Source organism: Citrus clementina, unplaced genomic scaffold, assembly GCF_000493195.1.
Source record: "Citrus clementina cultivar Clemenules unplaced genomic scaffold, Citrus_clementina_v1.0 scaffold_9, whole genome shotgun sequence".
In the NCBI taxonomy this organism is placed as follows: Eukaryota; Viridiplantae; Streptophyta; class Magnoliopsida; order Sapindales; family Rutaceae; genus Citrus; species Citrus x clementina.
In genome coordinates this window covers 756,122-822,844 of record NW_006261964.1, presented here as the reverse complement: position 1 = coordinate 822,844, position 66,723 = coordinate 756,122, and the positions used below count along the sequence as shown (strand labels likewise).

Genomic DNA, 66,723 nt, shown 5'->3' with positions numbered 1-66,723 from the left:
GCTTCAAAGATATCAAATTTGGTTAGTTTTGCTTTTGGTTTTTGCACTTTTTGCTTTAGATTGGCATATTTTGATTGTGGAACTATTAAAAGCAGGCCACCAAGGTGAGCAACAAAGTTAAGTCGAGGATTCGGACAGGGGATAATTTCATGGATCGCGAAGGTGGAAGTGGAGATAGTCATCATTCTGATCATGGATTCTCTGATGCTGCCCTCTCTGACCATAGGGACGATGGAATGTCCAGTGGTGCTAGCACACCCAGAGGAGACGTACCCCCATGTCCTTTTGGGGTATTTTCTCATGTTGACGAGAAGTCCCCAGGAAAATCTGTAAGAGATTCTGGTGATGAGAGTGAAGGAAAGCCTGCTATTCACAAGATTATTACATCTAAGGCTGAGCAATGGATGGGGAAGAAAGGTTTATCATGGCCGTGGAAAGGGAATGAGCGGGAAGGTTCAGATGCAAAGACTGCTCGTTTTGCTTGGCCGTGGTCGCATGGTGATCAAGACAATGAATCAGTTCAGCAGAAGAGTCCCTCTTATGGTACAAAACCTGAAAGCCACATGTACGAAGGAAATAGGTCTGTCAATAATGAAGCCTGGGGGTCATGGTCCTCATCTGTTAATGTTAACAGCACAAGCAGTGTTAGCAGCTGTGGAAGTACCAGCAGTAGTGCTGTTAATAAGGTGGATTTGGACAATGACTGCTTGGATTATGAAATATTGTGGGAAGACTTGACGATCGGAGAACAAATTGGACAAGGTAACCTTCTTTCAAGTGAATGGCAATAGTAATATCATTTAAAGCTCGCAAGATATTCGATGAATGACTAGAATATTACGTTCTTAAGTGGCATGACTTATTTATGACTAATTTTTACTCAGCATTGTTATTGGATTTTGATAATCATGAATTTTTGTTGAACGGTAATTGGTCATTAGCTATGATATTGTTCATTGCCAATGGTTGCGGTTCCTTTTTGTTTTTCAGAATCTCAGCAGATATCTTGGCTTTGCTTCTGCTTTTGCTTGTTTATGTGTCATTTTGATAATAAAATGCTAAATTTTTCCCCTATCTCCGCAGGTTCTTGTGGCACTGTGTACCATGCCGTGTGGTATGGATCAGTATGTCCTATTTCTCTACTTTTGATTAACTAATTCCATTTAACTGCTTTAAAAAATAATAATATTTAAAAAATAAATAATTCAGTTTAACATGCATAAATTGATTATACTATCCCTACTGAATTATTTGATATGAGGTATCATGCATTCCAATGACAGACTGTTGCTAGATTTTTGCTTGCACAAAATACCCGAGACCTCTTGCCCCTTCACTTATATGCCAAATATAGGTTTTCCAGTTTTTTTTATGCCTATGGATAAAATTTTACAAATTAACCCAAACTTATAGTTTGTACTTGTGCAATAAGTTTTCACCCTGCTCTTTTACATTTTAGCAAATAGTGCTGTCGGTGTAGCACCTGGGATTTTTCTTAAGCTTAATGTTTTTTGTATTTAGATGGAAAAAGGAACAATCAAAATAAAATTTTCACGTGATAAAATCTGTAATTCAGTGATCTACGTGTTATAGCAGGATGTGGCTGTCAAGGTATTCTCTAGGCAGGAATATTCAGATGAAGTGATACATTCCTTCAGACAGGAGGTGTGCTTTTGCATTGATTCCTCTAACTTGTTTATGATTATCGCTTGCTGTGAATTTCTTTCTCAATATAATTTGTTGCTTTTTTACTTGCCTTGTTTTTTCTATGGTTTGTCTATGAAGGTATCTCTGATGAAAAGACTTCGACATCCAAATGTTCTGTTGTTTATGGGTGCTGTGACCTCACCTCAGCGCCTATGCATTGTTACTGAGTTCCTTCCACGGTATGTTCTTAAATCCCTTGATTAATACTTCACTTCAGAAGCACTATGATATTCTTTTCCCCCGTTCACCCATCCAATGACTCCTAATATTCTGCAGGGTAGAACTCCTATTGATTTAATATGTTTGGAATTTTAAAACATGGTCCTCTCCTTGGGCCGAAGGTCATCACTTAAATTTATATGTTATTGATGCAGAGGAAGTTTGTTTCGCTTGCTCCAGAGGAACACAACCAAACTGGACTGGAGACGGCGTATTCTTATGGCTTTGGATATAGTAAGTAATAAGTATTTTTGAATTTTTTTATTTTCATTGTGGTGATTAGATCATATTGGGTACAGTGGTACCACGTGTTTGCACTTGTTTGGTGTTGTTTCCTCATGTAATGTCTCTTTTTGCAACGTGTTAGGCATGATGGTAGTGACTCGTGTGTGTATAGCTTGATAGTACTTCCTTTGGTCTAACTCATGACTAATTCATGTTTTCTTTTATTGCTTCAATTTGTTGCAGGCACGTGGCGTGAGTTATCTTCATCATTGCAACCCACCAATCATTCATCGCGATTTGAAGTCTTCAAATCTTCTAGTTGATAAACACTGGACTGTCAAGGTCTGCCATTAATTTGTATATTTTTGTTTTTACCATTTTTTTTCACCATTTTGATCCCATTGCCTTGGAATTTCTGTATTCATATTTGTAATTAAGTAAAAAGCTTATCTAATTATGATGTGAAACAGGTTGGTGATTTTGGTCTGTCACGTCTGAAGCATGAGACATATCTCACCACCAAGACTGGGAAGGGAACTGTAACTTATCTTGCATCCTGACCTTTATTTTATCAATCTAATAAGTCCATTTACTTTTTATATAATGCTTCCTTGCTATTTGAGTTTTCAGTTGACCCCCAATCTAACCAGTTTACCCCTTTTAACTTTTCTAGCCTCAATGGATGGCACCGGAAGTTCTCCGAAATGAACCCTCCGATGAGAAGTAAGTGAACTATTTGAACTGGGAAAAGAAATAAATTTAGTTGACTGTGAATCTTCTTATTTAAATAATCCCCTCCTTATGTTGCCTCTGCTTTTCCCCTGAAATGCCGAACTTAATGGATTCTTTCTTGCTGCCTTAAATTAGGTCTGATGTATACAGCTTTGGAGTTATATTATGGGAGCTCGCCACTGAGAAGATCCCTTGGGATAATCTCAACTCAATGCAGGTACAGTTTGTCATTTGCAAAATTATCTGGACATTCCTTTTAAGTTAAATTACTCAGGCTGAGGAATTATGGTCATGATATGCATTCTAAATGAATCTTTCTGGTACCCCAACTTGTTAAACAGTAATGATAAAATGCATTTTCTGTATATGAACAACAATTTTTTTAGGATTCTTGCAGGTGATTGGAGCTGTAGGGTTCATGAACCAACGCTTAGAGATCCCAAAAGATGTGGATCCACGGTGGGCTGCTATAGTTGAGAGCTGCTGGCACAGGTGCTTATTTATTCATTTATCTAGAACCTTCTCTGACCTTCCCATAAAGGCCCTCCAGAAAAAATAAATGAGAAATTCAGTCATTGATCATGATGGATGAAGATATTGTTAGGGGTAATTAATCTGATTACATGTGCCCATGTTATGAGCATACCAACAAATATACTGCCATTTCCTCTTTGTCAATTACAATTTTTCCCAGCTTACAAGAGATTTTTCTGAAAACCATGAATGTTGGGGTAGAATGCTGTGGCCCAATAAGGAGCTCATGATTTGGTGCAATAACTTCCTTATAGTCGAGTAACATTAGTGGCTTAGGTTTGAGTTTGTCCTCTTAACTAATAGCTGTCTAAGTGCGTTTGATCTCATGGATTCCCATACCTTTAGTGGTGTTGGAATTCGGGAATCCTTACATTAAGTCAGTGTAGTTATGATTGGGACATCATCTTATTCAATGGTTAAATCCTTTTATATTCATTTTTCTTTAGTAGTTCCTTAGCATAGAACATACACAAATTTTTATTATGGCTAATATGTGGATCCTCTTTGTCGGACCAGTGATCCACAGTGCAGGCCATCATTCCAGGAACTGGTGGACAAGCTTCGAGATCTGCAGAGACAATACTTCCAGGCATCTCGATCAACAGTAGGAGATAGCACCCAGAAGGAATTGTAGACCATATTCACATTGTTTCCCTGTTCCGTTGCTGAAACAACGTCATTGCAAGTAGAAGAATCAGCCATTATTTTTCACAAAAGATTTACTTTCTTGGCTGGTAAACAGCTGGTTACAACAGATTTGCCACTCAAAAGGCTTGTGCTATTGGCGCCGCATAGCTACCAGACAATGAAAGAAATTTAAAAAAAAAGTTAAAAAGGCCAAAGGGTTGGTAGTTGGCATAATGTGAGCTGTCTAATTTTGATGGTGATTGCTTTGCTAGTTTGCTTGGCTGTGAAATGTTTATTTATTTATATAACCTGATGTAGCAAAAATCTTCAGTATCTGTCAGTAGTGCTTTGTGATCTGGAGTCATGTTTGGTGGAATCACGTCACCCATTCGAGGCTCTGCATGAGAGAAATGTCAGGACCTCTTTACGAAAGTTGTACAGAAAAAAGCACAAATTTTCACTCCAGTAAATAGAGTGATTAGTGATATTAACATTTGTACTGTCAATACATGCTTTCTTTTTCAGCTTTAGCAAACCCGTAATTTTAAATGATGCGTTTCATCATACCGTTTTAAGTTTGTTGTTGGGGTACATGTTCAATTAGTTTACGTTTGGAGTATGTGTACACTACAACTTTGTTTTGTTTGGTACGGATTACGGAGCCTTCACTCTCCGTTGAGAACCTTAGATTGTCCATTATATTTTTAAATTTTCTATTAAGTTGAAGTTAAAAATAATTTGGAATGTTCCAATTGAAACATGACAGATTTTTTTGTTTCTTTTTTTTAATGGAGAATGAGGGTAGAGGTGTTGTGGCGTTGCCATTCTTTTATTGCTGGGTCTCAGTCTGTACCAACTCTTTACCAACTCCACGTTGATTTTTATTGTCAGCTAAAAGATTCTATGTGCGTAATGACTCAAAAACATTTTTAGCTTTGTTTATTTATTTGCCGGTCTGCGTCAAGCAGCAATTGTGGAGCAGATACAATTAAAATTACTGTTCTACGGTATGATTCCACTATGAAACTAATGTACGAGAGGCTATAATCTTCGCTCAAGATTCTCTATAAACCGTACGCATGATCTTGCTAATTACGTGCACTTAGTGAAGCAATAACTCTTCCATGTCAGCGCATGGTTGAAAATTCATCATGATTGTTGGTGTAAATTTTATCCCAACTAATTATATGATAATTTTAACTTAAGATGACTCCATTAAGACTGGGCTTCCCTTTATTAGATACGATGATAAATTTTTCCTTATTGATCCTAATAAGCCTTTGAATTTTCTCTTAGAAGTCCACTTCCTCAAGGGATGAGGATGTCTTTGCCCGATAATACTTTGCAAACATAAGAAAACGATTAGAGCGCCAGCTTTATCAGCTTAAACCCTCTGACGGTCGAGTCAATCACTAAATTTTTAAAAATATAAATTTAGAGAAAGAAAGTCAACATTTCTCCTCTTGAGTCAATTTTTTTCTTACCTTTCAATGCGAATATGAGACATATTTATAGATGAAATTGATTAGACTTGAGTTTTAGTTTGGTGAGATTTGTAGATAAAATTGATTCGACTTGAGTTCTAATTACTTTGATGAGAAGTGTCATTATTTTTGTGACATTTGGCAACATTTATCTTCTTGTGCCTATGCCAATTGACACATGAACATACAAGCTTGTCTACATAATAAAGGAGGAAGCATTTTAATCTGGGGTTGTTTTTTTTCTAAGATCCTGTGATCATAAGAACTTTGGAACCTCGGAAGTTTATCCTAAAATAGGATCCTATAAACCTTATAACCTTTAGGGGTTTGTATTAAATGATTTGTCCTTGGAACATAGAAGGTTTATCCTAAGTAGTTGTTTTAAAGTAAGATTCTAGAAACCTTAAGAACCTTTTGCTCCCTGAAGTCTTGCCACCTAGTAGGTTTCTACTAGGTTTTTATTTCTTCATGGTCTGTATAGAAACTAAATTTATTTGAGCCGTAGTGGGACCTATTATATTTTTGTCCAACAATGACCTTTAAATTCTTTATTCTGATATCGGTAAATCAAAACATGAGATATCTTTTATATAAATTTTTTTTTTCCAAGAAGATATTTTGGCAAATGCAATTTTACTCAATTGTGGTGCTTGCTGCTTTCTTAGAGCAAGATTCTCTCATAATATGAATCTTTCAAGATAGATATAAACATATGACTGATAATATGATTAGATACGTGATCGATACTTTAAAACCCTGAGAGTTTAAATCAAAAGCCCTCAATATTTTAAACAAATTGACAAAAAGGCCTCCATTAGGCGAAACATTGCGCAAGCAGAAAGTGATTGCTAGAGCCTTCGGGCCCTAAGGCTTCGGAAGAAGCCCAAACATTGCTGTGGCCTACTAAGTGTTAAGGCCCACAAATTTGTTTTGGGCATTTATTAGTTGAAGTTAAGATGGAATGCAATGCGGATAAAAGTTAGAACGGCATTAAATCAACAATCATCGACTATCAATTATAAACCATCAATCGTTGACCATCAATTATCAACCATCAATCATCGATTGCTATCCCCGAATGATACCAGCATTTGGCATGACAAAAGCAATGGGCATTAGAGCAAACAACCTTGAGAACATGCTTCAATTCTAAGGCAAATGGTTTTGGCTAGATTATACAGACAGCGAGGAGGAATAGAAGGCTTAGCTGTATGTATTTGGGTTGATTTTTCAGAAATAAAAGTGATTCTCAGAAAATTTTTTAGAAAATTCCAACTCTAGGCTGGTGGTTCTCTAGCGAAGCAAGTGTCGTATGGCAGCAACGGCATCACCCTTGTGCTCGCGTAGGGTTCTCTCAGCCACCTTCTTGTCCAACTGTTCTCAACATCAAAGAAAAGACAAATATTAGAACCATTTGGCAGATGCAAAGGGATTTGTGTTAAAGACTTGCAAAGAGGGAAACAGACCTCTAGTTCATTTGCAATTATGTCGACATCAGCTGCATTGATCTTAACAGCAGCTAATTCTTTCTCCCTGTAAGTAACAAAAATATGATTTGCTTAAATTATTGGCATGCCAAATACAAAAGTCAATGGATAAAAGAAATTCACAAAATGAGGGTACTAAATTTTCAGAGTTCATGCAACAGTCAACCAATGTCAAGATCACGCAACTAAAAGCTAACCTAAATTCTGTTGAGAAATGGATATGAATACAACTTCCTAAGTAAAAGAGGAAATAACTGAAATCATATAACTAAAAAGTCCAGATTTCTAAAATGATACTTCAAGAAACACAATACACCCGAAAGATAAAAATAAATTATCACGATTATAGCGAATTATGTAGTTAAACCATTGGATAAAGAATACATAACTGCATTATGATGTGATGGTCTAACCAGGAAGCTCATCATATGCTGATGATTGCGGTCTCAACGAGTAGTCATACTTGAGCTCATGATGAGCCCCAGTAGCACACCTCAGAAGACCTGAATATAACTGCTATTACAAAGATACGCCTAATAGAGGTCATTGTGTATTATCGGTTTTACCAAAGTACATTTCTGATAAGGGTGCTTAGTATCCGGTTCAAACTGCTAGCAGTTATGTTAAAACTATACAATTTTACGGTACATGTTAATGTCAACAGTACTAGTAGTTATTCACTGAGAATTTCTCCTTCTAAATGAACTCTATTAAGTATAAAAGGTTGTTAAGTGCTATTACAATAAATAACAGATTCCTCAACTAATCAACATCTTCAGACTATTAGTCCTATCTTTGGTTACTCATTTATATATTTCTGGAGATTAAAGCTTTGGTAAATAGTTCAGTTGATATACACACACACCCACACACTCCAGATAAACAAACTATGCAGCAAAAGCAATCCAAGCAGTTCGAATCAACTAGCTAGCTACTGCCAATATTAAGTATAAAAGGTTGTTAAGTGCTATTACAATAAATAACAGATTCCTCAACTAATCAACATCTTCAGACTATTAGTCCTATCTTTGGTTACTCATTTATATATTTCTGGAGATTAAAGCTTTGGTAAATAGTTCAGTTGATATACACACACACCCACACACTCCAGATAAACAAACTATGCAGCAAAAGCAATCCAAGCAGTTCGAATCAACTAGCTAGCTACTGCCAATAATAATAATAATAATAAAATATTATAAAGGCAAACCTCATTCTCATAGCATTCAAGTCACCTGCTTTTGATGCAGCAATGGAGGCCATAGCCTGCAATATCACAACATTTTTAAAAAATTCTGTTTTAACGAAATTATCACATTAATGATGGAATTTAAATACGTTTAATATCTGATTTAAATTAATTAATTTACCTCTTGCACACGAGTGGAATCGAGCTGGCGATCCTCGACACGGTCGGTAAGCTTGTCGAGAGCTTTACTCTGTTGCTGTAGGTCCTTTGAATCCACAATTCTATCCACTTCCCCTCCATCTGCTCCGTCCATTTTTTTGATCTTTCTTAATAATAAAATCGGATTCTCGTCCTGATGAAAACCCTAACTTTTGTTTTTGTTGCGGACTCCAAAGGGCGACACTTCTCAGTTTTACAGAGCAGAGACAGCGTGGTGTTGATAAACGAATTTAGCCCTTGACTGGATCCAAATTTTCTGACCCGATTAGAACGAATCTGACGGGGCCCAATAGAATTAATCTTTTGGGCTCACAAGAATTGATTGGACCAATCTTGTAAGCAAGCTCAGCCCATTCTCAGCTTTGTCTTTGAATCTTGACTTTACCTACATGCAGTCAATTTTTCTTTTTCTTTTTTGAACTCTTCATTTCTCTCGTTCAAACGTTTTTTTATCTTACAAGTGAAAAATGGAAAATAAGAATCTTGGTTAATCTAAATATTAGTGCATCTTTGCGATTGTGGGTAGATTACTTGATAATCACTCATCAAATTTTTTACCCAATTTTGTTTTTAAATTTCAGAATCAGACAAAAATTTAGAGGGATTTTCATTACTGATGGCAATGAACAGAAATCATGATCTCCAAATTTAAACTCAATTTAGAAGCAATCTCCAAACCCGCTTTATATTCAAAAAATTGTAATTGAAGATAATATAGGTATATTCTCAAAAATCTTCGAAGTAGATAGGAATTAAAATAGGGACCCGATCCTCATTTTAAAAAAAATAATAATAATTTTAAATATTCAAGATTTCGGGTCTTTAATTTCAACAAATTAATGATTTCATGTTATGTAGCGGGACCTAAATACATTAACCAAAAAAATTTGCAAATCTGAACCATGCTTACATGTCTTCGATCTTCATGATAAACAATTAATGTTAAAGTAGATTTTGCTGCAAAATCTACCTGGACATTATCAATTAGGGCTTATAATCATAATTATGGCCTGGAAAATTACAAAACCCATCGATTTTATTGCCAGCTTTTTAAGAAAACCCATTATTCAAGACATTGACATCTTATCCTACCTAATTAATAAAATTGTCTGTATTATAAATTATCAAAGTTCATGGCGTCTTATCTTGAATTTAAGTTATTTAACAGTCAAAATTTTTGTAAACATGTGCTTGTCGTTACTTCAGATTAATTATAGTATCTCATTTTTTCCTGATAATCAAATTCGTGACTCGTGGATGGAAAAAGAGAGCACTGGTGCATGAATTTCTAACTATTTTGTAAATCATATGGGCCTTTTTGTGCATCAAACCACGAGCAATTAATTGGCCTTCTTCAACTCTTCTTCTTCTTCTTATTTATTTTTTATTTTTTATTTTATTTACAGTGATATTATATGTTAAAATGAGGGAAACTGTGGTGTAACTGTGTTTCCGTACTACAGTTGTATCCAGCCATTGGATGCCAAGACTCCACCAATCCAAGTGCATCCAACGACTGGATGCAACTGTGGCACGATACCACAGTTACACCGTAGTCTGATCCGTTAAAATAATGCAAAAAAAAGAAAAAAATTACCTTGATTGAAAAAAATATAGTTAAAAATTCATGCACCAGTGCTCTCTTTTTCCATCCACGAGTCATGAATTTGATTAACAGGGAAAAATGAGATGCTATAATTAATCTGAAGTAACGACAAGCACATATGCACAAAATTTTGACTGTTAAATAACTTAAATTCAAGATAAACGCCATGAACTTTGATAATTTATAATACAGACAATATGCATAAAATTTTGACTGTTGAATAACTTAAATTCAAGATAAAACGCCATGAACTTTGATCATTTATAATACAGATAATTTTATTAAATAGCTAGGAACTAGGATAAGATGTCAATGTCTTGAATAATGGGTTTTCTAAAAAGCTGGCTATAAAATTGATGGGTTTTGTAATTTTCCAGGCCATAATTATGATTATAAGCTTAATTGATAATGTCAAAGTAGATTTTGCAGCAAAATCTACTTTAAAATGTTTAACATGAAGATCTAAGAGAATGTAAGCATGGTTCAGATCTGCAAAATTTATATGGATAATGTTTTCAGGTCCCGCTACATAATATGAAATCATTAATTTGTTGAACTTAAAGACCCAAAATCCCGAATATTTAAAATTATTATTTTTTTAAAAAGAAACTAAATGGAGATCGGGTCCCATTTTAATTCTTGCCGAATTCGGAGAGTTTTGGGGACATACGCAAATTATCCCCAATTATAATTTTTTGAGTATGGGACGAGTTTGGGGATTGCCTTCAAATTAATTTTGGGTTTGAGGATCATGAACCCCGCCCCGAACCCGTCTTATTGCCATCTCTATTTGTAAATTATATGGACTTATTTGTACATGAAAACACAAGCAATTAATTGGCCTTCTTCAACTATTCTTCTTCTTATTTATTTTTATTTTTTATTTTATTTTCAGTGATATCATATGTTAAAATGCTGCAAAAAAAAAATACCTTGATTGATCAAATGGTAGAGAAGGTGGCGAGGCTGTGAATTGGTGAGTTTAGATACATGGTTTTGTTAAATTTTTATATTATTTGATTAAATTAAAATATATTTTGTTTAAAAAAATAATAGTTCGAGTTTGGTTTTGGATTTGGGGCCCGATAACTCAAACCTAAACCGAAATATATTTGGAGCTTGGACTAATCCCTAAATAGACCCGTTTTCAATTTTGAAGTTTTTCGGAGACCCATACCCAACCCGAATTAATCGACGACCGATGGGTATAGACCTAACAGAATATTGTCGTCTCTAATTCTCATATTAATTATATATGTATATCTTACATATTCTTAAAATATTTCTTCAGGTTACAGGATCTTTGTCTTGTTGGCCTCCCAAGTATCAAAATAATAAATTATTGTTTTGGAATTAAATGCTAGTAATAATGTCCCTCCAACATCAATTGAAAAAATAACAATAAAATATTATCAGATAAAAAATCAATAATAAAGTTAGCATTCAACAGGAAAGGCCTTGTCCCATCTCAAGACCAGTTTAGTAATGTTGTAACTTTTAAAACAATTGATGTTAGCTGTGCAATAAGAATAAGCATATTTAAAGAGAATAAATTAAATATTTGATAAATTTTATTTTTTAAAATACTGTGAGTTTTAAATAATCTTTTTATATTAATCTATTATAAGAATGAAAATGATGAGAATAAATATAATGTTGAATAAAATTTATATAGACATTTATAAACATGTATAAATAATTTTTTTTATTGTGTAGACAATAGTTGACAACTAAAATAAATATTTTTATTTTGTTATCTTAATATAATCAATAATAATTATAATCTCTTCAACTTTAATGATTTTAGTTCCTAATTGAATATGATAGTTATAATTTTATATTTTATAGTATATGAGAGGATATATATAGAATTACATTAAGTAAAAAAGTAATTTTCAAAATTAAATTTTAAATAACTATTCTTTAGATAAAGTGATTTTACCAAAAATTTTAAAAAAATTTATCAAACACTAAAATCAACTTTTAATTTTTTGTAATCACTTTTTACCTTCTCTAAAACAAGCCCAGACAGCCCCTCAATATATTTCTGATTTCTTTAGAGCTGATCAATTAATACGCATGTGACAGTGTGTACCACTACTCTGAAAAGCTAATATATAGTGCGGTCCATTTGATTTGATAGCATGCCATCATATTTCCAAATCTCTTAGTTGAGCTTTTCTTCTGATGATCTAAGTTGATAAGAATTAAGAGTCGTCAGAAATATATGGTTTAATTGTAAATTACTTGTGACGGTGGTGAGTGTAGACATCTATTTTGGTTAGTAGTTGAGTAATGACGACAGCTTCATTATTATTTCACCGGCAATTGATGATTCTATTCAAACTGAGTTGAATTTTGGGACATTTCATTAAGTAAGATTAGTAAACGCAATAAAGTGTGCCACTCGGTTACTCTATAAATAGAGCACTAAGCCTTCGAAGCTTAGCATTACAAAGCAAGAATTTGTGTCTTTCTTCGACTCTTTTAGAAAGATGGGGAAACTAATATTTAAGTCTGTTGGTGTGATGGTTATGTTCTTTGTGTTGGTCATAGGAATTTCGGAATGTAGGAAACTTGAGGAAGATGAATTTTCTAAAGGCACTGGAGGTGGTTTTGGTGGTGGGGGTGGTGCAGGAGGAGGAGGAGGTCTTGGTGGTGGTGGTGCTGGTGGAGGATTTGGTGGCGGTGCTGGAGGTGGACATGGTGGTGGCGCTGGTGGAGGATTTGGTGGTGGTGCTGGAGGTGGACATGGTGGTGGTGCTGGTGGAGGATTTGGTGGTGGTGCTGGAGGTGGACATGGTGGTGGTGCTGGTGGAGGATTTGGTGGTGGTGCTGGAGGAGGGCATGGTGGTGGTGCTGGTGGAGGATTTGGTGGTGGTGCCGGAGGTGGACATGGTGGTGGCATTGGAGGTGGAAAAGGTGGTGGGGCCGGAGGAGGCACTGGCGGGGGTATTGGTGGTGGACATGGTGGAGGAGTTGGTGGTGGCATTGGGGGTGGAAAAGGTGGTGGTATAGGAGGTGGAGTTGGCGGCGGTGCTGGTGGTGGTATAGGAGGAGGTGCTGGTGGTGGCATTGGGGGTGGTAAAGGTGGCGGCATAGGAGGTGGAGCTGGAGGTGGTGCTGGGGGTGGCATTGGGGGTGGAAAAGGTGGCGGGATAGGAGGTGGAGCTGGAGGTGGTGCTGGGGGTGGCATTGGGGGTGGAAAAGGTGGCGGAATAGGAGGTGGAGCTGGAGGTGGTGCTGGGGGTGGCATTGGTGGTGGTGCAGGAGGTGGAGGAGGATTTGGTGGAGGTGGTGGTGCTGGTGGTGGTGGCAGTGGAGGAGGCAAAGGAGGTGGTGGAGGTTTTGGTGGTGGTGCTGGTGGGGGAATTGGAGGCAACTTTTGATTCTAATATTTTCCTAGCTAGCGAGCTTGCTATAAAACCGTGCTTGTGCGTGCATGGGCTGTTTCATAGATATGTAGCGAGAAAATCAAGTATCTCACAAGTAACAGCATCTATCTCTAGAATAAATAAAATGATATTTAACGTGTGCTCTTAATCAATGTCTCTATACCTGCAGTTGTTCTCAATGGTAGGTTTATTGCGAGAAATTATGTTTTCATCTTATTTCAAACTTTGCTCGTAAAATTATATATGGCCAGTTTAGCCAAGAGGTCGTGACTCTCGCGTCCGAGTTTTTGCACATGATCATTTTGCATTTGCATGCATGTTTTCTTGTATATCGATATAATTTTTGTGCTGCGCGTGCGTGGATCCATGCATTTTCTCTTGTCTGCATGGAATAAAGATGATCGGCTGCATCTATGTATCCCAAGTTCAAAATTTCTAATCCATTGAAAGTGAAACTTAATTTATAAAATTTTTTAAGACCTTTTTTTTTTTTAATTAACCTCTGTATATAGCAAAGTCTACAGGATTGTAGTTTTTTTTTTTAATAAAATTTACGAGAAGAAGAAATTAAAAAGAACCAATATTCTTCGGATAGATCATGTATATTATCAATAGGTCCGGTATGAAGAGATCTATTAAAGATCAAATTGAGCCCGCGTATCCATAAATTCAAATGAAACAAATTGATGTTGAACAAATTAGAGGTATTTAAGATCTAATTCAATCCAATCAAACTAATAGATCTAATCGAAACCAAACGATTTTTTGTATTGGATTGCAAAACGGAAAATCCAATGTTATGGGATTAATTATGGACTTATGTGTTCAAATCTAATAAATACCAATCCAACCATTTAATTTTTATTTTGTTGGGGAAAAAACCACATGCCACTTTCATGTTAACTTAAAGTAAAACCTAATTTTATCTCAGTTTATGATGTCGTAATCAAAATCATGGCATTAATACCATAATCAAACATTATTTATAAACGAATCATAAGACATGTAAATTTAATATAAAACTTATAAATCAATATTAAATATAAATTAAAACATAAATTATGTAAATGGTACATAAGAGTTTTAAGTGGAAGGTAAAATAAGTAAACTAACATAGGAGTGGCAAATTGGTATATTATTTGTAAATAAAACAAAAACTTACAAATGTAACATAAAATGTGTAAATCAAGTGTAAAATAAAAATATAAATTATGTAAATAAAACACAAGACCTGTAAATGGAAGGTAAGATAAGCAAAATCAACGTAATAATATTGGTAAATTGATGTATTATTAGTAAACAAAAAAATTACAGATATAATATAAAATTTGTAAATCAATATTAAGTGTAAATAAACTATAAATGATGTAAATAGAAGATTAAAAAAAACTAAAGTAACGTATGAGTGTCAAATTGGTGTATCAATGGCAAACAAAACAAAGGGCAAATCTAACATAAACTTGTTAATCAATAATAAGTGTAAAATAAAATATAAATTAGGTAAATGAAATATAAGAATTATAAATGGAAGATAAAACAAGTAGATTAATATAAGAGTGGTAAATTAGTGTATCATTAGTAAACAAAACAAAAACTTACATATATAATATAAAACTTGTAAATCAACATTAAATAAAAAATAAAACAAAAATTATATAAACAAAACACACGACTCGTAAATAGACGGTAAAACAAATAAATTAATATAAGAGTTATTGATAAAAATAAAAACCTACAAATGCAAATTAAAAACTCATTATAATAATAATTACCTTATATATTTTCTGATTTTACATCTAAATTGAATAATGATAATTTTGAGTTTATGTAATTTATGTGATGATTTATGTGAAATTTTGTTAAGGATAAAATTTATCTCAAAATTAGATTTTAAAAAAAATGATACTTTTCATGTTTTTTTTATCATTTTGAAGCTCCTTAAACAACATCAAATAATCTTTAAAGGTGCGTTTAGGATTGAGGTTGGGCAGTTGTAGTTTAAAAGTTACAGCACTAAAGTATTTGACAAACACTAGCTTTTGTAGCTTGGAAGCTATATTAATATGGTTTTTCACTTATATGATGAAAAATATATTATATCTTCAATAATTTTATCAAAATTATTATGAAATGCAAGTTATGCAACCCAAGAGGGCGGGTGAATTGGGATTTTAAAATTATGCAACATAATTCACACAACAATTTAATCTATTGCCTTAATCAAATCAAAAACAATAAATTCAATCAAGCACAATATTAAAAGAGTAAGGGAAGAGAAAACAAACACAAAGATTTTTACGTGGTTCGGCTATCCCCGCCTACGTCCACGCCTCCAAGCACACTCGGCTTGAGGATTTCACTATCCAAGCCTCACAATGCTTCAAATGTTTACAATTGACTTCCAAAATGTCAATGGACCTTTACAACAAGAGATTATCTCCCCAATCTCTTCACCCCAAGTGTTTCTCACACTTGAACACTCACAATTTGATGAGAAATGAAAATCACAACAATGAAACTCTCTTTAAGAGTAGATAACAAATTATAGCTCAATGATGATTTACGAAAATGGAAGCTCAATATATGTTATATGATGTTGTTTTTCCTTGTATTAGTTCTTAAAATGAAGTTGGAGTTGAGTTTTTATAATTAAAGTCCGAAAACTAGCCGTTATAGGTAAATTCCAGCGCCCAAACGGTTAGCCGTTATAGGTAAATTCCTAACCGCTTGGGCGGTTAGCCGCTCGGGCGGTTAGCTGTTATAGGTAAATTCCAACGCCCAAGTGGTTAGCCGCTTGATTTATCCAGCTAGCCATTCACCGTTATTTTTGAATTTTGCTACAGTAATACTGTTTATCAAAATTATATTTAGCCCAAAACTTTATATAATTATACTATGGCCCAAATATTATAAAACTTTATAAATAGGTCCAATTTCAGAATTTCCTAATAATGATTGTCAACTCAAAACTTTTTGAAATTATGACATGGCCCCAAATATATTATTATTTCGCAAAAAATTCATTTTCAACATAATACCCATATTTATCAAAGTTCTCAAAATTTTTCACTTTAGTCCAAACTATTAATAAATTATAGTATGACCCAAAACATTTCAAATGTTTGTAAAAACGTCCAACTCTGAAATTTAATTATAATACTTATTAAAATCAAAGATTTCAAAACTTAGCATTTAAGTCCAAATTACTCAAAACCACAAGGTACTTTATCTTATAAAAATAAAACCTTTTAGTTTATAAAAAGTGATTAATTAAATTAATCTCTTGAGCTTCTCAAATGCTAAATCATGCATCAATTTAATCATACCGGCTTTACAAGAATTTATCACACTAATTTGTCCGTTGAGCTCTAAATTTTATTCTTGATTTCGTCGTTGTCCGTTTAGTGTCTTGAGCTTGATTTCACTTGATTCACTTGTATAAATATTACCCTTCAAAAACTAGTGAAAATGTGAAATATAATATTTATTAAATCACTTAATACATATGTTTGTTATCATCAAAATTACAATATGTGTAGCCCTTTAGGCTAACATATTATTCAAAATTTATATTTATTACATATTATTAACTTTTATTTCATAGTTACAATTTTTTTCCACAGCAGCTGTATCTTAAAAGCTATAACACCTCAATTCCAAACGCACCCTAAGTATAGTCAAAAACAAATTTTGAAACTACATGAAATATGTATAAAACTCAAAACTATATCCAATGTTATAAATATATTGACAAAACACAAACGTTGTTGAGTTTGCTGATAAAAGAAACTAGGTTTCTGAATAATGGTAAATCTTGTTGAAAGTTTGATTGAATAATATTAGAGTTTTGAGCCTCTTTTATAATAAGCCTAAATATCGTGAATGTACCAAAATAAGAAAATCCGAAATATAATATAATAATTAAAATTTTCTAATCAAAATAAGAAAAGAAAAACAAATGACACTCAAATGACACTCAAATTCGAATTCTAAAGAGAAGATAAAAATCCAAGAAAAAATAGAAAAAATAGGGAAAAATCTTAAAACTATAAAATGACCAGGAAAGTAGTAGAATTTCCAGCTTGATCACAGGGTAGAACGACTTAGGCAGTTTTGAATTTTGTTCGTCTCATCGTAAGCTTCGAAATAATATATTATATGCCAAAAACAAACACATGTAGTCCAAGTTATGGCCTCCGAAAAGTACTCTACTCGCGACACATAACATCCTACATCATATATCATATATGTCTACTAATATATGAATATCTTTTTGTTTTTGGCTTGATCCACATCAAGAAAAATAATTTTTCATAATAAACAAATACTATGATAAAAAAAAATTATAAATGTCCTAGGATGAATATAGAACTCATGGTTATACTAATTCAATAAAATTCAATCCTTATTCCAATTGTTCTCAATACAATTTTTTTTATTTTCAAATTGATGAGTGAATTTTTTTCTTTGGTTAATTAAATTAAATGAATAAAATATTTTTAATTAAATTTTAATGTTGATTTACAAATTTTGTGTTATTTTTATAATTGTTTATTTTGTTTGTTATTTTAAAACACATATTTACCACTCTTATATTAATTTACTTGTTTTACCTTCTATTTACTAATCTTATACAAAATTTATGTTTGTTATGTCATTGACAACATAATTTTAAACACCGCATTATAGAAATTTCTGTCATAGAAACATCTTCAACTGAATGCATTAATTTAATTCCATTACTCTTGCACTATAAATAAGTGTCACCGCTCCGAGCGTTGTAACACCAAGCAAGAACATAATCACATCTATTGCTCATTCTGTGTGTTGTCTTTTTAAAACATGAGAAAACATTGCAAGTACATCGGCGTGTTAGCTGTGACGTTTCTATTAACATTGATTATAGGGATAGCTCAATGCCGGAAGCAAATTGAGAAAAAAACGAAACTTCTGAAGGCGGCTTCGAAGATAGATTTGGACAAAAAAACAAGTGCTGGCCGCGCGCAGCCGCAAATCACACCGACGGAGGATTTAAAAAGGGCACTGTGATTAATGTTGGCGTTGGTGTTGCAGCTACAAAAGTAGAACATCAAGTTGGTTTGGATGCATGGTGATGAGAGTGTAGGATCTGCCAGTGGTAATATTATTAATGATGGAGGTACTAATTAGGGCTCCCAAGATGTGGTGGCATGGGGATATATACAATTGTGGGCGATTTCCTAATTTTCTAGAATTCAGTAACTAATGATAGCATAAATATATGAATAAGATCTCCCACTAGGAATAAATATTTATGAATAGTGAAATAGAAAGTTCCATTCCCTTTCTCACTATTTGCATGTGAAAGTAAAAAAAGAACCAAGGTGATATTCTGATTATCACCTTTTTTTTATGAGAATCCATTCTCAAATTTTGTTTGACAATCACTTACGCGATTGATGATTGTTAGTGTATTGGATCCAAGATAACTTCTCAAATCAATTATATTTGTGTTTCAGATTTTGGACATATAAACAGTAAATTTAAGTGGATCAATTGCGCCACCCAAAAAAAAAAAAGGATTTCTTATATATCTCTATCGTGCAAATGTACACGTCTCAAAATTATTGAGCTTAAATCTTTTCAAAATTTTTAATTCGGAATTAAAATTTATTACGTTTACGTACTCCTGATCGATGACAGTAACATCTGACGAACAAATATGAACAGATTGCATTAACATTTTCTACTATTTCATACGCTACAAATAGGGCCTCCCACTGAGCCTGCCAATGCCATAAAACAAGCTTTCTTTTCTTCCTTTCGATCGATCTTTTGCTTGAATAAAATAGAAAGACGGCAAAATTCTCACAATGTACGTGTTAGCTTGGTGACTTTAATGTTTGTACTGACGATTGGGACAGCCAATGCCGGAAGCTCTAAAATATGATTTATCATCCACATGCAACTAGTATTATTGCAGAAACGTTAGGGGACAGTGCAAGGATTAGTGGCGGCAGTTTGACTAACGCTGGAGCTGCAGCCGCAAGGGTTGAAAAGCAAGGATCTGATGGTAATTTTGATGGTGATGTGAAATCGTGAATAGTGTTTATGAGATTGGTTCTAGGAATAAAAGTGATCTGGGTTTTGCTTATGGAGAACAATCAATTCTATGATGCATAGGACACCAAAGATGTAGTGGAGCAAGGAATTTTTTTTTTTTTTTTATATGCTGATGCATTACAATAAGGTAGATCCCCACTAAGAAGAGAGACAAATAGATCCTTATTGAGATGAGAGTCGTGTCCGAGTCATTACTAGTACTGGAATCCATGCGCTCAAGAACAGGATGTCAATGGACTATGAACCCATTGGCGGCCTATGGAAATTTTGAACGACTATATATATATGGCCGAAAATAATTTTTTTTAAAAAGAAAAAATATGTTAAAAGTATTAAATTATGATCAATGATAAATGTATAGATGCTTCCCCTTTCCACTCCTTCCATGCTGGCAAAAAAAATGGTTAATATGGAGATTTTTATAATAAGTAATTCAACACTTCTTGAGTAGTATTGTTTAGTTTGAAATGAAACGACATTCATTTATTAGTATGATATTGAATAATGTAAGTAGAATGATTAATAATTTTACAAGTACTGAAATTTATTATTTTATATAATAAATGAGTGACACATCAATATTCGAGATAAAAATTTGAGATATTACTTACAAAATCCAATATCATTCTTTCATTATTAAGAGCTGGTAAATGTGAATGTGATGCGTAAAAAGTAGCTTCATTTTGGAAGATACTATCAAATTCCTGTAGCATAAGGCTAAAGCCCAAAGTACAAATACCAAAGTTTTTTTTTTTTTTTTTTTTGATAAAGTACAAATACCAAAGCTAACAAGCTTACACTAAATCGGTAGCACCACTCGAATCAATTACATTTTTGGTTTCCTAAACTGGAATCAACTTCTTGCTAATATATAGTGCGGTCCATTTGATTTGATACCATGCCATCATATTTCCAAATCTCTTAATTGAGCTTTTCTTCTGATAATCTTAGTTGATAAAAATTAATAGTCGTCAGAAATATATGGTTTAATTGTAAATTACTTGTGACGGTGGTGAGTGGAGACATGCATTAGGTTAGTAGTTGAGTAATGGTGACAGCTTCACTATTATTTCACCAGCAATTGACGATTCTATTCAAACTGAGTTGAATTTTGGGACATTTCATTAAGTAAGATTAGTACACGCAATAAAGTGTGCCACTTGGTTACTCTATAAATAGAGCACTAAGCCTTTGAAGCTTAGCATCACAAAGCAAGCATTTGTGTCTTTCTTCGACTCTTTTAGAAATATGGGGAAACTAATATTTAAGTCTGTTGGTGTGATGGTTGTGTTCTTTGCGTTGGTCATAGGAATTTCGGAATGTAGGAAACTTGAGGAAGATGAATTTTCTAAAGGCATTGGAGGTGGTTTTGGTGGTGGGGGTGGTGCAGGAGCAGGTGGAGGTCTTGGAGGCGGTGATGGTGCTGGAGGTGGACATGGTGGTGGTTTAGGCGGGGGCGCCGGTGGTGGCATTGGAGGCGGAAAAGGTGGTGGAATAGGAGGCGGTGGGGGCGCTGGTGGGGGTGCTGGTGGTGGCATTGGAGGTGGAAAAGGTGGTGGACTAGGAAGTGGGGCCGGAGGAGGCACTGGTGGGGGTATTGGTGGTGGACATGGTGGAGGAGTTGGTGGTGGCATTGGGGGTGGAAAAGGTGGTGGTATAGGAGGTGGAGCTGGAGGTGGCGTAGGAGGTGGTGCTGGGGCTGGAAAAGGTGGCGGCATAGGAGGTGGAGCTGGTGGTGGTGCAGGAGGTGGAGGAGGATTTGGTGGAGGTGTTGGTGCTGGTGGTGGCATTGGAGGAGGCAAAGGAGGTGGTGGAGGTTTTGGTGGTGGTGCTGGTGGGGGAATTGGAGGCAACTTTTGATTCTAATATTTTCCTAGCTACCGAGCCTGCTATAAAACCATGCTTGTGCGTGCATGGGTTGTTTCATACCAAGTGTCTCAATAAGTAACAACACCTATCTCTGGAATAAATAAAATGATATTTGACGCGTGCTCTCAATCAATATCTCTGTGCATGCAGTTGTTCTCAATGGCGAGAAATTATGTTTTCGTCTTATGTCAAACTTTGCGCGTAAAATTATGGCCAGTTTAGCCACATTATCATTTCGCGTTTGCATGCATGTTTTCTTGCATATCGATACAATTTTTGTGCTGCACGTACGTGGATCCATGAATTTTCTCGTCTGCATGGAATAAAGATGAACAGCTGCGTCTATGTATCCCAAGTTTAATTTATTTCCATTACTCTTAGCACTACAAATAAGGGTCACCACTCCAAGCGTTGTAACACCAAGCAAGAGCATAATCATATCTATTGCTCATTCTGTGTGTTGTCTTTTTAAAACATGAGAAAACATTCCAAGTACATCGGCGTGCTGCCTGTGACTTTTCGGTTAATATTGGTTATAGGGATAGCTCAATGCCGGAAGCAAATTGAGAAAAACGAAACTTCTGAAGGCTGCTTTGAAGATGGATTTGAAGAAAAAACAAGTGTTGGCCGCGCGCGGCGGCAAATCACATGGACGGAGGATTTAAAAAAGGCACTGTGATTAATGTTGGCGTTGGTGTTGCAGCTGCAAAAGTAGAACATCAAGTTGGTTTGGATGCATGGTGATGGGAGTATAGGATCTGCTAGTTGTAATATTATTAATGATGGAGGTACCAATTAGGGCTCCCAAGATGTGGTGGCATGGGGATACAATTGTGGGCGATTTCCTAATTTTCTAGAATTCAGTAACCAATGATAGCATAAATATATGACTAAGTTCTCCCACTAGGAATAAATATTTATGAATAGTGAAATAGAAAGTTCCACTCCCTTTCTCACTATTTGCATGTGAAAGTAAATAAAGGACCAGGGTTATATTCTGATTATCACCTTTTTTTTTTATGAGAATCCATTCTCAAATTTTGTTTGATAATCACTTACTTGACTGATGATTGTTAGAATGTGTTTGGTATTGAGGTTAGGCAGCTGTAACTTAAAAGTTACGGTATTAAAGTGTTTAGTAAACACTAATTGTTGTAACTTTGAAGTTATGTTGATATAATTTTTTATTTATATGATGAAAAATTTATTATATCTTTGATAATTTTATTATTTAAAATTTATATTTACTACATATTATTAACTTTTTTATTTCATAATTACATTTTTTTTTCTACAGTAGCTGTAGTTTAAATGTTACAATACCTTAATTCCAAACATGACCTTAGTGTATTGAATCCAAGATAACTTTTCAAATCAATTATACTATTTGTGTTTCAGATTTTAGACATACATACAGTAAATTTAAGCGGATCAATTGCGCCACCCCCCTAAAAAAGGAAAAAAAAAAAGGATTTCTTATACATCTTTATCGTGCAACTGTGCACGTCTTAAAATTATTGAGCTTAAATCTTTTCAAAATTTTTACTTCGGAATTCAAGTTTATTACGTTTACGTACTCCTGATCGATGACAATAACATTTGAAGAACAAATATGAACAGATTGCATTAATATTTTCCACTATTTCATACGCTACAAATGGGGCCTCCCACTGAGCCTGCCAATGCCATAAAAACAAGCTTTCTTTTCTTCCTTTCGATCGATCGTTTGCTTGGATAAAATAGAAAGATGGCTAAAAACTCAAAATGTACGTGTTAGCTTGGTGGCTTTAATGTTTGTACTGACGATTGGGACAGCCAATGCCGGAAGCTCTAAAAGATGATTTATCATCCACATGCAACTAATATTATTGCAGAAAGACTGGTGCTACGTTACGTTAAGCGTAACGTATAGCTACATACACAGTAATAATTTTTATGGTGAGATCTACTACTGTTATTGTGCATTCGTACGTGGCGTTACGCGCAGCGGAATCCTTGCAGAAATGTTAGGGGACAGTGCAAGGATTAGTGGCGGCAGTTTGACTGACGCTGAAGCTGCAGCCGCAAGAGTTGAAAAGCAAGTTGCTGGTGGTAATTTTGATGGTGATGTGAAATCGTGAATACTGTTTATGAGATTGGTTCTAGGAATAAAAGTGATCTGGGTTTTGCTTATGGTGAACAATTAATTCTATGGTGCATAAGACACAAAGATGTGGTGGGCCACGGAATTTTTTTTTTATTATATATATTAGGTAGATCCCTATAAAGAGGAAAGATATATAAATTCCTATGAGAGTAGATTCGAGTTCCAATTATTATTAGGAGATTTTGAATTGCTACTTATATATATATATATGTGGCCGAAGATTTTTTTTTTAAATAAAAAAAGATTTGTAAAAAGTAATAAATTATGATCAATGATAAATGTATACTAGTAATATTAGTAATGGTTGATATGGAATTTTTATTATAAGTAATTCAATACTTTTCAAGTATATCGCTTAATTTCAAATGAAATGACATTAATTTATTAGTATGATATTAAATGATATAATTAGAATAATAAATAATTTTACAAGTTATGAAATTTATCATTTTATAAAATAAATGAGTGCCACGTCAATATCTAAAATAAAAATATTGAGATATTAGTTACAAAATCCAATATTATTCTCTCATTAGTAAGAGTCTGTAAATGTGAATGTGATACGTAAAAAGTAGCTTCATTTTCTAAGATACTATCAAATTTCTGTAGCATAAGGCTAAAGCCCAAAGTACAAATACCAAAGTTAACAAGCTTAAATTAAGGAAGAATGCTAAATCGGTGGCTAGTTAGAACCACTCGAATCAAGTACATTTTTGGTTTCCTAAACTGGAATCAACTTCTTGCTAAAAGTAACATTTACACCCAAGCTGGTAGCCAATTCTTGCCATCTACAAAATCAATGGACATGAACTTTTCTGCTTCTTGATCACTAAGTTGTTTCGACCATGGGACCCGGTGCTTTGCCTCAGCTCCCGGTCCATGGCACCGGTACTCTGCCTGGAATAGGTTGCTGTTTCAATTCACAACATCAAGATTTTAGAGAAAATTAAAATTAAAATTACTAATGCTAAATCTTCAAATTGATGTGATTTAGTATCATTTTTTTTCTGAGAAAATGGAATTAAATTCCTTACTCTGTGCTGCCAACATAGCTCCAATTTGTCCAGCCATGGGGCACAATGGTCCTAGACAAGTAGGTCTTGGCAAAAACTACCCTTGAATAGGCACCTTTGGCTCTTCCCAAATACACATCACCAGTTCCATAGACTTTGCCTTCAATAAACACAAATCCACTATTATCAGTGTTATCTTCTCTATTTTGAGCTGTGATAGAACCATGAATCTTTACTCTCTTGTCATCTATCACAAAGATCTCACAGTTCTGCAATCAGCAAGTGAAAATCCAAAATTATTTCTATAATTAACTTGCTTAAATTGTGATCCAAAAATGGAATATTAGCTGTCTAGCTGAGTTACCTGGAAAATGGACCTGCCGCGGCCGAAGATGAAATCGATTGAGCCCTGGATGTAGCAATTGTGATAGTAGTGCCTGCCTTTGTAATCGAAGAGAGTGTTGTGGGTACTGTAAAATGCACAGTGGTAAAATGCATTCATATCTGCACCCACAAACGCTGCCACTGACTGATTTTGCGAGGTAAATGCAACTCCCGTAGGTGCCTCATTCTGTGCCCAAAAAATATGAAAAAAATAAAATATAACTATGGGTTACGTTCTTCTTCTTCTTCTTCTAATTAATCTGAGTATATCTACAGTGCAGTGCAAGTCCTTTTTGTGCCAATGCCTTGCTCTCTTCATTAAAAACCTCTAGTTTTCTGTTACATGGTTACACCCTATTGTTGACCATAAGTTTTACGGTAATGGACATTATATATGATAAGTTGGGGGACATAAACAAAAACTTGAGAGTTCAAAAATGAAAAGTTTCAAAAACTTGAGCTATTTCGATGGAGAAGAGAGGCAGGAGCATTGTACTGTAAAGATAGTTCTCAAATAATTTTAGAAATCTTCAACGTTTAATGATGTTGTTTAAATAGTTTAAGGGGGTAAAATAAAAAAAAAATTTCATGCACCTTGAAGCTGATACCAAAGGCAATGAAGTGGGGAGCTTCAACGGAGAATGTAGCAGAGTCCTTATTGTTAGTAGCACTTTGCGACCAAACAATGGCCGTTTTCCCCTTACCATTTCCTCTCATGAATATGTAGGGCTTGTCCTCTGGTATGTACACCTTCTCTCTAAAGGCCAAAATTGAATTAACAAATGTATCAGTGTATTAACTTATCCGCAATTGCAGCAAACATAATAAGTACGGAGAATTGAGAGGAAAATAAATAAACTAAATTACCTGTAAACGCCTTTTCGAACATGGATAATGATCCAGTTAGGGTTCCCTTTAGGAACCGCATTGATGGCATCTTGTATGGATTTAAAGTCCCCGTCGCCATTGATGTCAACTTTGATTGTCCGGTTGGTGTTCAGTTTTTCTGTCAATAGAGGAGCATCAAACACGGTTTTCTTGGTCAAGCTATGGACACGATCGGAGAAACAAGTGAGTTGGAGAAAAAGAATTACACCGGCTACGTTAATTAATCGAAAAAATCTCCAAGGAAGCAAATAAGAGGACGACATTATGAAATTGCGGGATATTGAAAGGATTATGTGAGAGATCGTTGCGAAAGAATTGAGAGATCTTCAAGATGTTATTTAGGGGAGTGGTTTTTTCGGAAGTTAAAATTGGATGTCAATAAATTGGCGCGGAAAAGTCTGCTAGGTGGGTACTCACTATTTTGGAGGGCTTCCAGTAGATTCTATGTGGGGCTTAAATCTTTTGAATTGAGAGTTATTGAATTTTTGTGATAAAAGATGCCAAGAGTTGAAATTAGTTTTAGAATTGAAAGAACTAAAACAAGTACACCCATAAAAAGGAACCCTTTTATTAGTTCATTTTGAGGTTGAGAAACAAATTTCCAAATAAAGTGTTCTGCTGGAATGGATGATAATGATATAGTTTTAAGTTAAAATGCTCATCGTACTAAGAAACTTTCATATGTGCTACCAACAACATGTCATATGTGTGGCATATGAAGTCTTTCAAAAGGGCCACAATGGAGCTTGTGGGTGGACTTAAATGATGAAGCTTCAATGGGAGTTGGAGCTTGTGGGTGAACTGGCCCAAAACATCCGTGGGTGAACAGTGAACTGGCCGAACCGAAAGGCTGAATACACCCCAAAATTAAAGACACACAAGAACCCTGGTGATCCTATTTTGTAACCATCACTCGCGGTGACAACTGCCAAATTCCCGCATTTAGTCTTTTCTTGAATTCTGTTATGTCTCCATCATCATACTACATTTTTGTTTTAATAATATAATTCATCCATTACTATGACTCTGTGAGTTTTACTTTGGACGGTAGTTAGTTGGTAAAAGAAATAAATGCTTACATGATTCATTTCACAATCTTGTCAACCCCCCCAAGCGATAAGAAATGGCGACTTGCCTTCCCATTTAATTTCTTATTAAGAGTCTTGATTTTTAAGGGAATATTTGGGACGAAAGTACAGTGAATGACCACTGGCTAGAAACTGTATTTTTTTAGGAATGCATTAAATTTCAAGGATGCTAGTTACTCACTTTTGAATGTTGATAGTAAGTTAGGTCTCCTGGTGGTTGAAAAAATTAAAACGTTTCTGTTCTCTCTTAACAAACCAGCAGCTCTGTTTCTGGTATTTTCATAAGCTGCTGGTGATTTTGCAGGGCATTCAATGTTTTTTTTTTTTTTAAATGTCATATACAATTTGATTTTACGAGGAGAGTTCAAATATTTCGCCCTAATAAAGGTGAGAATCGTGAGATGTACACCACATTATAAATATTTACAAATTTACAAGCAAGATAAATTTTTTACACACTCTTTCATGATGGGAGATTCTTACCATCCAGCCAATAAATATAATGCTGACTTTTGAATACAACATAATGTTCTCACTAGATTCTGCTTTGCCTAATAACGCACCAAATTTTTTACACACTGTGGGGTATAGATTTCATTCATAAATACCCCATACTCGTCTGTTGGCAGCTGAAGTTTGTTGTTTCTTCTCTTATTAATTTCACCCACACAGCCAACATTGCTACAGTATAAGTACACCTTCTCTACACATGCTATAAATATATATGTACATTGAGTTCTTCACACTCTTGCAAATCTTCTTTAGCCCCACAAGTACAAAACTAATTACCCAATTGCATCATGTCTAGTCTTTCTCAAGTACTGACATTCTTGTTCTTGTTGAAGAACTGCTTTGCAGCTTATGATATTCCCGCAAATTTTGTTTTTGGTGACTCCTTAGTTGATGTGGGAAACAACAACTACATTGTGTCGCTCTCCAAGGCTAATTATGTACCAAATGGGATAGATTTCGGGGTGCCAACGGGTCGATACACCAATGGAAGAACAATTGTTGACATTATAGGCAAGTTTTGTTTCTCCTCTGCTTGATTCTTTCTGCACCAATCCTTCTTTGAAATGACCATATTAACACGTTTGTAATTTTCATTCCTTTTAACAGGACAAGAATTGGGTTTCAAAGGGTTCAGTCCTCCTTACTTGGCTCCCACAACAAGAGGAAATTCGATCCTCCAAGGCGTCAATTATGCTTCTGGTGGAGGTGGAATTCTAAATCAAACTGGCAAGATCTTCGTAAGGATTCTGATTCATTTTTCTGAAGAAACTTAATGTGTTTTAAGATTCAAAAGTTTACAGGCTATCAGATACCTACAATTAGAAATCTGCCGAGGTTTTGCTTAAATAGTTCTATTGCGGCTAAGTTTGAGTCCACAGCGGGCCCAGATCTGCCTACAAACAAAAATTTAGAAGAAATCGTTGCCCACAAGTGTCTTTGTTGCTTACAAGAAGTTGCACACATTAATTCTTCTCTCCTATCTACTATACTACAAATATAACAGTTAGCCATTGGCCAATTAAATGCATTAAATCTGTCTAATATATAAAATTTATGTAATTTTGCATGTACAGGGTGGCCGAATCAACATGGATGCCCAGTTAGATAATTTTGCAAATACAAGGCAAGATATTATCTCAACCATAGGTGAGCCTGCAACTCTACAGCTTTTACGAAGGTCTTTGTTCTCAGTGACAATGGGCTCCAATGATTTCATCAACAATTACTTCACGCCTGTCCTCTCAGCCGCTGTGCAAAAATTGGTTTCCCCAGATTTTTTCGTCGCAGCCATGATTGCAAGATTTCGGATGCAACTTACCGTAAATTAATTTTCTCACAACTCTCGATTTTCAGTTTCACTGCATTTGTTTAATTGAAATGTTAAAAATCAACAAATTTGAATTTCTCTGCAGAGACTTTATAATTTGGGTGCCAGAAAAATTATTGTGGCAAATGTTGGTCCTGTTGGGTGCATTCCATATCAGAGGGACACGAATCCATCGGCCGGAGAAAGCTGTGTTAGTTTGCCGAATCAAATGGCTCGGTTATTTAACACAGAGTTGAAGGGCCTTATTGCAGAGCTTAGCACATCTCTTCAGGAATCAAAGTTTGTTTATTCCGATGTTTATCGCATTGTAGCCGACATCCTGGAAAACTACAGATCATATGGTAGGCATTTTGTGAATCCTTTCTCGCCTTACATTTTAGTTTGGAATAGCTCCAGGCTCCAGGATCCTGTCAGACTCTTCAAAGCTTAAGGCTTTAAACCTAAAACTGTCTTCATGCTTGTTTAGGATTGAGATGTCAAATGGGTGCTTGGTAAGAACGTCTTCTGTTTTACAAAATGAAGATTTGAACTAGACTCATAAATATATATACCAATGTTTTATTTATACGAAATTGAGGTGGAGTGAGTTTTAATCCATATGCAAATTGTGAGAAGAAACCACTAGCTCTCTATGAGATCAATGTCACTTTGGTTATCGTGCACAGCAACTACGTTCTAAATTTATGTGATTTCCTCTTAAAAGAAGCTTTGTTCATTTATCGCAGGTTTTGAGATTGCAAATTCTTCTTGCTGCTATGTTGCTGGGACCCATGGAGGGCTGATCCCCTGTGGTCCATCGTCTAAAGTGTGCAGTGATAGATCAAAGTATGTGTTCTGGGATCCGTATCATCCATCTGAAGCTACTAATATCATCATAGCAAAACGACTTTTGGATGGTGATTCTGATGATATCTCACCGATGAACGTTCGGCAACTGGCTCAAGTTTGATGTGGTTGCAAGATAAAACATTCTATTTTTGTAATTTGATAGGTCAACACTATTAATTTTATATTATTTTACAATTTATTGAGACCCAAAACGAATAAAAATAATAAGAATATAAGAATTTCAATATTTAAGAATTGAAGTACCAATTTTATAAGCATATGATTTCTCATACATTTACATTTGTTATTAATTGAAGATTCACTGGTAGAAGCATTTCGACTATAATCATAGCTAACAACTAAATTAAAAGAAAGGAGCTATTTTTACTATATAAAATTACTTTAAAGTTTGAACACTTGTTACTCTATATAGTTGTATACTAAATTTTTTTATAAAAAATTAAATTTTACTTTGTACACTCTTTAGAAAAAGAAAATCCTTACTATGCAGCACATTTAATTTTAAGAGATTTGACACATATTTACAACAATATAATTAAATTTGTAAACAAAATATTTAAAACAATTTTAGATACTAAATTTTTTGTTTATTTCTACCTAATATTAGATTTTGCATCCTCTTTTTTTTTAGAGAGCATCCAAAGCAACTTTCAATAATAACGTAATAATAAAAAAAAAGGTTGATCTATAAATACTACCAAAAAAAGAAGAGGGGAAGGAGGACTACGCTTCAAATGATCTGGTTCATCATTACACTGCAAAAGAGAACGTGTTTTCCTAGATTTTTTTTTTAATGATGCTCTTGTAGACTTCGCTTAGATAAAAATTAATATTTTACACTAAAGTCCATTTTGTTTGACAAATTTTCAATTAAACTACTACTTGTGGATGGGTATAGGTTGAGTTGGATAAAATTTGCGAAAATTCAATCCAGGCCATAGTTGAATGGGTTGAGATAAAATCAACCCAACCAAATTAAATAAATATGTTTAACTCAATTCAATCCAACCCTTAAATCATCAAGTTGGGTTAGGTTGATTGGGTTAAAGATTAAATAAAACTAAAGTAAAATAAAGGAAAGATATAAAACTTGAAATGAAATTTATTAAAATCAAATATAACTCTACTAAACATGAAAATTTCATTCACTGTCGAGGGTACGATAAAGAAAGCTAAAAAATCAACTATCTTAAAATTAAGAAAATTTCGACAATGTGCTTATGGACTTTATTCTCGGCTTTCTGCTTCTCTTTTTTTAATTTTAAATTTAGACTCTTTAGATAGTTAGCTAGCATCACATTGAGTAACAAAATGAAAGTGATAAATAATTATGTACTGTTAAGTGTTTACTAAAAAATAAAAAGAAATTGAAACCAATTTACTTTCAAAATTATACTTGTAAGATAATATATTTACTTATACGAGAGATTGATTTTAGTTTTAGAATTAGAGTCTATAGTTGCAAATACAAGAGTGAATGGTCTCTTTTTGTAAAAATATAAAAAAAATTAAAATTAGGTTAGCTTTTTAGATCTTTAGGATTTTATAATTGAAAATAAACATATCGTCGTCATCATCTTCATTATTATTATTATTTAATGGGTTGGATTGAGTTAAACGGATTTATTATAATTAACCCAACCCAAATAATTAGGTTAAAAAATTGACTCAATTAACTCACAATAATCTACTTAACTTATCAAAATTAGATTGGGTTGAATTGGGTTTGTCCGCCCCTACTGCTGGTTGCCAAAATGCATCAACTTTTAGTTTTTGTTTCAAGTAATGCTAGGATTTCTAATATTTCAACCTCAACTAAAGTTCTACCTAATAGAACATTCATCTATTGAATAGTAGAATAGTAATTTTATGAGTTATAAAATTCATCTTTCAATAAATTAATGACATATAACATTAAACTCAAGTTAGAACTCAAATAATAATATTGTTTAGTTTTTGATACTTAAATAGCGACCATATTGATTTTGAAGTTAACAAAAGCAAAAATATCATTTTTACCTATAGGTAGAGAAATGTTGTAAGGGATGGCAATAGGGAGGAAAGAGGAGAGGGCAGTGATCAACATCCCTGTATCCATCTGATATTGTATTTATACCCCCGTACCCTCCCTCTTCCCTTCAAAATTGCTTGAGGAGAGGGGTATGGGGATTTCATAGGTATTCAATTCCTGAATAATTGATATTTTTATTTTTCGAACTTGATTTAATTATATTAAGGTAAAAATATATAATCGAATTACCAATACAAAAACATCAAAATAAAATAAATAAATTAAAATTATTTCCATTAAACTAAGTCAATATTATCAAAATTACAAGATCGTCTATGAAATTAAGTAAAACTAGAGCTTTAAAGTTGAACACATCCACAAAAATCACATGGTATTTTTTTTTATAAAGAAAAATATTAGGAAGTGGGTAAAGTCTAAGTCAGTTTTTTAGCCCCTACTTCCTCAAGGACTCGAACTTAGGTGGTCAGCTAAATAAAGTTGCTAGAAAAATATCAGTCACATGTTATAAATCATTAACAAAATTATCTTTATGAATCTTCAAATATTTATATTAACTGTTATTTATATTATTTTTATATTTAATGAGATTTATTATTTTCATACATATATTACAATTTAGATTTAAAAGTATTTATTAAAATTTTAAAAGAAATAAAATAAAAATTAGGATGGGAATAAGAATGTCACTAAATTTTATCCTCTAATGAGATATTATGTATAAATTGTCCTAGTTTCCATAGAAATTTCTATCATCCCCAAACATCGTTAAGACAACAATTTCGTGAATTGCCAAAGATGAAATTGGAAAGACTGATGATCTTCTCTGATTGAGGAATCAGAATCCAGAATCGGAATTATTGAAAGTGTTTACTTTGCAAAATGGAGATAAGAATCAAAATCAGAATTGTGGGGTTCAGTCGAAGTTGGGAATCAATCTCCGATTCCCAGGATGGATCATTCCCCCCACCCCCACTCCCACCCAAAATAAAAAATGGTTATTTTATCCTCAGTTAAAAAAAATCATTATAATTAATTAATTAATCTAATTATTCTAATTAATTAAAATATTTTGAATTTATTATTATTATTGATAAAAATTTTAAATTAATTAATATATATTATTAACAATAATTAATAATAATTTTTGAATAAATAATCATAATAATTAAAATATAAAATAATAATTATGATAATGGTTCATTAAATACTTTTTAACGATTTATTACAATTTATTTAATTTCGATTCCGATTCTAAAACAAAGTAAACATATTATGGTAATTCAGATCATTTCAATTTTGATTCTTGTAATTCAAGTAAATAACTTATTTTAAATTTCTATTCTTTATTATTATTTTAATCTATTTCAATTGCTACCCGAGTAATTTTTAAAAACCTCCCCTGAAGTTTGGGCTTGTTGTAAGTAGACGGCGAGAATTGATTTATTTGTAAAAAACTCTCTACCGTCAGTTAATTTTAACATTGACCGTTAGTTAACTGTGCAAAGACAATATTACCCTTAACAATAGTTTGTAGACGGAAATAGCTAAAAAAAAAAAACCAAGATTATTGGCTATTTTACCCTCTTTAAATTATTGATATTTTCTTAAAGTTCCTACAAAAAAAATAAAATTAAAAACTTGAAAAACCCTCTTTAAATTATTGATATTTCCTTAAAGTTTCTACAATAAAGATAAAATAAAAAACTTGAAAATGAAATAGTCATAATCGTTACCTATGATATTGTAAATCTTTGGAATTGACAAGGATAAAATTGTCAAAAAATAGGGTTTGTGCTTTTCGCGCCAACAATTTTAGTTTTTTTTTAGTTATGTTAGTTTACAAACTATGGTTAAGGGCAATATTGTCTTTACACAGTCAACTAACGGTCAATGTTAAAATTAACTGACGGTAGGGGGTTTTTACAAATAAATAGATTTTCGCCATCTACTTGCAACAAGCCCAAACCTCAGGGGAGGTTTTTAAAAATTACCCATTGCTACCCATTCCGCTTCGAATTAGTAAACGCACGCCATGAATTTAGACATTTTTGCAACGAGTGGTTTATTTAAAGGATCCCCTTAAGTTGCAGTTCACGTAAGTTATAGCTGTCCCGTAAACTTTTATTTAGACCCCTATACTCTGTATTATTTATAATTTATTCACAAGTATTATAAAACTTTCTCTGTATTATTTATAATTTATTCACAAGTATTATAAAACTTTCTCTGTATTATTTATAATTTATTCACAAGTATTATAAAACTTTCTGTATTATAAAATTTCATTTAGCCCCTTACACTATGTTTTATTTCATTAAAACCTTTAGAGCACCAATTTGTCGCTATAATTTTAAATTCTCAAAATACCCTCCATTTTATTAAAAATATAATAATTATTAAATGAATTATAATTATAATAATTTTTTATTATAACTATAAAAATAATTATAATTTTTAAATAGATTATTATTATTATTGTTGTTGTTATTATTATTATTATTATTAACAAGAATAAAAATATTATAATTAATTAATCTATTAACAATTAATAATAATAATTTTTTCGTTAATTGTTAATAATAATAATTAATGATAATAATTATTAATAATTAATTTTTGAATAATAATAATAACAATAACAATAATTATAATAAAAAATAATTGAGGATTTTATAGTAATTTGTTACTATTTAACTCATTCTCAATTTGATTCTAAGACAAAGTAAACACGTAAATGGTAATACATTTCATTTTAATTACGATTCATGTAGTTCAAGTAAATAAATTATTCTTATTCTAATTTTTCATTTCGATTATAGCTATTTTGATTTTAACTCATTATATTTCTAGCTATTTTCGATTCATGTTTAGTGAACACACTATAAAATTATAAACTACTCTATATTCAATTAGACCACTCTATATTAGTTACAATTTATTCATAAGTATTACGAATTTTATAGTGCATTCACTAAATAAGAATCGAAATTAGCTGGAAATATAATGAGTTAGAATTGGAATGACTATAATCAAAATAAGGAATTGGAATTAGAATAATTTTTTTACTTAAACTGTATGAATCGTAATTAGAATAAGCTATATTACCGTTTATGTGTTTACTTTATCTTAGAATCAAAATCAGAATGAGTTAAATTATAACAAATTACTATAAATTCCTTAATTAATTTTTATCATAATTATTATTTTATATTTTAATTATTTTTATTATTATTGTTCAAAAATTAATTATTAATAATAATTATCATTAATTATTATTATTAACAATTTAACGAAAAAATTACTATTAATTATTTTTATAGATTAATTAATTATAATACTTTTTATTCTTGTTAATAATAATAATAATCTATTTAAAAATTATAATTATATTTATAGTTATAACAAAATAATTATAATGATTGTACTTATAATTCATTTAATAATTATTATAATTTTTTAATTAAACGGATGGTATTTTGGGAATTTAAAATTATATGGGTGAATTGGTATTCTAAAGGTTTTAATGAAATCAAACAGAGTGTAAGGGACTAAACGAAATTTTATAATATAAATAATTTTATAATATTTATGGATAAATTATAAATAATATAGAGTATAGGAGGCTGACTAAAATTTTACAAGATAGCTGTAACCTTCGTCAGCTGTAACTTAGGCGGACCCTCATTTAAAGGATATTATCTGCAAAGAAGGAGAAGTGCAGTTGTATTGCCCATATCATATAATTTGTGCCGTGCCGCCCATACCACGTGTCGCTATCAGTCAAGCTCGGCATCACTTCATCGATAAGGAATTTGTTATTGCACGCACTTCAATAAAACACTGTTACCCTTAAATTTAACTCAATTAAAAAGCCAAAAAAATACGAAAACACTAATCTGAAACCCGGAAACATCTACGATGGGCCAAACTAAATCCGAAAATCTAATCCTCGTGACCCGAGACCCTATGGGGATCGCTTACGTCACGATCAATCGTCCGAAATCGCTAAACTCGTTGACCAGGTCAATGATGGCGGACATGGCGCAGGGGTTCAAGTCGTTGGACAAGGACGAATCCGTCCTGGTTATCATCTTGTCAGGGTCGGGTCGTGCGTTCTGCTCCGGCGTGGATTTGACGTCAGCAGAGGACGTGTTTAAAGGAGACGTTAAGGATGTTGAGACTGACACGGTGGCACAAATGGAGCGGTGCCGGAAACCGATCATCGGGGCCATTTCCGGTTTCGCTGTAACGGCCGGGTTCGAAATCGCGTTGGCTTGTGACGTTTTGGTTGCCGCTAAAGGCGCAAAATTTATTGACACCCATGCTCGGTTAGTATGCAAGATTTCTTTTAGTTAATTTGTATTTTTACTAATGGGAAATTTACCTTTGGATGGGAATTTTTTTTTTTTGGGTCAATTTTTAGAATATTTTGTAATTTATGAGTATGAGGATGGTCCCCGTTATGAAAATTTAGTAAAATCGTTGAATTTGTGGATAGTAACTTGCCAATTTTTGTGGGTTGATAGTTGAAGCTATAACCTTTTACTTAGCAAGTATGATTAAAGCTTCATATGGCATTGTGGTGCCATGGATACGACCCTTACTGTGACATGGAAGCATGTAGCTACATGAGCAGCAGCTATCAAATGATGGGGATGGTCGGTTATTATAGCTTTTGAAGTTGGGTACGGATGGTTAAGATTTTTTATGGAATAACTGTGAGTTGAATTCAAATTAGCTACCTTAGCAAAAGAAGTGCTTACCGATCGAACATGCTAAACATTGATACTAAATGGAGCCCAAGTTTGAATTTTATGAAATCTGAAATAGATCCCAATGCATGCGTTATGATTTTTGTTTTCTGAAGCATCTGCTTATAAGCGTTTTAAACGTTAAGCTGTTTGCTTCCTTAGAAAACGTACTAGTGTACACATCACTGGTTTATAAGAACACCATAGGAATATGTTGCTAAGAAATGGTTGAAATGTTTTAATGCCAAAGGATTTTTTAGAGTGGTAAAAGCCTTTGGTGGGGGCTACTTCTTGATGCCTATTGCAATTGCAACGGCAAATGTCGAAATAGAAAGTAGCCACTTTGTGCAAAATGTTGAAGTGCCTGGTGGTGGATGGTGATTGATTTTTATTACCTTTGTTTTGCTGTAAATTATGTTATAATATATAAACGTGCATGTTTATGCAAATTGTTCATTCAGATTTGGGATATTTCCTTCATGGGGTCTGTCTCAGAAGCTTTCGCGCATTATTGGACCAAATAGAGCTCGTGAAGTATCCATGGCAGCTACCCCTATAACTGCTGAGCAAGGTGAGAGGTGGGGCCTGGTGAACCATGTTGTTGAAGAAGGTGAATTGTTGAAGAAAGCGCGCGCAATTGCTGAAGCAATGATAAAGAACAATCAAGACTTGGTGTTGAGGTATAAGGCAGTCATCAATGATGGTCTGAAGCTGGACTTGGGTCATGCTCTTGCGCTTGAAAAGGTAATATTTTGCTTGCATTCAAGGTTCCTGATGTTGTCATCTACTGCTTGTGACCCAATAATACAAAGTATGTATCGTAACTGATTTGACATATGATATGGTGTTACTATAACATGTCATTTCAAGTGATTACTTGATTCACGTTAGTGCTTTTATTTATTTACAGGAGCGGGCTCATGACTACTACAATGGAATGACGAAGGAGCAGTTTAAGAAAATGCAGGAGTTTATAGCTGCTCGGAGTTCAAAGAAACCCTCTTCCAAGTTGTAAATTCAACAAATGATCAGCATGTCCTATACGCGACTCTTTCAAATTCAATCAATTGGTTCTTTCAATCATTTATCTTTAGTAGCAATCAATAATTTGCCTAAAACCAATGTAATTATTTGAAATTTGAAAGGTTCAAAATATTGTGATCAAAGTTGTGTTTTCAGAACTTGTTGCGACCCCTATGTTGGAAATCCAATGTTTTTGGACATTTCTGTGTTCTATGCAAATATTACCAATTGAAGACGACAATCGTGAAGGGTTCTGACTTCTGACCGTTGAGCGGAGTCCGCGCTGAAACGACGTCGTTGCAGTCTTCTGGGCAAAAATTGAGAGAAACGAAAGCCAAAGTCAATGTTATGACTTAGAAGATTAGGGTTCTCTCTACTAGAAAAAATTAAAAGTAAATAATTAATTAAGATTATCTTGACGGGGTGGGAAGTGGGAACTTATTAATGGTTAGCACTCGTAAGAAGAATAAAACTTATAATTACATATAAAACTTTTTGTGAATGTCTCGCACGAGGGAAAATGGAGGCAAAGCTTGGAGAGCAGCTATGGCTTCAGGTTCTTTTATTTTTTTTTCCTGTTCTGCAGGGCCCTTATTTTATTTTATTTTCTCCATGAAACCTTATTAATTATTTTGGTTTAAAGCCTTAAACTATAAAAATTTTGGTGATTTTTTATGGAAAATTCTGAGCTTTTTCTTCCACTTCTCGATCTCTTCTATTTTATTTTCTATATCTGTTATCAATTATGTGTGTAGTTGATGGGGACCAGGAGAATTCAAAGTGCACTTTAGTAAAAAAGTAGTGGTAATTGATGAGTTTTTTAATATATTATTTAGGTTATAGTTATTTTAGAGTTGTTTTAATATATAATACAAATTACAGTCATACATATAAAATGATAAATAATAAAAAAAATTATTATAATTTTAATCGTATAATTATAAAATAATATTTTATTTTAAAACAGTTACACGTAACTGGACCCGGATTCATTTGTTTAATTTGTTTGCCAATAGTACATCTGTGTTATCATAACTCAAAGGTATTTGTTACTTAACTGAAGTGGCTTATCGGAGGAGGGGCCACGAAACAACCATTTTTTTAAAAAAATTGGGATGAAAGGTAATTCTGAATGTTCTGGAGGAATAATGGGTGTTACTTGTGGGAATAATGGTGGACCAGAATAATAGTGGACCCAGGAACAATATGGCTCTGTTATCTAAAAAAATTGTCGTTTTTGTTTTTTCTCGAAAAAGAAAGATTGGTAAATAATAAAAAGGGTGATTTTTACTTTTCTCCCTTGAGTTTTGGACTTTTTGTACTTAGATGGCGAAGATTTATTTATTAGTGAAAAACCCCCCTACCATTTAGAGCTGGTAAAACGGGTCATCGGGTTGTGTTCATGTCGTGTCAGTTTCGTGTCGTGTTAAATTTAGATCGACCCAAACCCGACCCATTTAATAATCGTGTCAAAATATTGAGACCCAAACCCGACACAGAAAAATAATCGAGTTACCCAATAACCCGTTTAATATCTATATATTGAACAAAAGTTACATAAAATATTTACACACTATCATATATACGTATGTACATAAATACATACATACATACATACATAATTTATCGATATTATAAAATATACATATCTACCAATATATTACACATGTACACTATTAAGGTTTTAATTTTATATATATATATATATATATATATATATAATATTATATATCAATATTATAAAATATACATGTCTATCAATTTTTACACATTTACACTATTGAAGCTTTAAATATATGTAAAATGTTATAAATAAAACATTGTGTTTATATTCACCCTTTTAAAGAATAAAAAAAAGAAAATCATCTCTAGTATTTGAGTTTTAATTATAAGAATATGTAAATTATTTTAAAATAAAAAATATAATCGGGTCATTGATCGGGTAAATGGGTCAAGAATTTTAACCCAAACCCGACACAGAAAAAAATCGTGTTGACCCGGACCCGACCCATTTAATAATCGTGTTAAATTTGACGACTCATACACATTTATTTATGTCGTGTTCGTGTCGAGTAATTGGGTCGTGTCAAATTTTGCCAGCTCTACTACCATTAGTTAATTTTGTGGTTGACTGTTAGTGGAAGTTAAAAATTCTAAAATGCCCCTGGTTAGATTTGTACACATCTGAAACATTTGGCGCCAAGTTTATAACAATCATAATATTACTATTATACCCCTTAAATATGAGTTATTTACAATTGAATTCAACAAATAAAAAGACAATTGTAACCATAACAATAAATCACATAAATCAAAATACTACTTCAACATCATAATACACCACACCGCAATACCATAAAACAACATAAATAAATTATACATATATTTTAAAAAAAAAGCTAAAATGTAATAAATACCAAAAGCAAATAATATGTGACTACAATACCAATATGCAAATCAGCCTAAAATAAGTGAGAAGATAATCCATTAATTACATTACAACATTAAATAATATTCAAGGGTGTTTAGTATTTTTTTCTCAAAGTTAATTTTCTATTTTCTACAAACAATCGTGAAAAAAATGATTTTCGAAACAAATATTTTATAAATGACTAAGTGTATCTGGATAAGTTTTTTTTTCGTCTTTCTAAATAAAAGTTGAAAATGTCTTTAACAGTTTCTGGACTTGTAATGTTGTTTGATAACATATGATATGATAAGAGTATTACTACTTTAAAGTAAACAAATTTACTTCACAGCTCTACAAATCTCATCAAAACCATGTCAATTAATAAGAAATCAAGCACCCACTCGACATTTTTCACTTAGAGTAGTATCAAAATGCTCCAAATTAGGAAAAAAAAAATTGTGAGAGACTAACTTTTTATTGGCTTCAACAAAGTGATTTGGATTCCTGGAGCATCGGCGAAATTCAGAGCGATACATAATGCAGGTCTTGTGTTTCTTATTCACTTTACATAAGTAATGGATACTACTCTACAACAAAGAAGATTTGTTTACCTTCTAAACAGAGTTCTTAAATGTGCCTATCTAAAGAGAAAAGGTCATGACTGTGCTTCACGAAAGAGAAAAGGCCACTTTGAATTGTTTTACAAATTTTGCTTTATAAATTAAGGCACAATTTTTCAAACTGATTAGACAACTCACTTGCTCATGTCAACCAAAAAGTGTAAAATTTTTGCTTGTCAAATGAGATTACCAAAGTGCTCACAACTAACTAACTGAGAACTAACGTTTGCAAGTTGTAAGGGGATTTTCACTAATAAACGGATCTTCGCCATCTAAGTACAAAAAGTTGAAAACTCAAGGGAGAAAAGTAAAAATTACCCATAAGAAAAATATGCTTTAATTTGATTAAGAAATTCAAGAGAAAAGAGAGAGAGAGAATTTATGAATTTAGAAAAAGATTTAATAGGAGAATTGAAACTAATTTTATTATTGTTAACTTAAAAATATAGTGCAAACTACTTATTCTTAGTTGTTCAACATAATTTTAATTTTAATTTAATTATAACCCTAAATTCTAATTGAAATAAGAAAATGGAAAGAAATTAAAATAAACTTGGGAATCAAAATAAACCTTCATCGTTACAATTCGATGTAATAATGGACTACTCGGACCATCACTACAGCAGTAACGAAACTGGAAAATCCAAAGACTGCTTCGTAGATCCTGAAAGTGGAGTAAGCAAGGAAAAAATATATATAAAAGAATGGAAAATCTTCAGGAAAAATCTTCATGAATCAAACTTTTGTGAGAGTCTATGAACAAAGAATTGATCTTCTCCGTGCTGTAATCATTGGTCCTCAAGGGACGCCTTGTCATGCGGTTTGCTCTTCTTTGACATTGCATTCCCTTGTGAATATCTCAATATATAAGCCTCCAATGGCGACTTACCGATCATACGGGCTTCGCCTGAACCCAAATCTGTTCTCAAATGGTTATGTTTGTTTGAGCCTGCTGAACACTTGGGATGGCCAAGGGCATGAACCGTGGAACCTTCCTACTTGAGAAGCACTTTTCAAAGCAGGAAATAATTGGGAGAATTATAGTCAAAATGTATTTGTATTGTCCTGCGAAACAGTGTTGTTCTTGCTTCGCAGCCGCCAAAGAATTTTGAAGGTTTTGTGACGTCACATTTTCGTGAGCGGGCACACGCCATGTTAAGTACTTGGAAGGGTTACACGAATGGTACGGCGAGAATTGGTTTTGTTTTCTGAAAAGGGGTCATCTTCTTCGGTTAAATGCTAAGGATCAAGCTTATTCGAGGCGGTAATAGAAATATCTATCCAGAACTTTTCGTGGCATTCACCAAGATCAATGGAACTTCTTTGCAGAACCGGATCACCAAGAAAAGAATAATTGTTCTAAACTTTGTTTCGTCTTTCCTTTGATATTTTTTCATTGTGGAATCAATTACAGTAGTTTTTTTTTACTTTACCCTTCTGTAAAATATAAATCACATACCTTATTAGTTCTTGTACGACTTTATAACAACAAAGAAGAAACGCATGCACATACAAAAGTCAGAACCCAACGCCAGTCTCTCGTTGTAGGTTTTGTGGAAGCTAGGCTTGGTTCATTACAAGGCACCAGCAGAGCATATTCTCGAAGACAACAGCAATGGCTTCGGGTTGCAGCAAAATTTTAACCTTGTTTTTTATTATTTCGGCAGAACATTATTTTAAATTTGCTTGTATTCTCTGATTTTAGATTTTTTATTTTTTTTTTGGGTTTAAAATCTAGACTACTTTGTTGAGAAAATTTCGGTGAGTTAGTGATGGAAATTAATATTAAATCTGAACGGTCAACAAGATCATAATTTTAAATCCCCCTTTTTTTCTCAACGAATAGCTGGAAAAAAAAATTTGCAGAAAAAGGTATTTGGAAGCTAAAACGACGAGCTCTCTTTGTGTCTTTCTTTCATTTTTTTTTTTAAGCATAATGTCTACGTGAAGGGGCTTCAATACGCATATCGCTTGCACCATCCGGAGTGATTTTATTAGTTGAATCAAACATACAAGCACTTTTTGTCGTCTTTATGTTTCATTGTAGTTGTATTATTATTATTATGTGTATAATTAGGAATAATAACAGCGAAAAAAGTACTAAATACAAAATTAATGACATATGCTACAATGCTACTGTAACTCTTCGACAACGGTGCCATTAATTAATTGATTGATTAATCTTTTAGTTAAATTCAGGGATGCAGCAAAACAATACAATCAAAGAAGAAAAGTTCAGGCACTTTGATGTGGTGACTGACTACACAGACCGTCATTATTGCGAGAAAAACTCTGGAGAAGAGAATGACAGCTTTGCATATCCTGGAAGTCAAGTATGCAAGAAAATTATGGAAAAATGGAAAATTCTTGAGAACTAAGCTCTGCAGAATCTGGAACCAGTAATTGGTACCCAAAAAAGGAAGAATTCTGGTAAATTTCGCAGGGTTTTTGAAATTTTTTTTTCCTGTTGAAGATGGGCGTACTTTAGTGTGACTGGTCAAAGAACTAAGTTTATGGTGTGAAGAGGGTTCAAATTTCTTGTTAATTTTGATTAGATTTGTAGATAAATTTTGACAGAGCAAAGATCCCAATCAAGAGTTTAGAAATGCACGTCTATTTATGAATCTTTTTTTTCTTTGTTTCTTTAAAATTTTCCGCTTGCCGACCATTAATTACAATAGCGAATGAGCGACATTCTCACCACAGCTAACTCCATAGTTAGCACGGAATGCTTTGTTTTGTACTAATTATAAATTCTAACTGTGGTGAGAGTCTCTACGCATGCAACACACGCAGCTCACCTCACTCACACAACACACACATGCTTCCTTTCACTCATGCCAAATCTCAACTCACCCACAGCGCCATAAATCTCACTCCACTGACGCCAACCAAATTTGCTCAGTTAAAACAAGAATAAAGAATCAAAAAATGAAGCCACCCAAATTTGCCCACTAAGCTCAGCATCAAGAATCAATAAATTAAGTCAACGAAATTTGCCCAATAAACTGAGCATCACGAATCAAAAAATCAAGCCAACCAAATTTAGAATTAATGAGGTAGCTGTCGGTGACGAGACAACAACAGTTGTGACCCACGGCTGCTGTGGATTTTGGGGTGGGAAAAGAGTAAAGCCACAAGTCAATTTTCTGCGAGACCCAAGAGAGTGACTCGCCGTGAGGGAGCGAGATACAGTTGGCTACTAGATTTGGAGGGAAGAGAGAGAGCCGACAATGAGAACGAAGTGTGTTGAGGAAGAATGGAGCATGGTGAGATTGGTGGCTTGGTGAGATTTGTGTTATTTAGTGTGTACGATATTTTAACCTTTTTTTGCAATGAAGTCTTAAACGTAACATAGGGATCCTTTTAACAAAAATGTTTTCCTATTGTCCTGCAAATCAATGTTGTTCTTGCGTCGAAATCCGCGCAAGAATATTGAGGCTTTGTTGTAGCACATTTTCGGGAAGCGCGCACACGCTATATTAAGAGCTTGCCTACAGTATAGATATGGCATTGTGACTGTTAGTTTGTTTTCTGAAAACGGGTATATGAAAGTGAAGCAAAACCCTCATGTGTATCAGGCTTATCCAAGAAGTCGTAGACAAAGTTTATCCGAATCTTTACGGGGCCTTTGCTGGGATTGGAACTTCTTAGCAGAACCTGGAACCCGATACTAGCACCCAATAAAGAAGAGTCCTGGTATATTTCAGTGTTTTTGGGAAACTGAATTATTTTTATGTTTTAAGATAGGCATGCTGAGTAGCCAAAGAACTAAGCTTATGGTATAAAGAGTGTTCTAAGTCAATTTCTTATTAATTTTGATTAAGTTTGTTGGTAATTTTGACAGAGTAAAGGCCGGAGACTTAAACCAAGCAAAAGGTAATCGACAATTCTTTAGATGTAGCAATGGCCCTGTTTACCATTTTGCACTACCTTTAACTACACATTAGCACAATCTTTTTTTTTTCTTTTTTTTTTCCTAATATTAACAATTAAAAAATTTGAATTTTCTAAATCAACCTTATGATACTACAATTCAACATGTGGGGAGGTGGTTAACCACTTACAATACCGTCGGACTGTTTCATATTAGCACAGTCCTAAATTTAAGAACCCAACCCCAATTTAGGTAGTATATAGGTTGAAAGGAAAGTGCTTTATCACCAAATTATTATTGAGTGGTTTTCTTACAACACAATCATTAACTTAGTGAACTTCTAGAGTACTCGGACTCTAGGCATCACACAATTCTTCAACTTTAGTAGAGAAAATGGAAAAGCTAAAGGCCAGGTAAGATGCCGTCTTTGTTTACTAAAACCACTTTCAAAAAGCAAACATATAGCACATTTAGCGCTACAGCTAGGGTTTAGGTAAAAAGCCAATCGAAAGAGTTGGAGAATAAGCACTGTAAAAGACAAGTTGCCAGCAGGCAGCAGCAATAATGCATTGAAGAACGGTAAGTGATTTTGAATTGTGCCACTCACAGTCACAGATTCCACATTGGGCCTCAAAAATTGCTGGGTGAACGAGCAAATTGTGCATGCACTCTTTGCTCGCATCTCTAAAGGTTCCAATTTATATGTATCAAGCCGAGCTTTTTTTTTTTATTGCCAAATTAGTTGGGAGTTGGTAACCCGTAACCCATATGATCAAAATCGGAAATATAAAATCAACCGTCAGACTTCACCACTCAGCATTACCCCCAGTGGGACCATGTGATGTTAGGCCACAAAATCTCACTGCATGAAAAAACCTTAAGCGCTTTAATCACCGTCCATTTCAATCAAAACCAGGGGCCAGAATCCCATTCCTCGTATAGTCCTGAAATGACAGTCACAAAAAAAGGGAAAATTTAAGTTCAAGTTATAGAAGTAACACCTTATCATTTTTCTTTTTTCTTTTTTAACTTCAGTAGTAAAAATATGCATTTCGGACATATAAGATGCTCACAATTAATATGTCTCTTTTAACAGATTCGCAACAAGTCGATCATTCATCAATTGTTCAGAGATTTGGCATGTCATCGATATGTCAATCGACATGTCGATCTCATTCACTTGCTCAGGGTGCAATGTCTATTTTTAACTAATAAAACAAGAAAATATAAAAATAATAAATGAGTTACTTTTATACATTCAGCATAACTTTAGACCATTTCTGCAAATTTCTTTTTTAAAAAAAATGTAAAGAAAGTGAAAAAAAACACACATTTTATCCGCACTGGAAGTGGGAACAAACTCTTCTTCACTGAGAACAGAACAGAGACCGAAGAAACGAAAATGGCTCTCACTATAAACACCAACCCGCAAAAGCCCAACGGCGAAATCGAAGAGACAATCTCCTTCCCCCGATTCGACGTCGTGTCAGACGTGTCCGACCACCACTACATCACCTCAAGCTTCACAAAAAAGAACGGCAGGGATCACTTCCCAGCGGGGTCCCACAAGAAGATCATGCAAGAGTGGAAAATCCTCGAAAAGCACTTACCCGAATCCATATTCGTCCGGGTTTACGAGAACCGGATCGATCTCCTTCGCGCCGTCATAGTCGGCACCGCCGGCACGCCGTACCACGACGGACTCTTCTTCTTTGATCTCGCCTTCCCGGCCGATTACCCGAACCATCCGCCTATGGTGCATTACCGCTCATTCGGGTTGCGGCTCAACCCGAACCTATACGCGAACGGGCGGGTCTGTCTGAGCTTGCTGAACACGTGGACGGGGAAGAAGAGCGAGAAATGGAACCCTGACGAGTCGACGGTGCTTCAGGTTTTGGTCTCCATTCAAGCTCTTGTTTTGAACGAGAAACCGTATTTCAACGAACCGGGTCACGGAATGTGGCCGGGTCGGAGTATTTGGGAGAAAAAATCAACGGCGTATAATGAAGACGTCTTCATTTTATCTTGCAAGTCGATGACATTTTTACTTCGTAACCCCCCGAAGAATTTCGAGGGTTTTGTGAGGAGTCATTTTAGAGAACGAGGTCACGTGATTTTGTCAGCTTGCAAGAGTTATTTAAGTGGTCACGTGAGAGTTGGGTATTATCTGAACGAGGGGTCGTCTGGTGGTGGCGCTTCTAGTCCTGGACCTGGTGGTTGCGTTGACGTGTCCGAGAAGTTTCAGGGCTTGATTGTGCAGTTGTATCCCGAGCTAGTAACGGCGTTCAGCAGAACCGGGGCTTCTTTGGGGAGTTTAACGGAGCAGGTTAAGTTTGAGAGGAAGACGGTGCCGTTTAAGGGAGAAGGAGTTTTGAAGCAGAAAAAAGAGAAGAATACAAGTGGGATTGCACGCAAGGTGTTTGGAAAAATTAAGGTGGCCTTGGGATTGAAGAAAAATGGGGTTATTAAGGTAAATAATTAAGTCGAAATGAAGGGGCAAAGTGGGGATCTGCAAACTAGGTACATAATAGGAATTCTTTCGGGATTTTGTTGATTTTAATGATAATTATATGTTTCACTTCTTGTTCATAATTTTAATGCTTTATTGAAAGTTAAAACAAGACGATAAAGAAGATGTGTTTGCTTTGAAGTTTGTTCATTTGTTGTTGTTAGCTGTAGCTTTAACTTTGGCTTGAGGCTTACTAATGATTTGATTTACTTGAAAAGTTAATTTCCTAAGGCGCCTGAGACAAGCACATGTAACACAATAATAGTGGTCCGGCAATTCATACACGTAATCTTTACTAATTAGCTTTAGAAAAATAAAGGTACAAAATGAAGATTGAGCATATTCCCAGTTCCTAGGGTCGTAGTTAGCGGAATAAATTCCGTTGCACTTATCGGATTACGATAAAAGTTTGTATTAAAACTAATAAAAATCAGGTTTAAAGGTGTCTTTTACAGTTGGGGCTCATTCATGACTACCTTGTGGTTCAGATAAAAAAACACTAACCAAAATAGTATACACGCCATCTTAACACATGACCATTTATAATTATTCTTACATTAGTTAGGATATAAATTAAAGAACAATGTCTCAATAGATGTTTAAAATTGAGAGGTATTGTAATTTAATAAAATTACTAAATAATTATATTTCTTACTTCTAAAATTATACCAACAAAAACACAATTAGTTACAAACATATCTTTAAATCTTAATAAAAATTCTACAATCAATGTTTAAATATTCCAAAATTAAAAAAAAAAGTCTAAAAACAAAGAAAGGAAATAGTTGCTTAGTATATTGAAATATAAACAGTAGATAACCCTCCACCAATCCACGGCACTTCAAACCTCAGGATTCCGTTACTTGACCAATCAAACTCAACATCCTCTCCATTCAAAATAATCTCTCTAGGCTTTTCACTTGAGTAAGCCAAGAATTTGCCTGTTCCCTTAACCTTAATCTTCACATTGTAAAGCCCCCCTTTGCTTACATACTCAAGGAACTCAATTGCCCCCCCACTGTTGAACATATTCTCAAGGCCAATAGGTGCAAATTTAGCCCTCTCGTTGAGCCTGTGCACAGGGGAGATTGTGAATAGCTCAAAGGAAGATGGTTGCAGAGTGATATTGATTTGCTCATTGGATTTTACTACGGTCAGATTATCAGATTTGTGAAGGTACACCGCAAATTGCTCGGTGTTTCTGTACACCGCTGTTGAGTCTTTTTGCTCCCACTCAACATCGTCTGCAGATATAACCCCAGATATTGACTTGTAGCATTGTGGGTAGGCCCTGCATCTGTGCTCTTCCGGGTACCACCCAGCTCCTTGGCAGTTAAATACACCAACCACACCAGCGAACTTGTTTAGGTTCCAGATTTTGAGCAAGGTTTTGGCATCGAAGAGTGGATTCTCGAAGAGACAGTCTCTAGTAGGAAGGGCATAATGCTGGCATCTAAGAATGGTACCATCGGGAAGAACTAGCTTTCTCAGGAGATCAAAGTTATGGTGGCCAACTTTGTCGCTGACGTACACTGGCCCTCCACAAATGGCTCTTGATCCAGCATGAAACTCAGCACATATATGATCTGATTGAAACATGTCCCAATCAGGCTGAATAAATTGGCCCTGCCACAGGCTATTGTAACTGCAGTGAATCATGTGAACTCCTTGTAGCCAAAACGCTCCCATCGGGTCGCCATTTGGGTCCTGAAACCAAAAGTCATCACCTACATAGAGATTTTAGGTCTTTTATCATTCGAATTAACTTATGAAATCAATTTTTAGTGTTTTCAAATGATGTAGTAGTAAAAAATTACCAACTCTGCCCATGGAGACCTGTTTGGTTGCCAGGAAAAAGAAGTCATTGCATTGCTCCATGCTTGCAATTAGCCCACTTCCAGCAAAGTTCTTCTGAAGAGACTTGTTCAGACCATCATAATATGCCTTGGCAAGCTGGACACGGCCACCATGGTCCTCAGACACATACTCCAAAGTCTGTAGAGCATAAAACCAGACATCATCAGAAGAAGAGAAAGAATGTTAACAAATAATGATGCCTTCATTTTCATTTTTTATCCTATAATTTTTCCAAGAAATGTAATGTGAAACAAGGTTCGCCAAAGCCTCTATGCTTTAAAAATACTATAGACCAATTTTGAACAATCATAGCTAGAGCCTGACAGTTTCTAAGCTAGCTTTGGTGAAATTGGTGAAGAGATTATAATTTACAGTTTATTTCTATAAATGGGTTCTTCAATCCAAAATTTGCAACATTGCAATGCGTGGCACAACCACAATCCTATCCTGAAAAAGCTAAATGAAAAGGACTTTATTAAACGTATTACTTTGTTTAAGTTTAAATCAGCTGCAGTTAAAAAGATTAGCAGAGTACGAGAACATATGCATACATAAGATAAGACCAAAATTTTGATTTTTTTTTTTTTTCAATTTTGTCATAAAGTTGGCTCCCTTGTGTTTCTGGTGTGACTTCCTGGATTCGTCTGTCCGATGGAGATTACACATCCTGTCAAAAGAATTAACATCTTCATGACAGATTTTATAGACTGAACCGATTGAATGATCTTTTCCCTCTATAAACAATTTTTCGTTTCAGTAAAAGGTTCACAGGGAAATAAGTTACAGACCATTCAAAATCAGTTCAATCTTTCTGGAAATTAAGAAAAACTTCTCTAATTGCTAATCTCCAGCCTTTAGTAATATTTTTGGAATGCCCAGAAATGCTTGCTAGAGAGAAATGGTGCTCACCTGATGAAAATTTCTGCAGTACATAAGAAAAACATGCATCCCATCCTCTGTCCAATCATATATTATTGATGATTTTACAAGTTCAGCATAGGCAAAACCAAATGCTTTTATTATAATAAAGAGCATGCATGATAAATTGATCATGATGGTGATGATGCCAACAGTATGAGCGTGATAAGATTATGGCGGTTAGGAGACCATGAACATATTGATAATGATGACTTTTGGGGGGAAAAATAATAAAAGTAACTTTAAAGAGATTTTTTTAATTAAATTAGTAATTAATATAGCTTTAAGACTTCATCTTGAATAGTGGAAGACAAACCCATGCAAGGAAAAACAAATTTGAAGCTAATCCATTTATGCAAATAATACCCACAAAATACATAGCCTATAGTTCTAGATACCAACATACAGTAATATGGTTCATAATGATTATGATTGATGCTAATGATGCTCGTGTTTGTGTCGTGAATTAAACAAACCAAAACAAAAGCAAATCAATGGTAATAATTGGTAAAAAAACTTACATGAATAACGTCAACTTTAACACCAGAGATACCAACATCAGCAAGGTATGAATGCATAGCTTCATACAAATCAGCAGCTTGATTTGGATTTACAAACCCAAGCCCTCCTTCAATTATCATGTCAACAGCCAAATCGTTCATTGTATTTTGCAACCCAGCAGCCAACTTAGCACTAGTGACCTTAGCCTCCAGCCCAGCAATTGTCCCAGGCCTAACACCTCCCCAAGCACCACACAAAGCATGCCACACATATACATCATCAAGTGTTTGATATTTTTCCTTCAAATCACTCACCAAAGCCATCAACCCCCCTCTCTCTTGACCATCATCTTCATCATCGTTCAGATACTCAATAGTTTTTGGCGAAGGGAGAGCTAAGACATCACCTCCTTCTTCCTTAATCTTCCTTTTCTTCTCTGCTAAGGCAACCATTTCTTTGAACATCGCGTCATGCTTCTCTTGATCAAATTTCGGCGCATTTGGTCTCAACATGGTGCCCGATTTGTACTTGGCAAACTTCTCATTCTCCTTCAACCTATAGAGTCTGCAAAGCATTTGAGACCCTAAAGTTGTCAAATCTTTAGAATCCTGTAACGCTGGTTCGTGATCCATGTTAATGCTTTGCCAGCCATCATCAATGATCAAAAACCTTGGTGGCAGCCCATTTTCAGCAAAGCTTTTAACACCGTGCCACAACCCAACAGGCTCAACAGTCAAATAGAAAGCATCCCAAGAGCACCAACCAAACTTGTCAACAATTTTGGGCACAGTTTTCTCTTCCAAGAGCCTGAAAGTCCCCAGATAAACGCGAACAGCGGCGAAGGCATCTCTCATGAGCTCATAAGGATTGTCACCAACATGCAAATAAGCACAAGAAGAGAATTTTTGGCCCCTCACTTTTGTTGAGCCACTCTCAACACAGAGTACAACGTCACCGTGAGAGGCACCAGGGTGAATTGCCGAGCGAAAATTGCCTTCTATTAGAGGGATTAGTACAGCAAATGAGTTAAGTTCAGGGAGTTGCAAGAGGATCAGCTGAGTCTCCATTTGCAAATCAGAGCCACTTGAACCAACCCACATAGTTGACCACCAAGTTTTGAACCGAAAGAGGCTCAAAAACTTCCTGTTAAGGAGTTTGCCTATGGGGTTCAAGATTCTGTCTTGAGCTTGCTTCACGGACAAGCCGAGAAAGGCGCCGTTTTTGGATTTGGAAGCGACAGATTTGAGTATATGAGGAGGAATGGAGTCGGTGTCTGAGCTATGAGGAAGTGAAGAGAAAGGTGATAGAGCTACGTTCACGGGGACTTCAGAAAGAAGAGTAATGCCATCAACGGAGATGTTTCTATTGCATAATGAGAATCTTGAAGTATTGAAAGTGTTGTTGCTTGTAGGCTTATTTCCAACTCTCTGAGAGACAAAGTTAGGAGGAGACATTATGATGAAGCAACAAGATACTAGAAACAAAGACGAATATGAGAGACAGAGATACAATTTCAATGAAAAGACTTTTGGCTTTGAATGAGGAAACAAGAAGAGGAGGAGCTGGTGAATATATAGAGATATCAGCAGGCCTAGAGTGTATGTGCTCAGACCCAGTTGATTAAATCATGTGGGTTTTGATCAATGGACCCACTTCTATAGAACAATCGAGATGTGGGTCCGAGGTATTATCATGTGACACGTACTGATGAGGTGATCTATGTCTTTTGATGCCAAAAGGATTGGGGAAATTTTCAGAAATAGTCTACAAATTAGGAATAATTTTTAGGCCGCTTCTGTAATTTAGCCAATAATTAGCTTAAGCTTATTGCTAGTTTTGTGATGAATTGAAGATTGCAACTCTCATGGGCTTTGAGAAAGTGTTAATTCTTGATTCGAGCTTGAAAAGGCAACAGATAATGTGAAGTAGAAACTTGTGATTCTGACTAGCGAAGAATCCTAGTATAATATTCTAAAATTCCATGCTTTGACCACCCATCAACTAATCTACACCGTCTGATTTAATTAAGCGTATATTGGTAACTTGAATGCATCATTCAAACGGATTTGGATTATGGATCACTTACGTGGGGTCCATTGAATCCCAACAGATTCAAAAGGGATTTTAGTTTTCTGACATCTAATCTAAGTAATTAACGTGGGGCCCAATAGTCAAACGTTTTAGTAAGAAGAAACATTCCACTACGTGGAAGCATGTGATTGGCTGTAACGATCAAGGTTAGTTAAGTCGGTTATACGCGGAGAGGCTGTCACCGTTACGAGTAAACTGATGGTCGGTTAGACGGGGGACTGCTGTTGGCATATTAGTGGAGCATGGAGCATTAAACCCAAGACGCAAGTTTTGGATAATGTAGGTTAATCAATGGAGTGTGATTTTGATTTTTGGGCGACCCAATTTCCCAAATTGGATAAGATTTTTTTTCCTTTTTTTTTTTTGTTTCTTAATTGTCTCTTTTTTTTTGTTTGGGTGGGGGAGGGGGTAAAATCAAGGGTAACGATCAAGGGGCTCATTTTGTACTTTAAATATACATTTATATGCATGGACAAATTTGCAAGTATTATATGTAAATTTTCGAGTTTTGTTTAGTGGATCTACAGGCTATATAACTAAAGGTACCAATGTCCCGTTATATTGTTATAATCATAAGCATTTTAAGTTTTCCCAATCCCCAATTGTAATGTTTGGAATATAAATTTTTTAAAAAAAATTCTCTTTTGTATGAATTGTTTAAAAATATATATGCAACATAAATATTTTCTGCCTATGGGACGCTTTAAGTATGCATTGAAGTAAATCGTGTCAAATTGAAAACATATTTTGTGCATTAATTTAGTATAAATCTTATCGAATAAGTAGTACTATTAAAATATGTTTTTTTATTTATGTGTCATTTAATTAAGCATGCACAACAATAAACCATATCAAACCAAAAAAAAATCAAACACATCAATTACCATATCGGTTTTGATTTGATTTGATTTGATTTTTGACATTGAAGCGCATTGATTATATCATTTCTAATGGATATGCAAATTGAAATGACGATTACGTGAGACCATGAAAATAAGCTTGAACCTTTCATGGGTGTGAATAAAGAATGAGATCAACCTTTAAATAAAAAAATTTTGGCTCGACGCCAAACATTCTTATCTATTTTAAGAGAACTGGCAGTTTCTTATTTTTGTTTCTTGCTGTATTCTAGAGGTCCCTGGCCGCCCACTTATAATAAGAAAGTTGGGAAATACAGCCTCCTTTTGGTATAATTATAAATGCATTGATTTCACAAACAAATAAGCATGTAATAAAATTAAAAAAAAAAAAAAAACCTACACACTCACATATATATGAATTGAAAAGTGAAAACCCCATTTGACATAGACTTTTGAGGTGCGAAGAAGCCCAAGAGGAAGCTTCTAGTTAGGGATGGCGAAGAATCCTAGTGAGTATGAATTTTGTGGGGTCCGTCATGCTAAGATCAGAGTACTTGCTTTAATTTTATCTTTCTTCCACAAAAAAAAATTGTATACAGATTTAAAAATTTATATTTATTATTAAATGATTGTGGCTCAATTGGCAGCACATGCTAAGTTTGTGAGAAGAGCTATCGGGTTCGATTTTTACTAAACACGTCATTTAGGAAGAATAACGAGTCTTAATTATGACTATACCCCGAATTCGAATTAGTCGAGATCCAATGCGATCGCCAGATACCGAATGACTTACACAAAAAAAAAATATATTTATTAATTAGAAAGGTCGAGTACAAGTATAATAACACTAACATCCTTACCTACTCACTAAACCCATTTGACTGGTGACTATTTATTATTCTTTTAATTTTTTAAGAGCTAAAATTAATAGCTAAGTCAAATTAATATTAAAGTAAAAAGTTAAAATCCTAAAACAAAAACATTAGCACTTAGCAGCTGAGAAATTGAAACAAATATTTAAAATGATATTTTTTTAGACATTTACTTAAAAATTAGCTGTTAAATGAACTAGACATTTACTGGACCGTCTAAAATTTGTCCTAATCGAAAACAAATGACAATAGAATAATATTCAAATTAGGACCAATTGAAAGGAGTGAAGGATGGACAAGGAAATGCCAACTAGAGACTTTTTTTTTTTTTTTCAATTCATATATTTAGTAATAAATTGATTAAAATTAAACATTGAGGCAACTTGCATGCATGAGTTAAATAATTATTTTTAATAATTATATTTAAAAAATATTCATCCCTAAATAATTATATTCATAACTAAATAATTATATTTAAAGAAAACTAAAAAGTTTGTTTAACTAATTTCATAATAATTATTTGCTCAGAACATGATTAGATCATGAGAGAATCCTGATCTTTTACTGTTTAATTATATTTAACTAATTTCATAACTAAATAATTATATTTAAAATATATATATATATACAGATGTTAAAAAGTAAAAGGAGATATAGAGGATTAGAGAACGGCTGAATATTTTTAATTTTATTGGGAAATTTCTAACCCATACCCATTCAAGCCAACAATAAATAAAGATTGGGGACGGAAATATCCTTTACCAAATACGGATACAAGTGTTGGCATCTCACACAATATCTGTTGCTATCCCCAATTGGGGCTGCAACGCTATCCGTACTTGGAGCTTCAACGTAGATGACCAAACAACCAATTCCAAGAAGCAAAGTGTACGCGTACGTGAGACACGCGGGGTACAGAGACAAAACGGGCATCTGGAAGAATCTAGTAGGAGATTATGGGCCAATAATAGGGCAAGCCCAAAATCCAATTTAAAGGAACCCAATTCACTTCATTGGGCTGTGATTATTAACCCAACTGAGCTTACAGAAGAGAGTATGAAATTCAAGCCCAAACAAAAAAATGAAAATTTGTTGCGACAAACTGTTGAACTAACGTCAAAACCGACCAACTAGCTCCCACCCTATTTTTGCCTGCCATTGCAGAACCATCAAAAACAAATGTCCCAAATATTTTGCTTATAATTGATGCTCGGTGTTTCATCAATTGCCTTATTGAGCTAACACGAGCAGGCAACTTTTTGGCGCTGCAACTGATGCGGGAACCAAACAGCGAGCTGGATGGCAGCTTCGGAAATTTGTTGCAATGTTCCCAAATTTGCTATACATTGACAATCACACAAGCAAAATTCCAAGGACAAATCTCTGTTTTAATCGACCCCACTACAAAACTCATCGGGACAGAATATTTTTGTTTCTTCAAAAAATTGAAAACGAGCTATTTGCCGAATTAATTTATGTCAACTTGTTCTTTGTACCATAGCTAATGTGACCCGGGTGAATATTATGAGTTGCAAGAAACTAACGTCACCCATTTTTTCCTTCTGCTCAACAAACACAGAGATAACGCCAAATTACCATCTACTCTTAAACACATTTGGGTTCTTAATGTAAAAATTGGGCCAAACACAATTGATGTGGTCGCAAAATTGCGAGCTTTGTCGATTAGACTGCCGGATCCTAATAAATTATGCCTGTTTGGTGTAATTAAGAAATTTACTCCATCAGGTGTTCATGAAAATTAAGAAAATTTTCTTTTTGGGTTCAACGTCGTGTTGCCATCAAATGTCTCGAAGTGGTTTTATGAGGCAAATGCCAATGCCAAACAGGCAAAGGCAAAGTCAATAATCTATCATGATATGAAATGGAAGCCACTTTCAACGGTGGCTGGCTGCCTATTTCTCTGGCAACAACAGCTAGCAAAGATGTCGACATTTCTTTTCACTGCCCTGTGTGTGTGTGTGTGTGTGTGTGTGACAACTCAAATCAGAATGGCTCTCTCTGAACTTTGATCAAACACTCAACAACCAAAATATTAACAGGCCTTTCACCATTAAAATTATGCTCAACGGCCAGAAAGACACCAAATGTGATTATCTATTATTGAATTTTGGTGGAATTTGATAATGGCGACAACATTTAAAAAGGACTGCTCAGGCTCTCTCCATTATACTTGTCTTTGAACTGAATGCGTAGTTAAAAGTGGCCAACGCCCGCGAGACGTGACGAGCACAATAAAACTGCAGCAGCAGGGCCTCCTTTAAATGTCCTGCAATTTGTTCTCTGGGTGAAGGCCAGCTTTCTTTAATAACTGGGTTCCATTATCAACCTCATTTGATCATATATTAATGACCCATTTATCAAAATTAATGTCTAAACAAATCAATAATTGACTTAAAACTATCACCCTTTATTGCGTCAACTTTTCCCAAAGAGTGTATTGTTTAATTAACTAAATAATTGACTTAACTTGCCGTACAATGACTGTAACATTCGTGAAATAGTGCCATGACCCTATTGCGTGAACTTACAGTACAGGTAGAATGACTAGAACTTTTTCTTTTGAACTGTTCAATGACTATAAGTCTATAACATTAATTAACTCAAACCAACTTGACAATTGCAAGCAAGAAATGGAAAGAAATAGTATTCGAAAAGCACCAAAATTTTCCAACTTTAAACGACCATCCCTCCGCATAAAAAAATTAAAAAAATTACTACCATTACCCTACTTGCACTTGGGTCAAATTATATAGAAACAACTATCATTATGCAACATCTCACAAATTCACCATCACCTTTTTTCTTCGACTATATATCTTGAAAAATTATAAATTCTAAAGAATTCTTTCACTTACACCAAAGCAAAGAAACAGAAACAGAAACAAAAAGAAAAAAGAAAAAAAGAAAATAGTGAAAATAAAACACGTAAAAAACATGCAACCGACATGTCTCCAAGCCAAAAAAAAAGGAAAAAGGAAAAATAGTTGAAGAGACACGAGCAAAAGCAAATGCAAATGCAATTGCAATAACAGTAACATTAATAGAATGCAATCTCTATCTTATATGTAAGATACATTTTCCTCACATGAATAATATATATATGAAACTCACGTATTATTCATGTGAAAAGAGTATATTTTACATGCATATAAGATAGAGGAACTCTCAACAAAAAGATACATTGAAAACACCTCCACCCCCAACCCAAAAATGGAAAATAAATAATAATAAATGAAACAAAATGAAAAATAAAAACCTATAAACAACAGTCGCCCTTTTCCTTGTTCCTTCTCCACCGAACACAAGCGCACACACCACCACCCTCCTCTAACCTACTCCGCTCTCCTATCCTACGCACACCTTCACTAAAAAAAAAACAAAAAAAAAAAAATCTCCTTTTATCATTCCAAACAATTTGACAAATCGTCAGAAACCCAGTTGGCCGAATCAGCTGCTGATTCGATTCAAGGGGGATAAGTGTTTTTGTGAGCGATGTGGGATGCTCCATGCATTGATGAACCTACTGTCTTCGTGTTTCAGGCCTTTCGGGCGACATAGTGAGGACCGAGTTGACTCAGTCAACGGTAACGGGTTTGGCGGGAAAGAGGGTCTGCTTTGGTTTAGAGATTTGGGGAAGTATGGGTCTGGTGACTTTTCAATGGCGGTTGTTCAAGCGAATCAAGTTCTTGAAGATCAGAGCCAGATTGAAAGCGGCCCTTTTGGCACTTTTGTTGGCGTTTATGATGGACACGGCGGGCCCGACGCAGCCCGCTACGTTTGTGATCACTTGTTTCCACACTTTCAAGGTCAGCGTTTAGTTTATTTTCGAATATTGTGGCAATTGGGAGAGGAAAAAAAAATGATTGCTTAGCTATGTTAGTAGTTTTGTTTGTAGTGATCCTATTTTGTGGTTTTTGATTAGCCACGTTTGTAAGGTTGTCAAAGTTTTGATTTTGATTTTGATTTCGATTTGGGTGACATGTGCGAGTTTGGATTGCGAAGCTCTTACAGTTGAGACTCCACGCACTGCTTATTTATTGCATGATCACATTGCTTGCTTTTCTTAACTGACGATGTCAAATTTTGAGTTCTGAAAATGCCATTTGTACCATGAAAATTCTCAAGAGGAGAAACCCAATATGATGCAATTGTTTTGATGGCAAAATCAAATTATTGGATTCAGAGATACCGTTTTGGTTCCTTGGTTAATTTTATGTTGAGATAACAAGGAAGTACTTCTCTAGTAATTTGCAAACAATGCTTTAAAGAATTGGGTCAGTTGTAAAAACTAGAATTTGGTTGAAATTAGCGGTTTTGATACTTTGAACACCTTTCAGTGTATTGGATGATTTTTTTTTTTTAATCCTTCGTTTTTAGTTGATATTTTGTCTTGAATCTTCTGGGTTTTTTTATTTGAACTTTGGAGGAGGAACTCTTCTTATGTTGGCTTGCTTAGGCTTTGTGTTTATGCAGCAATAGCAGCTGAGACCCAGGGAGTTGTAACTAGAGAAACCATTGAAAGAGCTTTTCGCTTAACGGAGGAAGGCTTTACTGCTCAGGTATCAGAATTATGGAGTACTCGACCCCAAATAGCAACAGTTGGGTCATGCTGTCTTGTTGGCGTGATATCTCGGCAGACATTGTTTGTGGCAAACCTTGGAGATTCTCGTGTTGTTTTGGGCAAGAAAGTTGGCAACACTGGGGGAACTGCTGCTATTCAGCTATCAAAGGAACACAATGCAAACTTTGAGGAGATCAGGCAGGAACTTAAGGAATTACACCCACATGATCCTCAGATTGTAATCCTCAAGCATGGAGTTTGGAGAGTGAAGGGCATTATTCAGGTTATTTCAAATACCCAATTTGCTTTTGATTAGAGGGTAAATGCTGTAGCTTCTTGATATAACCTATTCTTCAATATATTGTTTTTATGGTGTATTTCTGGTAGAATTTAGTTGTTGGCAGTGCTGGAATTTTTTCAGGAACTACTGACTTGAATATATCTTTACACTTAGGTACTTGTGTTCTGATTTGTGGTCAAAAACATGATTGTTCCAAAAATTTTGAAGCTCGTGATATGTATCCAGCTATGCATAACCCATGCTTTTGGTGTTTGAGAAATCTTTGAGTGCATTGGCCATTTTGAACTTGGGTCTCATTTCTTAACTTAATAATTGCAGGTTTCTAGGTCTATTGGTGATTTATATATGAAGAATGCACAGTATAACCGGGAACCAATAAATGGAAAATTCAGGCTTCCTGAACCAATGAACATGCCTATCTTGACTGCCAATCCATCTATAATTGTTCATCCTCTCCACCCAAATGATTCTTTCCTTATATTTGCATCCGATGGTCTATGGGAACACTTGAGTAATGAAAAGGCTGTGGATATTGTCCAAAATCATCCCCGTGTGGTAAGATCTAATGACATTTATTTCTATTTTTGTTGCTTCACTTTGATGCATTGAAAAGTTTTTATGCTTAATGCCTCATTAAATGAAGGCATGGCACCGGGTAACTAATTTTTTTACTGGATATTTGTCAAAGGTTTTTAGATGAATAAGTAATCATAATATACTAACATGGGCATATTGATTATTGTGATTTCGAACATCTTTCTCATGGTTTTCTCCTAATGCAGGGAATTGCCAAAAGGCTTGTCAAGGCTGCACTCCAAGAAGCAGCAAGAAAACGAGAGATGAGATATGCAGATCTTCAAAAGATTGACAAAATGGTTCGGCGTCATTTTCATGATGATATAACTGTTATTGTTTTATTCTTAAACCATGATCTTATATCCAGAGGCACGGTTCAGGACCCTCCACTCTCTATTCGATGTGCTCTGCAACACTGATATTTCACAGAACCAAATATGATTCTGCTTCCTCTGATTTGGCCATGCCTTAAGATGACCACGGCTGGAGAGCTGCATTAACAAAGTAGTTACCTAATATTTTGAGAGACCACCTATTTACAAGGCCTAAAATTGGTACAATTTGTTGTAAGAATGTAACATCTATTGCCACAGATTCAATTTAATTTGCTGATATAATTTATTAAATTCTTGATGTCATTGCCTTCCAATCACATGGTTCGTCATATCAAGAATCATTACATCTTTTCTAAATTTAATATAACTATCGAGATGAAGAAATAAGCATAACAAAAGATTTGATCAGCTCATTCAATCAATGTCTAAATTTTAATGTTGAATGTTGCCAATAGTGATTACATTTGACTTGGTGGTTCAGGTGCAGTCAATTACATATTAGCATGTACATAGTAATTACTAACAAGTAGGCACTTAGGATCACCTCCAAACTAAGCCTAAATCCTAGTATACACTCTCTTAACAAAACAATCACAGATTACATACTCCCATCCTGTGGATTCTAAATCTTGCCGGGAGAAAGTCGTTGTACTCAAATCATGTGGAATGGAGAGTTGCAAACTGGTGTAATGCATGGCCAGTTCCTGGATTAGGTAAAAGTTTTACTTATCATTCCTGGGAACCATATTTTTGTTTGATGATTGGACGGACATCATCAGCACCAACAAGTGTTTCCAGAAACATAAGCAACGAAAGCAGCGCACTATCTGATGGATCACCAAACCAGCTTTCAATGGGTATCCCATTGTCAACTTGCAATTGAAATACCTGCATTTATGTATAGGAGATATCAACTAATTTAACAAACAGCATCTTGATGACTCAACCAGTGGAATATTCAAGAACAAACATGAAGACAATGCTAGTTTATATAAGGTGTGGCCAGAATTTAATAACGATAAAACCTAGGTGTCTTTTACCAATGTTGGGCAAAGAATTTGGTCAACACTTAAAGATTAATTGGGAAAGAGTATGGAATCATAGCAAAACATATCCAGAAAAAAGCACATAAAAAAGTGAATCGTGTGTGTGCACTCGCACATCTCTGATACAGTGTGAAGAAAGGGGTTCGCACCATATATGTTCTCAAAGCATCATCATGCCTTAAGAGTCTTTGAAATACATTTAAAGTTGTCAAATTTATACATAAGAGTAGGCACTTGCATATTTTGGTATGTAAGGCTACTAAGTGCATGAATATAATATATCTAGGGAAGCATTGATATAGAAAGACAGATATATAATTAATATAAGAAAGAAAGAGATAAACCTGAGGCGTATTATCAACAATTGCAATCCTTGCAAGATCTCGGCCTAATATTGTCAGATCTTTTAAGTATTCGCCATCAGCAAACACACAAGAGTCTCGATAAACCCGCTGACCTATGAGAGTTTGGTTTGGATCTAGTATATCAAGCAATTGTCCTGCGTAAATGCTTTGGCCAGCTGTAAATATGACAACGTCAAACATACTTGCAACTGCCTCCAAGAACATGTGAAGGTATGGTCTTTGCCGGACAAACACTGTCTGCACTTCCATTTTGGAATGAATAGGAAAACTGAAATCTGCATCTTTGCAATTATCAAATGAGGAGTGTACTAAGGTTTCTGCAGGAAGACAGTGACAGGTTAGACAGTGCTAATTTGATAGGTGAAACTGACAAACATGGCAGATTTTACTTGCTCCACCAATAACAAATCAGCACAACTCAAGAATGAACTGCTGGTTCTGGACCAGATTATGATTCAAGTATAATTACTATATTCTGGAGATATTGATTTCGTGCTTTATCTAATTCAATCAATTATAGACTGCCACGCAATTCCATTCTTGAATAATACAAAGAGATGCAAAATATATGAGTATCAATTCAGCATAGTAAATTGCATACACGCTGACAAACAAACCCTTTTTTGACAGACAATTACCCAAAAAAAAAAAAACCATAACAATATTCATATTTCATGTATACTAAAGGGATGATTTTTCAGGTACAGTCTATTACCCTGATCAAATAAACTACTAACCCAAAACCGAACAGCCAGTTAGATGGTTTCCTTTGTCCCAGCCAAGATCAAGATATACTTTACTATGTGAAAAAAATTAACTAAGCTGCATAAGATTTTTACCAACATCAACTAGCATGATAGAAGCAAAGAAGAAAATTAGGTTTAGGTTATGCTTCGGCAGTAGGCACAAGTCATTGATTCACAAAACATAATACACTAAGTAGTGTGGTAAGCAAATATGTGAAGAAATGAACTATGGATAATAGGATGGACTAAATCATACCATCCAAATCTAGAACAAGTGTAATCGGAAGTCCTGCAATTGGCTCTCTCAACGGTGTCCGTGGCCAATAAGATGGTGCAATCTGCGGAAGATTTTGCCAGCCCATAAAATATAAATATGGGTTATAATATTCTTCATCAGCTATCCCAAGACAACTTTGCATATTAGAACCTTGATCCAACAAACTAGTTTGTTGGATCGAATAAGAAAATAATTCATGATGGGGGTTGCATAGAGTTTTGTCAATAGGCAAAATATCTTCACAAGTTCCTTGTCCCACGTTTTTACCCTCATGGCAAGGCCGCCTCAAATCAAGATCAAATATTGTCCCAAAATTGATTTCTTCATGACTACAAACAGGATCTTCTGCAGATTTTCCAAACAATTCAGCTGATAGGCTGCTAAAATGATCAGATTCATTGGTTCCAAAAATCTCATTAAGGCTATTCATCGTTGCTGCTTTTCCATCAAACCATTTGATATCTGTTTTTCCACCATTTGGAGAGGAACACTTACGTCAATTACTGAGACAAATGTTTAAGTTTACTACACCACATTTTACTGAACATATAGAAGGGTAAGCATACATTCCAAGATAGATTCATCATAAATTAAACGTCAGAAATGTGACCCTAAATTATAAATGAAAATGCAAAGAACACATAATGAAAGCATATCAAACTACATCTCATGCCTTTTCTTGAAGATTCATATACCCAACTTCACAATTCAAGTCATAAAATAAACATCCACGGTCAAAGAATATAAATTAAAAAAAAAAAAAAACCGCTTTTCTCTTGTACAGAAACCTGTTGCTATAATGTGTCTTACTAGCTCAAGTTATCCCCTTTTCAGTTTCTGAAAGTAACCAACAATAAAAATAAATAAAAAAGGAACACAAAAACTGATTTTTCCTGATAAAAATGATTTTTTTCTCCAAAAATGTTCATATCTTTAGACACTATTAATGAAAAATTGCAGTTTCATCAGACTCTTGTAACTTTACCAGAATTATAATTTGACCCCAGAAAAATGACAGTGCTTTAAGAGTAGAAAAGAATCTTGCTGCTGTTTCTAGCTCCATGGACATAAATATGAGCATGAATTATGAAGACATGAAACGAGAATTCAACAAAAACGACGTAGCATACCTGAAAGGAGTTCGTCTGAGTTGTGACCGGAGTGAAGAAGAGTGAAGCTAAGTGAAATGGTCGGAGATTGACTGAAAGTTTGAATTTTAATGAACAGGACAAATGGGAATAAAGCCTTTCTAATGTCCATATCTTTATTGGTGGGTCTGGGTCAGTCTAATCAACGGTCTTTATTTGTAGCTTAATTTTGGACGGCGTAGCAATTACGGTGATATATTTTGTTTTCTATCGGACTGGTAACACGTGGGTCCCTAATCATTTTGTTAAATATGCATAAAGACATAGTTTCTTCGTTGAACGGATTCTTATTCTCCCAGGTTAATGCGATGTTAGAAACTAAAGGGGACATCGAACTCTTTGTTCCTCCCACAAACACAAGTATTTGATTTTGCACTTTTTTTTTTATTTACCTGATAACCGAAAGGAAAAATATCGTCAACACTAAGGTGTGATGAGATGCAAGAGAAATTTTACCAATATGACTTGAGTCTGTGACTTAACCTTAGTTTTACTAATTGTTCCAACCTTCAAAATATCAAGAAATACCAAAAAGCAAAGCATGTCATATGCAATGGTCAATTTTGTGTTTGGTTGTTTAGGAAAAATCCCAGGAACAAGAATGAAAATGGCTTCGCCAAGAACCCATGAATATATGTAAGTGGCATCTCTCTTCAAAATGGATTCAAATATCTCAGGCAATAAAAACAGCAACCTCAGGACATCATCCCTTGCAAGTAGCACTCTATTTATACTCCTCTGTTTCTTGTTATATTTAGCCTGCTGCTATATATATACCCACACACACAACACGAGTCTGGAAACTTGTTGAATTCGTCATTAACAAACATTTCAAGTTGGCTCACCTTTTTCCACCTCACTGGTGTGATGTGAATGAGCCCGCAGTGATTGAATCATACATGCATCATGTTTTACGTTGTCATTCTATGGAATATGAGTAGACACACATAATAAACAGATCTAGAGACCCATGTGTATGCACGTCGTGTCATCGAAAATTTTCTACAGGCACTGATTAGTGTCTTCCCGCAGTTGGTTATCATTTTACGCATTCATTTTAAAAAATAATAAACAAACGTTCATCACCGTCAAAGAGCATATAAAAGACTAAGGTAGCGTTTATTTTTTGAATTTGAGTGGGAATCTTGAAGAGTGATAATCTTAAAATTGGGAGTATGGAATGAGAGTGAGAGTATGTTGTTTACTTACACGGGAATAAAAGTATGGAGTGGAGATCAGAATCCAATTTATATGTTTATTTTGTCTTGAATTAGGAGTAAATAGTTTCAAATTAACATTTTATCCTTATTTAAAGAATTGTAATTTTTAATTACAAAGTTAATAAAAAAATATATTTAATGAATAAACATTTATTTTATTATATTTGTAAATTTATAATAATAATAATAATATTCTTAATTATGTACATCACAATTTTTTATTAATTTTAATTTTAATTATATAAATTAAAAATTATTGATAAGAGTAATATAAATAAAATATTTGTACTATTAACATAGTACGAAATTAATATTTTCTTAGAATAAACTATTTATTATTATTAATTATTAATATTAAATAATATAGTGCTATTATTTTTAAAATAAATATTATAATATTATATTTTCAAATGAAGATAGTGTATAGTAATATTTATTAATTCTCTATTAATCTATTAATATAATAATATTATTTTAAAGTAATTTTAACTTATAATCAATGTAAATTATTATTTAGTTAAATATAATAATATTATTTAAATAAATATAATATAATTTATTTTATTAAATTTAATTGAAAAAAAAAGATAGAAAAGAAAGTGGTGGGAATAGATTCCCACTCTCACCTCTCCCCATGGGAGTCCCACTCACACTCCCCACTCTAAAAATAAGTGAGGCCCACGAAATGTTGAAGTAAACACTGGAGTAAGAGGAATCTACACTCTTCACTCCCACTCCATAAAATAAACACAACATAAGAGAAGTGTCGAAGAGTATGCGTACATATGTACATTTATATAACAATGACATGAAATTCGGCCCAACCTAACTCTGTCCAGTGTTAGAACGTAATTAGTCACAAAACCACGAGAATTTTTGTAAATTTTATTCGCTAACAATCCACTAGTCATACTGTATTATTGTCTTGTCTTCCTCTCAAATTCGACACTAGGGTCGGCATTTAACCCGACCCGACCCGAAAAATTTGATTTCGGATTAGATGTAGATGAAGACCCAAGTCCAATCGAGCCGGATTTTGTACAATGATCTGATCGGATTAAATTCGATTCGATCTTAAATCCGATTAGGTTGGATAATTACACAATTAACAAAAAAAAAATTGAATTAAAAAACTAAAATTTAAAGTCCTAAATCAAATAGCTAGCTTAAGATCCCACACATAGAGCTCACAGCCTCACACGTCACACCACATACAAAGAGCTCAAAGCTCACGCCACATGGGACACAGCGGCACACACTCAGTTAATAGCTCTGAGCCACTGAGTCACTGACACAACCACAGGCACACACAAACTGCAATAGGCCAACGCAAGCTATTGCTGTAGTGAGAAGTCAGGCCAACACGATGCGCTGATGCAGCAAATCTACTCCACCTCGTCAGTTGGTGCAACTTGCCTAGCCGGGCACCATGACTGCTGCTTCAGCTTGCTCCACCTCAAGAACCACCTTCTTTTTTTTTCTTTTTTTTGAGGAGATTATTGCTCTACTCCACCTCGTCAGTTGGTGCAACTTGCTTCGCCAAGCACCATGATTGCTGCCTCAGCTTGCTGCACCTCAACAACCACCTTCTTCTTTTTAAAGGAGATTATTGCTCATGGTATTTACAATCATATAATTACTGAGATCAGTTTACATTAATTTTAATATGGCACCGTTCAGATTCTAACCCTCTCAAATATTCGAGAGACGTCAACTCCCTCGTAGGAGAGATTGCCTTCACTCAAATTTTGAAGAAAGAAATTTAAATTAAACCTCTACAATTAGGTCTGCGGAGGCTCGAATCATTTCCTTCACAAGTGTGAGAAAGTAGCTCTAGCTACTAGGGCAAGACCTAATAATTCTCAACAACCACCTTCTTAGACCTAAATATGGTGACTTTTTTCATGGTATATTAATATTATATTAAATAATTAATTTTAAATTTTCACTATATTATTGGTCATTAGATTGTATAAATCATGCAATGAGTGATTGTGATGTGACATTATAACTATTATTTGCAATGTGTGATTGTTATTTTAAATTTGAAAAGCATTATAATACTGATAATTTGCTTTACTTGCCTTGTGCATTTGTTTTACTCAGTAATAATTTATACAAACGCATGCATAGTAGCCTATCAAAATTTATTTTAATCTAATATTATTTAATTATATTTGGATCTAATGGACTTGTAACCCAT

The 66,723-nt window shown here is 34.3% G+C and overlaps 11 protein-coding genes across 14 annotated transcripts in view; 7 read left to right on the top strand and 4 right to left on the bottom strand.

The window, feature by feature from the left end:
- The window catches only part of LOC18033403 (probable serine/threonine-protein kinase DDB_G0282963), a 5,868-nt gene extending 1,295 nt beyond the window's left edge, over nucleotides 1-4,573 (top strand). The window contains exons 2-13 of one of the 3 annotated variants that reach the window (XM_006419314.2): nucleotides 1-21; nucleotides 96-762; nucleotides 1,084-1,124; nucleotides 1,597-1,665; nucleotides 1,786-1,886; nucleotides 2,082-2,160; nucleotides 2,395-2,493; nucleotides 2,622-2,690; nucleotides 2,825-2,874; nucleotides 3,019-3,100; nucleotides 3,281-3,375; nucleotides 3,934-4,573. The exon at nucleotides 1-21 is cut by the window's left edge and continues 394 nt beyond it. In XM_006419314.2, coding sequence (XP_006419377.1) covers nucleotides 1-21; nucleotides 96-762; nucleotides 1,084-1,124; nucleotides 1,597-1,665; nucleotides 1,786-1,886; nucleotides 2,082-2,160; nucleotides 2,395-2,493; nucleotides 2,622-2,690; nucleotides 2,825-2,874; nucleotides 3,019-3,100; nucleotides 3,281-3,375; nucleotides 3,934-4,051 — 1,491 coding nt within the window. In that variant the 3' untranslated portion in view covers nucleotides 4,052-4,573. Of the gene's footprint in view, nucleotides 22-95; nucleotides 763-1,083; nucleotides 1,125-1,593; nucleotides 1,666-1,785; nucleotides 1,887-2,081; nucleotides 2,161-2,394; nucleotides 2,494-2,621; nucleotides 2,691-2,824; nucleotides 2,875-3,018; nucleotides 3,101-3,269; nucleotides 3,376-3,933 lie in introns of those variants that run through there. The other 2 variants (XM_006419315.2, XM_024178725.1) reach the window with 2 other exon arrangements.
- Nucleotides 4,574-6,538: 1,965 nt separating this feature from the next.
- On the bottom strand, nucleotides 6,539-8,608 carry LOC18031633 (huntingtin-interacting protein K). The gene is made up of 4 exons (XM_006419312.2): nucleotides 8,386-8,608; nucleotides 8,226-8,281; nucleotides 6,995-7,061; nucleotides 6,539-6,902 (listed from the first exon to the last, which is right to left on the bottom strand). Exons 1-4 carry the CDS (start codon nucleotides 8,515-8,517, stop codon nucleotides 6,822-6,824), a joined length of 336 nt encoding a protein of 111 aa, XP_006419375.1. The 5' UTR covers nucleotides 8,518-8,608; the 3' UTR covers nucleotides 6,539-6,821.
- A 3,837-nt stretch (nucleotides 8,609-12,445) lies between these two features.
- On the top strand, nucleotides 12,446-13,576 carry LOC112097914 (glycine-rich cell wall structural protein-like). Of its 2 annotated transcripts, XM_024183509.1 has the most exons (2): nucleotides 12,448-12,687; nucleotides 12,784-13,576. In XM_024183509.1, exons 1-2 carry the CDS (start codon nucleotides 12,525-12,527, stop codon nucleotides 13,416-13,418), a joined length of 798 nt encoding a protein of 265 aa, XP_024039277.1. In that variant the 5' UTR covers nucleotides 12,448-12,524; the 3' UTR covers nucleotides 13,419-13,576. The 2 variants fall into 2 exon arrangements, with proteins under 2 accessions (XP_024039274.1, XP_024039277.1); XM_024183506.1 differs by having other exon boundaries at nucleotides 12,446-13,576.
- Nucleotides 13,577-20,748: 7,172 nt separating this feature from the next.
- On the top strand, nucleotides 20,749-21,512 carry LOC112100780 (glycine-rich cell wall structural protein-like). Its single transcript, XM_024190431.1, has one exon. The coding sequence runs from the start codon at nucleotides 20,775-20,777 to the stop codon at nucleotides 21,384-21,386; it is 612 nt and encodes a 203-aa protein (XP_024046199.1). The 5' UTR covers nucleotides 20,749-20,774; the 3' UTR covers nucleotides 21,387-21,512.
- A 2,724-nt stretch (nucleotides 21,513-24,236) lies between these two features.
- Nucleotides 24,237-26,151, bottom strand: LOC18032010 (probable pectinesterase 67). The gene is made up of 5 exons (XM_006419311.2): nucleotides 25,806-26,151; nucleotides 25,533-25,695; nucleotides 24,919-25,125; nucleotides 24,576-24,823; nucleotides 24,237-24,451 (listed from the first exon to the last, which is right to left on the bottom strand). The coding sequence occupies exons 1-5, from the start codon at nucleotides 26,087-26,089 to the stop codon at nucleotides 24,298-24,300; spliced, it is 1,056 nt and encodes a 351-aa protein (XP_006419374.1). The 5' UTR covers nucleotides 26,090-26,151; the 3' UTR covers nucleotides 24,237-24,297.
- Nucleotides 26,152-27,513: 1,362 nt separating this feature from the next.
- On the top strand, nucleotides 27,514-29,746 carry LOC18031499 (GDSL esterase/lipase At4g16230). The gene is made up of 5 exons (XM_006419310.2): nucleotides 27,514-27,937; nucleotides 28,034-28,164; nucleotides 28,501-28,746; nucleotides 28,840-29,095; nucleotides 29,480-29,746. Exons 1-5 carry the CDS (start codon nucleotides 27,715-27,717, stop codon nucleotides 29,701-29,703), a joined length of 1,080 nt encoding a protein of 359 aa, XP_006419373.1. The 5' UTR covers nucleotides 27,514-27,714; the 3' UTR covers nucleotides 29,704-29,746.
- Nucleotides 29,747-35,368: 5,622 nt separating this feature from the next.
- LOC18031425 (probable enoyl-CoA hydratase 1, peroxisomal) lies at nucleotides 35,369-37,609 on the top strand. Its single transcript, XM_006419309.2, has 3 exons — nucleotides 35,369-35,963; nucleotides 36,848-37,130; nucleotides 37,297-37,609. Exons 1-3 carry the CDS (start codon nucleotides 35,554-35,556, stop codon nucleotides 37,399-37,401), a joined length of 798 nt encoding a protein of 265 aa, XP_006419372.1. The 5' UTR covers nucleotides 35,369-35,553; the 3' UTR covers nucleotides 37,402-37,609.
- An 8,024-nt stretch (nucleotides 37,610-45,633) lies between these two features.
- Nucleotides 45,634-46,921, top strand: LOC18032170 (putative ubiquitin-conjugating enzyme E2 38). The gene has a single exon (XM_006419308.2). It carries the CDS (start codon nucleotides 45,719-45,721, stop codon nucleotides 46,796-46,798), a length of 1,080 nt encoding a protein of 359 aa, XP_006419371.1. The 5' UTR covers nucleotides 45,634-45,718; the 3' UTR covers nucleotides 46,799-46,921.
- A 693-nt stretch (nucleotides 46,922-47,614) lies between these two features.
- LOC18031516 (stachyose synthase) lies at nucleotides 47,615-51,618 on the bottom strand. Its single transcript, XM_006419307.2, has 3 exons — nucleotides 50,122-51,618; nucleotides 48,643-48,820; nucleotides 47,615-48,552 (listed from the first exon to the last, which is right to left on the bottom strand). The coding sequence occupies exons 1-3, from the start codon at nucleotides 51,553-51,555 to the stop codon at nucleotides 47,615-47,617; spliced, it is 2,550 nt and encodes an 849-aa protein (XP_006419370.2). The 5' UTR covers nucleotides 51,556-51,618.
- Nucleotides 51,619-57,124: 5,506 nt separating this feature from the next.
- On the top strand, nucleotides 57,125-60,004 carry LOC18032007 (probable protein phosphatase 2C 42). The gene is made up of 4 exons (XM_006419304.2): nucleotides 57,125-57,751; nucleotides 58,419-58,789; nucleotides 59,126-59,362; nucleotides 59,590-60,004. Exons 1-4 carry the CDS (start codon nucleotides 57,445-57,447, stop codon nucleotides 59,800-59,802), a joined length of 1,128 nt encoding a protein of 375 aa, XP_006419367.1. The 5' UTR covers nucleotides 57,125-57,444; the 3' UTR covers nucleotides 59,803-60,004.
- A 122-nt stretch (nucleotides 60,005-60,126) lies between these two features.
- Nucleotides 60,127-63,411, bottom strand: LOC18031540 (CTD small phosphatase-like protein 2). The gene is made up of 4 exons (XM_006419303.2): nucleotides 63,283-63,411; nucleotides 62,132-62,614; nucleotides 61,109-61,446; nucleotides 60,127-60,606 (listed from the first exon to the last, which is right to left on the bottom strand). Exons 2-4 carry the CDS (start codon nucleotides 62,580-62,582, stop codon nucleotides 60,448-60,450), a joined length of 948 nt encoding a protein of 315 aa, XP_006419366.2. The 5' UTR covers nucleotides 62,583-62,614; nucleotides 63,283-63,411; the 3' UTR covers nucleotides 60,127-60,447.
- Nucleotides 63,412-66,723: the final 3,312 nt, after the last annotated feature.

What these genes read in the sequence shown, in the direction of transcription:
- LOC18031633 (XM_006419312.2), bottom strand. Translation starts at nt 8,517, where the DNA reads ATGGACGGAGCAGATGGAGGGGAAGTGGATAGAATTGTGGATTCAAAG. An exon ending in ATTCCACTCGTGTGCAAGAG is followed by an intron (nt 8,282 to 8,385) that starts GTAAATTAATTA and finishes GTGATATTGCAG; the next exon opens with GCTATGGCCTCCATTGCTGC. An exon ending in TTGAATGCTATGAGAATGAG is followed by an intron (nt 7,062 to 8,225) that starts GTTTGCCTTTAT and finishes TGTTACTTACAG; the next exon opens with GGAGAAAGAATTAGCTGCTG.
- LOC18032007 (XM_006419304.2), top strand. Translation starts at nt 57,445, where the DNA reads ATGCTCCATGCATTGATGAACCTACTGTCTTCGTGTTTCAGGCCTTTC. An exon ending in CTTGTTTCCACACTTTCAAG is followed by an intron (nt 57,752 to 58,418) that starts GTCAGCGTTTAG and finishes GTGTTTATGCAG; the next exon opens with CAATAGCAGCTGAGACCCAG. An exon ending in TCCAAAATCATCCCCGTGTG is followed by an intron (nt 59,363 to 59,589) that starts GTAAGATCTAAT and finishes CTCCTAATGCAG; the next exon opens with GGAATTGCCAAAAGGCTTGT.
- LOC18032170 (XM_006419308.2), top strand. Translation starts at nt 45,719, where the DNA reads ATGGCTCTCACTATAAACACCAACCCGCAAAAGCCCAACGGCGAAATC.
- LOC18031516 (XM_006419307.2), bottom strand. Translation starts at nt 51,555, where the DNA reads ATGTCTCCTCCTAACTTTGTCTCTCAGAGAGTTGGAAATAAGCCTACA. An exon ending in TTAAAGTTGACGTTATTCAT is followed by an intron (nt 48,821 to 50,121) that starts GTAAGTTTTTTT and finishes TATGCTCTACAG; the next exon opens with ACTTTGGAGTATGTGTCTGA. An exon ending in GGTCTCCATGGGCAGAGTTG is followed by an intron (nt 48,553 to 48,642) that starts GTAATTTTTTAC and finishes ATCTCTATGTAG; the next exon opens with GTGATGACTTTTGGTTTCAG.
- LOC112100780 (XM_024190431.1), top strand. Translation starts at nt 20,775, where the DNA reads ATGGGGAAACTAATATTTAAGTCTGTTGGTGTGATGGTTGTGTTCTTT.
- LOC112097914 (XM_024183506.1), top strand. Translation starts at nt 12,525, where the DNA reads ATGGGGAAACTAATATTTAAGTCTGTTGGTGTGATGGTTATGTTCTTT.
- LOC18031499 (XM_006419310.2), top strand. Translation starts at nt 27,715, where the DNA reads ATGTCTAGTCTTTCTCAAGTACTGACATTCTTGTTCTTGTTGAAGAAC. An exon ending in AACAATTGTTGACATTATAG is followed by an intron (nt 27,938 to 28,033) that starts GCAAGTTTTGTT and finishes TCCTTTTAACAG; the next exon opens with GACAAGAATTGGGTTTCAAA. An exon ending in GATTTCGGATGCAACTTACC is followed by an intron (nt 28,747 to 28,839) that starts GTAAATTAATTT and finishes ATTTCTCTGCAG; the next exon opens with AGACTTTATAATTTGGGTGC.
- LOC18031540 (XM_006419303.2), bottom strand. Translation starts at nt 62,582, where the DNA reads ATGAATAGCCTTAATGAGATTTTTGGAACCAATGAATCTGATCATTTT. An exon ending in ACTTGTTCTAGATTTGGATG is followed by an intron (nt 61,447 to 62,131) that starts GTATGATTTAGT and finishes GTCTTCCTGCAG; the next exon opens with AAACCTTAGTACACTCCTCA. An exon ending in TTGTTGATAATACGCCTCAG is followed by an intron (nt 60,607 to 61,108) that starts GTTTATCTCTTT and finishes ACATAAATGCAG; the next exon opens with GTATTTCAATTGCAAGTTGA.
- LOC18032010 (XM_006419311.2), bottom strand. Translation starts at nt 26,089, where the DNA reads ATGTCGTCCTCTTATTTGCTTCCTTGGAGATTTTTTCGATTAATTAAC. An exon ending in CCTTTGGTATCAGCTTCAAG is followed by an intron (nt 25,126 to 25,532) that starts GTGCATGAAATT and finishes TTTTGGGCACAG; the next exon opens with AATGAGGCACCTACGGGAGT. An exon ending in GCGGCAGGTCCATTTTCCAG is followed by an intron (nt 24,824 to 24,918) that starts GTAACTCAGCTA and finishes TGCTGATTGCAG; the next exon opens with AACTGTGAGATCTTTGTGAT.
- LOC18031425 (XM_006419309.2), top strand. Translation starts at nt 35,554, where the DNA reads ATGGGCCAAACTAAATCCGAAAATCTAATCCTCGTGACCCGAGACCCT. An exon ending in TTTATTGACACCCATGCTCG is followed by an intron (nt 35,964 to 36,847) that starts GTTAGTATGCAA and finishes TTGTTCATTCAG; the next exon opens with ATTTGGGATATTTCCTTCAT. An exon ending in ATGCTCTTGCGCTTGAAAAG is followed by an intron (nt 37,131 to 37,296) that starts GTAATATTTTGC and finishes ATTTATTTACAG; the next exon opens with GAGCGGGCTCATGACTACTA.